General features: G+C 38.5%; 3 protein-coding genes and 1 pseudogene across 3 annotated transcripts; 1 reads left to right on the top strand and 3 right to left on the bottom strand.

Moving 5' to 3' along the window:
- Nucleotides 1-6,637: 6,637 nt before the first annotated feature.
- LOC126622619 (probable LRR receptor-like serine/threonine-protein kinase RFK1) lies at nucleotides 6,638-24,314 on the bottom strand. Its single transcript, XM_050291388.1, has 13 exons — nucleotides 24,310-24,314; nucleotides 9,341-9,511; nucleotides 9,013-9,084; nucleotides 8,815-8,886; nucleotides 8,660-8,731; nucleotides 8,495-8,527; nucleotides 8,326-8,397; nucleotides 8,169-8,237; nucleotides 7,944-8,009; nucleotides 7,435-7,497; nucleotides 7,296-7,343; nucleotides 7,137-7,180; nucleotides 6,638-6,869 (listed from the first exon to the last, which is right to left on the bottom strand). The coding sequence occupies exons 1-13, from the start codon at nucleotides 24,312-24,314 to the stop codon at nucleotides 6,748-6,750; spliced, it is 909 nt and encodes a 302-aa protein (XP_050147345.1). The 3' UTR covers nucleotides 6,638-6,747.
- A 1,224-nt stretch (nucleotides 24,315-25,538) lies between these two features.
- On the top strand, nucleotides 25,539-32,103 carry LOC126621884 (secreted RxLR effector protein 161-like). The gene is made up of 2 exons (XM_050290499.1): nucleotides 25,539-25,970; nucleotides 31,833-32,103. The coding sequence occupies exons 1-2, from the start codon at nucleotides 25,558-25,560 to the stop codon at nucleotides 32,089-32,091; spliced, it is 672 nt and encodes a 223-aa protein (XP_050146456.1). The 5' UTR covers nucleotides 25,539-25,557; the 3' UTR covers nucleotides 32,092-32,103.
- Nucleotides 32,104-33,893: 1,790 nt separating this feature from the next.
- Nucleotides 33,894-38,693, bottom strand: LOC126621882 (disease resistance protein RPV1-like). Its single transcript, XM_050290496.1, has 8 exons — nucleotides 37,537-38,693; nucleotides 36,354-37,458; nucleotides 36,192-36,237; nucleotides 35,552-35,670; nucleotides 35,260-35,470; nucleotides 34,952-35,177; nucleotides 34,703-34,853; nucleotides 33,894-34,618 (listed from the first exon to the last, which is right to left on the bottom strand). The coding sequence occupies exons 1-8, from the start codon at nucleotides 38,016-38,018 to the stop codon at nucleotides 34,214-34,216; spliced, it is 2,745 nt and encodes a 914-aa protein (XP_050146453.1). The 5' UTR covers nucleotides 38,019-38,693; the 3' UTR covers nucleotides 33,894-34,213.
- A 4,615-nt stretch (nucleotides 38,694-43,308) lies between these two features.
- Nucleotides 43,309-53,718, bottom strand: LOC126622618 (mitochondrial outer membrane protein porin 2-like; annotated as a pseudogene).
- Between the last annotated feature and the right edge of the window lie 1,216 nt (nucleotides 53,719-54,934).

The following is a 54,934-nucleotide window of genomic DNA, read 5'->3' as shown; positions in this document are numbered from 1 at the left end:
CTCTAACCCAAAATTCCAAATTCCTCGCTACGGCTCTCGTGGACGCCCTTGTCGACAACAATGCTCAAGAAATTTCATGGATTTCGAAACCCAGGTCTGGGCGAGGACGATCATGACGTCGACGGAGAACCGGCCGATTGGGCCACAACAGCAAACCCAGGTCGCCAAAAGGAGAAAGGGCTTGGGGGTGAAGAGGAGAAACGGCTCGGGGAAGGAAGATGTTTTTTTTTTTTTTTTTTTTGAGAAGATTCAGGTTTTTTTTAATTAAATTTTTTTTTACCATGTGGCACATATTTGGTAGTCACGTGGCACAAATGTGGCAGCCACGTCAGCTCTTAACGGATCAATGGATGGAAAAAGTAACAGATGTATTATATTGAAATAAAATAGTACTTGAGGTATGAAATTAAAATGTTTTAAAGATGTTGTAAGAAATTGAAACCAACTCCAAACTTGAGGTGGTAAAGTGTAATTTACCCTAACTTTAATTTCCATTGCAACATATACTTATAAATTAATGAAACTTTCTAACTCTTTATAATATAATCCATAATTTTTCCCCTTTTCCACCTCTTTAAAATCTGGTTTTTTTTTTCTTTTCCTTCAAACAAGACCTATTTCATTGCAATCTCGTTCTGCAATTAAGCGTTTCTCCAAACTACTAGAAATACACTATAGGCAGACTTTAATTTCTTTAACTGTTTTTGTTTAGGTCATCATCTCCAAACTACTACATATGCACCCTAGGCAAACTTGGCATTTAAAAAAAAATGTGGAGGGTATGAATAGTGGCGAAGCTACATAGGAGCAAGGAGTGGTGGCTGCCTCTCCCTTCGCTGGAAATCAAGCCCAGGAGCGGTGGTTTCACCCCTCTGATCCCGTCGGAAGTGGTTGCTGATGTGGTGGTTTTGTCTATGTTCATTTGGGTTGTTGCTGCTCTGTGTTTGGTTTTGTTTTTTTTTTTTCAAAAAGCCATGCCAAAACGACCTCATTTTGGTCCTGGATAATTTTTTTTTTTAATATTTCTTTAGTGAAACGTCATCATTTCTGGTATACGATTAAAAGAAAAACAATAATTAAAGGGGGACCGGCCCTCGATTGCCTTCAATTTCATCTCTTAACCCCGTTACCTACACTCTTAAAACCAATCAGAGAGCAGTAGCTCGTTGCCCTGCCCCCTAAATCCCTACAAGCAAAACAGATCTCGTTGTGATACTACCATAACTCTGCATCTCACTCAATGTACCATAACAAAGTATTTCTTATTACAATAAAAAAATCAATCACAACCCTTCTTTTACAATCCTTCCTAATATAGCACTAGGTAGCTTAACCTTTAAGCCACCAACTCCTAATTGCCTAACAGCTTAACAGATATTGATGACTCAACAATACTATCCGAACAATACTGCCACATCATCAATTCAACATGTTGAGTCATCACCAAGCCCCCAGTATCCTATCAATACCCCCCTCAAAACAAGGCTTGTATCACAAGACTTCTAAAAAAGAAAAAACACAAAAAGTACACAACCAATTCATAAGCAACAGTACAACACAGCAGAACATGATTATAGATAAACCACCATTGGAAACTTAGATTTTAAGTCTGCATAATTCTCCCAAGTTGCATCTTCTTGCTATTGAACTAGCACCTCGGTTATAGCTGAATTGCCCTTCTTGACTAACTTTCTTTCCAAAATTCGTACTGGCACATCTTGCAGTATCCCTTCATCAGTGAGTAAAGGTAATTGACTAGTAGGCTGCACAGTAGGTCCCAAATGTTTCTTAAGGCAAGAAACATGAAAGCCTGGATGCAATTTAGATGTCTCGGGCAACTTGAGCTTGTATGCCATAGTACCAATCTTGGTTAATACTTCAAAAGGCCATAGAATTTAGGCTGTAGCTTATGAAATGGGTGAGCAGCTAAGGACAAATGTTGATAAGGGACCAGTCTTAGGTAAAGCTCAGTTCGGTGCTTATTGGCTTGGATAGACATTCTATTCTGGGCAGTAGCCAGATTAGCTTTTAAGAGAGAGAGTATTCTATTTCTCTCGATCAAGCTCTTGTCAACTATCTCCAATTTGGTAGTACCAGCTTCATATACTAGAACCTCAGGGGGTGATTGCCTATACACTGCTTCATAAGGGCTTATTTTGTTGCTGAATAATGGGCAATGTTGTAACTCCATTCTGCCCATGGCAACCGAGTTGCTTATTTCTTAGGTTGGAGACTGCAAAAGCACCTAAGATATGTTTCTACGCAGTGGTTAATGACTTAAGTTTGCTCATTCGTTTGTGGATGATAGCCCGAACTAAAACACAGAGAAGACCCTTGTAAATCAAAGAATGCCTTCCAAAACTTGCTCATGAAAACTGGGTCCCTGTCACACACAATTGAAGCGAGCATTCCATGGAGTTTGAAGATTTGCTCCACAAATAATTGTGCCACAGAAGCAACAGTATATGGATGAGAAAGTGAAAGGAAATGAGCATACTTCGAAAGCCTATCCACCACCACCCAAATAATAGTTTTTCCTTTGCATGGTGGCAGCCCAATGATGAAGTCCATAGAAATATCAGTCCAGATCCTAGTAGGAATGGGTAATGGTTGCAATAAGCCCGTTGGAGCAAGAGTCTCATACTTTTGTTGTTGACAAACTGGACAATTGGATACCATTTCCTTGATGTCTTTCTTCATGTCATTCCAATAAAAAGTTTGAGATATTCACTTATAAGTTTTGAGAAACCCAGCATGACCTGCAATAGGTCTGCAATGATGCTCCTCGAAAACTTTGCATTTCCAAGAACTTGTAGGGCTTAACACAATTAAGTTTTTGTACCTTAAAAAACCATTTTCCATTGTATACTGCAGAGTACTAAGCACTATAGAATCAGAAGGATATAAAACGTCTTAAATCTTGTTTTTAATCCAAGTATCTTGTTCACTATCACGTCTTAGATCATCTAACCAACTTAAATACGGGTAGAAGATAGTAGACAAGAACTTACTAGAACTCTGAGAGTGGTCATCAATGGGAATTCTGGACAGTGCATCCACCACTTGGTTATCACAACCTTGTTTATATTGAATTTCATAATCGAACCCCAACAACTCAGAGACCCACTTTTGCTGAAATGAGGTATTTGCTCTATTTTGGAGGAAGAACTTAAGCTATGATGATCTGTTTTGATGATAAAGTGCCTGCCAACTAAATATGAATGCCACTTCTTGATGGCATGAAGAATCGTCATCATTTCTCTTTCATAAGCTGACAAAGATTGATTCCTCACACTAAGAGCTTTACTCGTAAACGCAATTAGTCTACCTGATTGTTGCAAAACAGCTCCAATCCTAAAATTGGATGCATCGATTTCAATGACAGATGGTTGAGAAAAATTAGGAAGGGCTAAAACCTGAGGAGACAACATAGCTCGTTTAAGTTCATTGAATGCAGTGCTGGTAGCCTTAGACCAATGGAAGTTGTCTTTCTTTATGAGCACTATCAATGGACAGATTATTCTCCCAAATCCTGGAATAAACTTGTGATAGTAACTAGTGAAGCCAAGGAACCCCCTCAGTGCTTTAATGGAAGTGGGGTCTGGCCAGTTAACAATGGCTTCCAGTTTAGAGGGGTCAGCTGCTACACCTTCTTGAGAGACAATATGTCCTAAATATTCCACAGTAGTTTGACCAAATGCACACTTAGACTTCTTAACAAACAGTGTATTAGCTTGCAGCACTTGGAAAACAGTTCGGAGATGATCCAGATGTGATTCCCAAGATTGGCTATAAACCAATATATCATAAAAATTAAAAATTAAAAATTAAAAAAAAAAACTAGAATGAATTTTATGAGATATGGTTGAAAATTTTCATTAATAAGGCACTGGAATGTTGCAGGAGCATTGGTTAGCCCAAAAGGCATAACCAAAAACTCGTAAAGCCTATCATGGGTCCGAAATGCAGTTTTCTCTATATCACTAGGATGCATCTTGATTTGATGATATCCTAATCTCAAATCCAACTTAGAGAAAAACTGAGCCCTAAAAAGTTCATCAAGCAACTCCTCGATCAATGGGATAGGGTATTTGTCCTTGATAGTTATCAAATTTAAAGCTCTGTAATCCATACACATTCTCCGAGTTTCATCCTTTTTCCTGACCAAAATAACCGGTGAAGAGTATGGGTTGTTACTAACTCTAATGAAACCAGCATCCAATAAATCTTACACACACTTCTCAATTTCTGTTTTTTGTAAATGACCATCTCTGTAAGGCCTCATGCTGGGTGGTTGACTACCTTCCATTAATGGAATCCTATGATCATGGGATCTATGAGGAGGCAAGCATTAGGGGGTGAGAAAGACACTGTCATAATTTTGCAATAGATTCTGCAACTCCACAGATTGCTCAGCAGTTAAGACATTTGGTTGTTGAACACTTTCCTCAGACTGTAACTGAAAAAGAAAAGCTCATACCGAAGATTCTTGTTGCAGTAACTTCTCCATTTGAAAGATTGAGACATCTTGAATAAACTCAGTAGGTGTTTTCGGACTAGAGAGATAATAAGTAGTATTGCCTTTTTGAAACTTCATGTACAGCTTGTCGAAATCCCAAAGAACTGGCCCGAGGGTTCTCAACCAATGCACCCCAAAAACAATATCACATCCCCCAAGTGGCATAGCATATAAATCAATAACACACTGATAATCTTGTACCTTCAAAGATGTAGCCCCTAAGGATCCCACATCATTCACTTTTCCCCCATTAGTAATTTTCACACTAAATGAATGAGAAGTGTCCATTTGACCCTTAACCTTTTTAACCAAAGATGAGTCAATGAAATTATGCGAACTACCCGAATCGATAAGAATAACCACAAAACAAATCTTAATACTACCAACCACCTTCATTGTTTTAATAGATTTAGGATCTGGAGTCCCAAAAAGTGCACATGATGTGATTTCAAGTTCTAGATTATCATCCTTAGAATTTTCATCATCACTAGAGGTTTGCACATCAATAAGCAAGAGTTGTTTCTTCTCACAAGAATGTCCCCTAACATACTTGTCTTTACAATGAAAGCATAAGCAATGTTTTCTGCAATATTCTACTTCCTATGGTGTTGTTCTTCGAACATTTTCAATTCTTGGTTTATTATCCCCCATAGTCACATTAGCAACATTCTGTAAAGGAGTACAAAATGAGGAATTACCAGAAGAACAAGAGAAAGGCTTGATCTTTAAATCTGACAATTTGGCATCGAGTTGTTAAGCGTAAGCTGTAGCTTCAAGAACATTCCTTGGCTTCAAAATCTTCACATCATGCCGAATTCAAATTTAAACCCCCAATGAAGCAAGATTTCAGAAGAGGAGGATTGATGTCTGGTTTACGATTGACTAACTTTTTGAATTCCAAAATATAATCGCGTAACGAACCCGTTTGCCGTAATTTCACCAGACTTTCAGCCAAATCCTCAAACTCAGACGGCCCAAATTCTTGACAAAGAGCCCTTGTGAACTCCTCCCATTTGGGAAAATTCACCAAACAATTCGCCCATTAAAACCACTGGAGGGGTTCACCATGAAAATGGAAGGAGGCCATCTTTACTTTCTTGAAGTCTTCGATATTGAAGAAATCAAAGTAGTGCTCCGCTTTTAAGATCCACGCCAATGGCTCATCCCCATCACCTAATCGGGGAAAATCCATCTTAAGAAACGGAGACCTTGAATTCAATGAGTTGGGAATCGAATCGGAGTGAAAAAAAATGAGGATCCAGATTCGGATTCATCCTTTCTTGAAGAATCGGATTGGAATGGATATCTTTTGACGATTCACCGAGAGAATCACTACCATTCGAAGACAAAGAGTGCAACTGTTGAAGAATCAACTCTTGGGTCGCGCGATATTTCTCTTTGTATTCCTTGAATTCATTCCTGGATTCCTTGAATTCATTATGGAGATCAACGAACATAGATTCGAGCTTCGATACATGAGTATCCATGGTTCTTCTAGAAGTAAGGCGAGTCATACACGAGGAAGGATCAAGTAGAACCGGAAGCCTTGGCTGATACCAATGATACAACCCTAACTCTGCATCTCACTCAATGTACCGTAACAGAGTATTTCTTATTACAATCAACAAATCAATCACAACCCTTCTTTTACAATCCTTCCTAATATAGCACTAGGTAGCTTAACCTTTAAGCCACCAACTCCTAACTGCCTAACAGCTTAACAGATATTGCTGACTAAACAATACTATCCTAACAATACTGCCACATCATCAAGTCAAGATGCTGAGTCATCACCAAGCCCCCATTATCCTATCACGTTGGCCACCTTCCATTGCTTCCGGACTTTAAGGCTTGAAGCCTTTAAGCCATCCAAGCCGCAACTCGCAAGCATCCAGCAAACCTCCAGCGCCGTTCTGTAAAGTTTTTAATTTCTAAATGTATATTAGCCTTAACCCTAATTGTTTATTCAATACGAAATTTTTATTTAATTGATATAGAATCATATAGTAATTAATCAATATAGTTATTAATTATTGATTGTTAATTATTGATATGAAATTCCATGATTATTGATGAATGAAATTGTTATTTAGCAAGGTTCTAAAAGACGCTAGGCGCTAGTCGGGCGGCGGGCTAGGGCCTAGCGCCTAGGTGGCTAGGCGGGGTCTAGGTGGGCGCATCATCCATGAAGTCTCCAGTGCTACTAAATCCCCAATAAGATGGATCATTTATAAAAAAATCTGCAGTGCCACCTTCAACGCCTCCTTCTCCTTCATATACACAATATTTCGTTTGTTTCCTTCGACAGTGATGACATTTCCACCACAATTAACATGCAAACAAGTTGAAACTGGCATAATACGTTAAAATAAAAGTATAAGTGAGAGAACACGAAAGAATGCTGGATAATAACGTACTAAGGATGCAATGCAACTATCTACTAACTCATAACAGTGATGAAAACATTAAAGTTTCGAATTATATAATGTTCTATGTAAAAAAATTTCAGGCAAAGCGGGTTTCAAACTTCACTGCCAGCATTTTTTTTTTTGAAACAAACACTTTATAATCAGAAGAATTTACTTTATTGTGTATATAATCTTAAATATATCCTTACATCGTGGACAGTCGAGATTCTTCAAGTATGGAAGACCTCTCCTTCTACCATAATTGAGTGGAAAAATATGTTAACATGGAATGTACACCTTGCATATATGAACATTTTTGTGATTGCTATAATGCAACAAAAGAAAGCAAGACAGAGAGACAATCTTACAAGTTGTTTTCTCTTGAAGAGCTCCGGAACAAGTTCAGGTTTAGATTGCTAACAATAGGGAAATACGTTAAACAATGATCAGTTTTAATCCTATAAAACCGGCATAAAACATGAATATTTACTAGACAAGTATTCTGACATGTTGTCTTGACAAGCAGGTTTCTGGGGGCCTTGCCATGTGAAGTTATTGTACGAAAGATCACTGCATGCAAGAAAAAAATCGTAAAGGTCACTCTCGGGGCCTAGAAAGATGTTGCTCCACGAGATGCCATTTTGCGGACTAGCATCCCCTCTCCGTCAAAGCCAAAAAGAAAAAGGAAGATCAACTAAGGAAATGAAAAAATGGAAACAGGGGACTGGTAGTCTGGTACTGTACATGTATTTTATAGCAAAGCACATTGCAGATTTTGGAAAATAATATATATCAAGGAAAAGGTGAGACTGAAAAATCTTCCATATGTGCAATCATCGTAAAATGCTAAACTGGTTAGCTCCCAGAATGCCAGTGTTAGTACCAACTTAGTAATAATACACTCATGGGAAAGATCTTGGGTACAAAGAGAAGCATGGAAGGTAAAGGTAAGTTGCAAATATATCAAAAGAGAAAAAGAAATACGATGACGCGTTGAAAATAAGTATCAGACATACACGTTACTTCCATCCTTGAGCACTGAGTCTGGTAAACTTCCACTCATAGAGTTGCCAGTTAAAAATCTACAGAAAGCAACTTCAAATTTTTGGAGTGTTACATCAATATTCATTATTTGATTATATAACGAAAGAAAAAACAATTAAGCATGCAGCAACCTAAAAATCTTAAGTTTCATTCCCAAAATATAGTTCATAGTTAATGTATCAGAAGGTTATACTTACAGGAATCTCAAACGCTCTAAGTTCAATGTGGCTGGAATTTTCCCTGCTAACTTGTTAAAACTGACATCCCTATAACAATCAGAATACAAAAATATAATCAAACTGCCTTCCCAGTTGACAACAGTGCAATCAGTCCCCAAGTTCACACACTACTTACAACATTTCAAGGTTTTGCATTGTCCAGACGTATGGAGGAATCTCTCCAGAAATGTTACAGTTTCTCAGAACCCTAATATATGTAACTAAATAGCATTAGAAAAACTGGCGTCAAAGGTAAATATAACTAACATCTTCATGGTATTGGATGATACAAATACTCGACGTACAATCTTACTAGGCCTGCTCTGTCCCATTTTTCTCTTCAACGATCCAAAATATACATATTTCACGCATACATGAGACGTTAGAAACAAATAAGTCTGAAGTAATTTGGCTAATCTATAATGATTTAAACGGCAGGTCTGAATTTTTTCAAAAGCAAAAGATCTTACAATCTCTCGAGTTGTTTCCAATTCTGTATAAAATCAGTTATTGTTCCATTGAAGTTGTTATCGTTTATTCTACTGCATTGGACAATAAAATTGTATCAGGTGACACGGAAGCAGGTTTTTAGACATTAAAAAACAAACACACAGAAAACACTTACAAGTCTGTCAAATTTCTTAGCCCAGAAAATGTCATCAGTAAGTTTCCAGTCAAACGATTGGAGGACAACGTCCTGCAATTCCAATGCCAAAGCAATGAACCATCAATTTTCACCTATCGTTCATCCTTCAAAAAGTGTTAACAGTGTACCAAAAAATATATAAAGAACCAAATTTGTCTAAAAGGAAAATTGCATTACATAGTTCCCAAGTTGATTAAACTCCCAAGCTCAGGGGGAACAACTCCGCAGAATTGATTTGCTTCAAGATGCCTGATTGTCAAAAAATAAAAAGAACATTGAGATTGGAAAGAGCAAGCCAGAATCACTTTCATTGACTGCGAGAAAGTCCAAATTGGAGGGGAAAAAAGGGTTTCACAATGGATGCAAATAGAAAAGCTTCTGCAGCTTTTGAAGTAATAGCAGAATGTAATCCAGGGAGACGGGGATGGAGACCCTGCCAATCTTAGTTACAATAAGTCCATGATCAAAAAATAATTACTGAGAAAAACGAAACATCTAAGCTTACAGTTGTGTAAGAGTAGTAATATTTCCCAACTCCTTTGGAATCTCCCCTGACAAGCGATTCACAAGAAGAGAGCTGCATAGAATTTCTATTTCATTTACAACAAGAAGTACGAAATCAAAATACAACCACAAAAATTGACAAGAGCTCACGTTGAAGTTAACTGCGTTGCACCTATTGATACACAAAATCAGTGAGAACTTTGGTACAACAGAAAATGTTAAGTTTGTGACCTCCGTTAGATTGCTCTGGTCACTAGTGTGGATAAGTATGTAAATGGATAGAGACAGAGAAGCAAACACAAGATGTACGTGGTTCACTCAGATTGGTTACGTCCACGGAGTAGAGGAGTTCTCATTAATTGTGAAGGGTTTACACAAGTACATAGGTTCAAGCTCTCATTTTGTGAGTACTAGTGAATGAATTAGTACAAATGACATTAGGAAATATTGTGAGAGAATGATCTCTATTTATAGAAGAGAGTTTCTAGTTTCATTCTAACATTGACACGTGTCGTGTTGTGATTGGCTTCTGATATTGACACGTGTCGCATTATGATTGGCTTTTGATGTCAACATGTGTCGCGCTGTGATTGGTCTCCTGGTTGAAGGGAAACTCTTCTGGGTCCTTGACGGTATAATGTTAACCGATGCTCAGTAGTTTCGGGATTGGTCAAGTATGGTACAAACAGTGCTCCCCTAAGCTCTCAAGTGAAGGAAGCTCCACGGATGGGGACTTGCAAGATCCAAGCCATTGAGTAATCACGAAACTTCTAAGTACCGAAGTGTGGTATCATTTTCACTTGCCTTATCTGTCTCATATGTAGATGTGGCATCTTCTCTGGAAGTACTTTTCCTTCATCCAGGGGTGGTATCTTTAACCGATGAAGATGCACAAGGTAATGTATCAATTTCACTTGAAGCTTACTTGTAGTTTCGGGCTTGGTCAAGTGCGATACAAACCCTATAGTAGGAGTCCCCTAAGTCACCGAGCTAGGAGATTTGCTGAAGGAGGTAACAGACAAGGTAAGCAATCAGACTTCCAAGCAAGCAACCTGGATCAGAGGTTTGACTTCAGCTTCCGGTTGATTGTTCTCCTTCTCATTGTGTCGTAAACAGCAACAAGGATAAGGAGAAGCAAATGGAGAAGAAATGATATGAGATACTTTTGCTTTTGAAGAAGTAACTTTCCACATGCTTATTCTTGAACTGGGCTGGAGGGTTTTCTGGTTTCCTCCAAAGTATAAGGCCGACTCAAGAATTTGAGGGTCAAAACAAGTCCATTAAATCTAGAGTACGTTTGACCCGGATGATATAGGATACTTTTGCTATTGACAAAGTAGTGGATGTATCGGCACGTGTTTTGTTACGCTTGTCTCCACATGCTTCATTGTATCTTTCTCACTTGCCCTATCTGTTCTTCAGGCATATGTGGTATCTTTTCTGGAAGCATAAGATGTTGAATATGAGTACTCGAGAGCAATGTCAGGTAAGTAATCAGGCAAGGGGTTCAAGGCAGTCAGTTCCTGACTGGAAGCTTGATTCCAAGTGCTGACTGATTGCTCTCTTTCTTTTTGTCTTGCAGGTAAGAACAATGCCAAAGGAAAAGACAGGGAAAAATCATGATATGGGATACTCTTGCTTTTAACCCTGATGATATGAGATACTCTTGCTCTGGTGTGGCTTGTTTGCAGAGGTATTATCGGGAGGAAAAAAAGCTGAGTATTTCGAGAGACTCTGCTGAGAGTGCCCTCTCGGATGTGAAGAAAAGTTGAGCATTTTTTTTATTTGCAGGTCTGCCTGGCTGTGGAGGATGGAGGTCGACATATATAGGAGTCTCCCTAACAACAAGTAGTAGTGCTATTCCTTTACCCTTCTTGGTCATAGCAATGTAGTGGGAGCTGCAAGCTTCACGTGTTTTAACTTTGTCAGAGCACTTTGAAAAAGTGGTCTGTGGTATCTGGAAAGCTGATGTTGCGTGTGAAGATTTCAGACAAGCTTTATCCAAGGAAATCTGGCTCTCGAAGTACAGAGAGCGGTGCATCTTTGGTTTTCGAACAAGCAATCTTGTCGGGGATCTGGCTCTCGAGATTCAGAGAACGGTGCCTCTTCGATTTTTGAGAAAGCAATCTTGTTGGGAGTCTGACTCTTGAGATTCGGAGAGTAGTGTCTCTTCGATTTTTGAGAAAGTAATCCTGTTGGGAGTCTAGCTCTCGAGATTCAGATACCGGTGCCTCTTCGATTTTTGAGCACGTAATCCTGTTGGGAGTCTGGTTCTCGAGATTCGGAGAGCGGTGCCTCTTTGATTTTTGAGCACGAAATCCTATTGGGAGTCTGGCTCTCGAGATTCGTAAAGCGGTGCCTCTTCGATTTTTGAGAAAGCAATCTTGTTGGGAGTCTGACTCTTGATATTCGAAGAGCAGTGTCTCTTCGATTTTTTAGAAAGTAATCCTGTTGGGAGTTTGGCTCTCGAGATTCGGAGGGCGGTGCCTCTTCGATTTTTTAGCACGTAATCCTATTGGGAGTCTGGCTCTCGAGATTCAGAGAGCGATGCTTTTTCAATTTTTTAGCAAGCAATCTTGTTGGGAGTATTTTCTCAAATGTGAGTAAAGGTTGGGCATTTTTGCCAGTCTGTCTTGTCACAGAGCACAGAGGTTGACACATATTGGGACTTTCTAGTTATTAAGCAGTGGTGCTGTTCCTTTACCCTTGTGGGTAATAGTAGGGTAGCTGGACCTTCAAAATTTATGAGTCTAAACTTTGTCAAAGATTTTTGACAAAGTTATATGTGGTACCCGAGGAGCTGATGTTGAGTGTGGAAAGTGGTGCCTCTTCGGAATCCGGAGAGTAGTGCCTCTTCGATTTTTGAACCAACGGCCCTGTTGCCCTTTCTTTTATAAGGGCACCCATTGTGTGCAAGAAGTACATTAAGAGAGTTATGTTGGAAGTATGCCCACAAAGCCACTCATTTGATGTAATAGCTTTTGGAATACTTATTGTATTAAACTTTTGTATGTTTAATGAAGGGCAAAGCTTATTGTTAATCACTATTTATTGTATCATGTGTTTAAGCAATAAGGGAATCCAAGGAATGTATTTGTTCTAAGAGAGAAGTGATCTAATGAGTTAGATTATCGAGACCTCTCTCTTATGATCATTCCTAAAACGTTCCTAGCCATAGGATTGCCAATTGGGCATTGATAATCCGCTAAGGTTAGTATGTGTTATGTTGACTCAAACGTGAGTATGAACTAGTCTCAAGTCATTTGGTGTTGGACACTGAGACAAACACATAGGTGCTCGAAAGAGTAATCGAGTACACTGAACGTCGATCAAAAGAGAGTTCGAACATACATGTCATGTATGAACTCTAAAGTTGCAATATGCAAAGTAGTCCTTTGACCTGAGGCATCATAGATGTCTAATGGTTAGGTCCTTGATCTTTGATCATGTCAATGGCATTCCTTCGGATTGTCCACGGCATTGTTGGGGTCAAGCTATCTAGTCATGTAGGCATATGAATGCACAACAAGGGATCTCTAACCTTCCATGGTGGAAGGAGAATACTCTAAGATATGATTCTAAAGTCTTTGGCCAAAGCATATGAATATGACTTAGGAAGTTTGTTCCAAATCATATTCAAAGGAATCATATAGGAAAGTATCACATTGGATAGTAGACATGAAACAAACTATCACTTAAACAATGTGATTAAGAGTATTGTATTAGAGAAGGACCGTATTGCATTGTAGTTGTAACTGGATAGGTTCTCCAACCAATTCTACTTAGCTTGGGTAACCATGATATGCTGCTAGGTGTCACTCATGGTTTGTGGAAGCCCTGAAGATTAGCAAGCACTAATCTTAAGGGAGAATTGAAATGTGGTTTCAATTCACAATCGATCGTTAAGAGTAACATCGCCCACTGCCTCGCTAATTGGAACCTAATGGATCGCACACCACATAAGGATGTTAGTGAAGAAATTATATGAAATGGATAAGCAATTAAATGGTTTAATTGAAGAATGGTCAAGATTAATTAATTAGTTAATTAATTATACGAAAGGTTCGTATTGGGCTTATATGTTGGTTTTGGGTTTCGGGGCCCAAAAGTGTTTTGGTCCACAAGGCCCATTATGTTTAAGTTGTATGACAACTAAAACAAAATGGGCAAATTAGCCCAATAACAAGGAGAGGCCGGCCATTAGGGTGAATGGGCAAGCTTGCTTAATTGCAAGTTTGCCACTCACCAAAGAAAATGTTATAAAAGCAACTTTATAGCAATTTTCTCATTAGGGTTTTCTAATAGAAATTGGGTGAAACATTTTTCTCTCTTTTTCTACATAGAGGCCGGCCACTTAGAGGATTTTTACTAGCATCTAAAATCTCTCTAAGTCATCCATATCATCTTCACAATATACAACCTTGGTGAAGAGACTTAGAGACATCAAGCTTTTGATGTTTTTGGAGAACAAATCCTTTTTCCTCTAATCATCAAAGGAGCACTAAAGGGAGGAAAACACAAGGAGGATTCAAGGAGCTTGGAGGTGACTTGAAGGCCCTCCACTTGGGTGAATCCCTTGTGTAAACAAGGATGAGCTTCAAGGGTAAAGAATCACTAAATCTTTACTTCTCTTTAATTTTGTTAAAGAGTTTATTTTGGTTCACCATATACTAGGCTTTGAAAGTCATGGGTTTTATGAATTGTTTTTGGATGCATGCCTACTTTAAAGTGTTGATAGCTTGCATGTGTATTCAAATGTTCATACTTGTTCTTAGCTAGGACAAAATTTTTCCTTCAAGTTATTGTTTGTAGGAATTTTCCTCTTACTTCAAAGATTTATTGCACCTTATTTCTCCTTCATCATTTTTGAGAATGTCTGGCTCATCCGACCGTCGTTTTGACTTGAACTTTGGTGAAGAGGCAGTCATGCCTTCTCAAGACAACATATGGTGCCCATCCTTCCTATCCCCTACTGGTCCTCTTACCGTTGGGGACTCTGTGATGAAGAATGATATGACCGCTACGGTGGTGGCCAGGAACCTTCTCACTCCTAAAGATAACAGACTACTTTCCAAACGGTCTGATGAGTTGGCTGTTAAGGATTCTCTGGCTCTTAGTGTTCAGTGTGCAGGTTTTATGTCTAATATGGCCCAACGCCTGTTTGCTCAAACCTGCCAAGTTGAATCATTGGCAACTGAAGTGATAAGTCTCAAACAGGAGATCAGAGGGCTCAAGCATGAGAATAAACAGTTGCACAGGCTCGCACATGACTATGCTACAAACATGAAGAGGAAGCTCGACCCGCTGCAAGAATCTGATGGTCAGATTTTACTTGATCATCAGAGGTTTATGGGTTTGTTCCAAAGGCATTTATTACTTTCGTCTTCTGGGGCTGTACCGCGTAATGAAGCTCCAAATGATCAACCTTCGGTGCCTCATCTTTCTGGGGTTCTGCCTAGCACTGAGGCTCTGAATAATCACCTTCTGGTGCCTCCTCTTTCTGGGGCTCTGCCGACTGCTGAGACTTCTCATGAGCAACCTTTGTGAAGGCTCCCTATTGTTTGTTTATTTTGATTAATGTATATGTACATATTTGTAACTTATCGGAGATATCAATAAACAAGCTTTGCTTCATTTCAACGTATTATGTTAAATACACCAAGGTCTTCTTCACTAAGTTCTTTGAATTTTTCCTTTTGTTGAAGCTTGTATGTTGAAGCTTTGTGAGTGAAGCATGTAGGGTGAGGTAGTGCTACCTTAATTTCTCGAGTGAGGAAAACTTCTCGTTTGGAGACGTGAAAAATCTAAGTCACTGAGTGGTCGTGAGACTTCCGAGTATCAAGGTGCAATAGCATATGGTAAGAGACCCCCAAGTCTCCGGTCGAGGGAGTTGACGAATGACGCATTTCCTTTCTAAGTGGTAGCCCAAAACTCCTTCATATATATTTGTTATGAAAGTTGTTAGGCCCAAAGAATAGGAGACCTAGGTAATTTTTTTTTCGAATTTTTTTTTTTCGATTTTTCGAATTTTTGTGAAGCTTTTGTAGGTGAAGCTTTTGTGTTGAAGCTTTGTAGGTGAAGCTTTTGTGGGTGAAGCTTTTGTGGTGGGTGAAGCTTTTGTTGGTGAAGCTTTTATGGGTGAAGCTTTCGTGGTGGGGAAAGCTTTTGTGGGTGAAGCTTTTGTGGGTGAAGCTTTTGTTGGTGAAGATTTTGTGGGTGAAGATTTTGTAGGTGAAGCTATTGTGGGTGAAGCTTTTGTAGATGAAGCTTTGGAATTGAAGCTTTTGTTGGGTACCATGAATTGATTTTGCTTCACACTATCTTGATCAAGATAGTGTGAAGCTTTTTAGAATTTGTAGTTGTCCTCCATTGATGAAGCTTTTGCACGAATTGATTTTGCTTGACACTATCTTGAAGCTTTTGAGAATTTGTAGTTGTCTTCCATTGATGAAGCTTTGTTGAATTTCCCAATTTTTTTTGGAAAGTAGAATTTGAAAATATGGGAGATACAACATATACAAATTTTGCTTCCACACTGTTGAGCAAGAGATTGTGATGCAAGCCACACCTTGTAGTAGTCGAAGGTTTGGATGATCCATATAAATTGAATTTGCTTCGAACAGTCTTGAATTTGCTTCAAAAGTTTGAGAATTGTAGTTGCCCTCCATTGATGAAGCTTTTGTTGGCACCATAAATTGGTTTTGCTTCACACTGTCTTGATCAAGAGTGTGTGAAGCTTTTGAGAATTGTGGTTGCCCTCCATTGATGAAGCTTTTGTTGGCACCATAAATTGGCTTTGCTTCACACTGTCTTGATCAAGAGTGTGTGAAGCTTTTGAGAATTGTGGTTGCCCTTCATTGATGAAGCTTTTGTTGGCACCATAAATTGCTTTTGCTTCACACTGTCTTGATCAAGAGTGTGTGAACTCTTTTGATGAAGCTCTTGTTGGAACCATAAATTTGTTTTGCTTCACACTGTCTTGATTAAGAGTGTGAAGCTTTTGAGAATTATGTTGCCCTCCATTGATGAAGCTCTTGTTGGCACCATAAATTGGTTTTGCTTCACACTGTCTTGATCAAGAGTGTGTGAAGCTTTTGAGAATTGTGGTTGCCCTCCATTGATGAAGCTCTTGTTGGCACCATAAATTAGTTTTACTTCACACTGTCTTGATCAAGAGTGTGTGAAGCTTTCTACGAGTTATAGTGTTTGTATTGTTACAGAGGGGAAATGTTTGAAGCAGATGCAAGAGGGCTGAATAGCTTGATCTTCGTATGCCATGCACTGAAGTTTTTGTTGGCTTGCAATAAGACTTTGTTGGTGACTATAACTCTTGTTGGGCATAAGTGCTCCCCTAGTTGAGTTGTCAAGCTTGAAGGTTTTTGATTATTTGTGAATGCTAGGAGTTCATATGTACAAGTTGTACCACTCGTCTTCTAGTAAGTGGAATGAATGGTGAGTTGCTTTCATCACTTGGTTGGTGGTACGAAGGTGAGTTCCTTCATAACCTTTCATCACATTTCATCACTTAGTTGGTGGCACAAGGATGAGTTCCTTCTTCCCCTGGTTGGTGGCATGAATGGCAAGTTGCCAAATGATATTAGAGTACGGGTTGTACATTTCATCACCAGGTTGGTGGCATGAAGGAGAGTACATGTTGTACATTTCATCACCTGGTTGGTGGCATGAAGATGAATTCCTTCTTCACCTGGTTGGTGGCATGAGTGGCAAATTGCCAAATGATATTAGAGTACGGGTTGTACATTTCATCACCTGGTTGGTGGCATGAAGATGAGTTCCTTCTTCACATTTCATCAATTGGTTGGTGAGAATAAGGGCAAGGTATCTAGGCACGTTGTAGCAAGTGTCGAATGACACAAAGTATGTTGAACCCCTTCAAAGCACAGTTGGCTTATGTATGAATGTGTTGGAATGTATGATTGAACGAATATACTATGAAGCTGTTCGTTTATTTGTATAGTCTTATTGATATATACTGAGACTTTGTTTCATGTTGGAAGCATTCATGTTGAAGCTTTGAACTCGAGTGTTTCATTGCTAGGAATGAACGAGAATTATGACCGAGTTGTCTAAATCACCTCTTTATTGAATTCATGCCAAATAGTCTTCATTACATAGGATGCCGAACGGCTGAAACTTAACACTTGTACAATGTGAGTTTACTTGTAATAGTACTTCAAGTGATCAGAGTTCCATGGATGGCCAAGGGTCTTGCCATCGGAGCTTCTAAGCTTCTAGGAGCTAGGGCAACTGATGCCAACAACTTCAAACGGTCCATCCCAGTTTGGACTAAGTGTTCCTTCACTTGATACTCTGTCGCAGAGTAATCTTTTCTTCAATACCCAGTCCCCCACTTTGAAAAAACGAGGTTTGACCCTTGAGTCATAGTAGTTGGAGATGCGTTGCTTGTAGGCAACATTCCTCAAGTGAGCCTGGTTTCTGTGTTCCTTGACTAGATCTAAGTTGAGGGTAAGTTGTTCGTCATTTTCGCTTTGCACATAGTTCTGGACTCGGAACGTTGCTTGCTCAAGCTCAACTTAGACAGCTGCCTCTGTACCAAAGGCAAATGAGAATGGGGTTTCTCCTGTTGATGTCTGATAGGAAATGCGGTATGACCAAAGAACTTGGGGTACAAATTCTGGCCAACAACCTTTAGCCTTGTCTAAGCTGGTTTTCAAAGTTTGCTTGATTATTTTGTTGATGGCTTCAACTTGTCCATTAGACTGGGGATGGGCTGGGGAGGCAAAACATAAGTTGATGTTGAACTTAGAGTAGAACATCCTTAACTTATTGTTGTCGAACTGTCGCCCGTTGTCAATGACTATCGCATTGGGAATGCCGAATCTGCAAAGGATGTTCTTCCATACGAAGTCTTCTATTTTTGCCTCAGTAATGGTTGCTAAGGGTTCTATTTCGGCCCACTTTGTGAAGTAGTCAATTGCAACGATTGCATAGCGAACCTTGCCCTTCCTTGCAGGCATTGGCCCAATCAAATCAAGTCCCCATTGGGCGAAGGGCTAATGGCTGATTATAGGAGTGAGCGACTCGGGAGGGGAGTAAGGAATAGTTACGTAGCGTTGACACTTATCACATGAGCGGGATATTCTGATGGCATCTTGGTGGAGTGTTGGCCAGTAATATCCTTGGCGAAAAGCCTTGTGTGCTAGGGATCGAGATCCAGCATGATCTGCGCAAACTTCTTCATGTATTTCCTGAAGGATAGTTTCCTCTTCTGCAGGCGTAAGGCATCTTAGGTATGGTAGGTTAAAACCCCGCTTGTAGAGTTGGTCATTAATGATCAAGTAACAGGTAGCCTTGTATCGAATCTGCTTAGCTTGGACTTTGTCATTTGGAAGGGTGCCATGAGCAAGGAATCTATAAATTGGGGTAATCCAACAATCCCCCTGTTGTAAGTTGCACACTTCTGCAGCCATGGTGCTTGGTGCTGTCAACAATTCGACCTGAATTTTTCTCCCAATCTTGTCTTTCACCGCTGAGGCGAGGCGAGCCAAAGCATTTGCATGATTATTTACCGCTCGAGAAATTTTGGTGATCTGGTAGTGGAAGTGCTTGAGCAACAATTGTGTTTGTGCCAAATATGCTGTCATGGAGCTATCCTTAGCATCAAAGTTGTTGGTGACCTGGTTAACCACCAATTGGGAGTCACTGAAGATATCAATTCGTTTAACCTCAAGGTGTTTGGCCAAACGTAAGCCTGCTATGAGGGCTTCATATTCAGCCTCATTGTTCGACGCCTTGAATTTGAAACGAAGAACATACTCCATCACTTTGTCAGGGGTCATAAGAACTAGTCCTGCTCTACAACCCTGTTGGTTGGACGAGCCATCAACATATAGACTCCATGCTGGGGCTGTTGGTTCTATTTTCTGAGCTTTAAAGGGTAATGAAACCGCTTTTTTAGGCGTAGAAACAATGTCGACAGGATATGTGAAGTCGGTGATGAAGTCTGCCACTGCTTGGCCCTTCTCAACTGGCTTTGGTTGGTAGGAGATGTCAAACTCACCCAATGTTATCGCCCATTTGATCATTCACCCGGAAGTGTCAGGACTTTGGAGTATCTGTCAAAGAGGATGATTGGTAAGCACGATGATGGAGTGTGCTTGGAAGTAAGGGCGAAGTTTTCGAGCAGACATGACTAATGCTAGAGCCAATTTCTCAATGTTGGAGTATTGTGTCTCCGCATCTTGTAAGGCCTTGCTAGCGTAGTAAACAGGCCGTTCAACATTACCATCCTTTCGAATGAGAACGGAACTTTCTGCTGAAGGTGATACCGATAGATAGATAATGAGAGTGTCACCAACCTCAGGTTTGGAGAGCATAGGGGCTTTACTCATGTAGTCTTTGAGGTTCTTAAATGGCTCAGCATATTCATTAGTCCATGTAATGTACTTCTTACTTCCCTTAAGTGCTTTGAAGAAAGGAGCACATCTGTTTATGGCCTTAGAGATGAGCCTAGTTAAGGCTGCCACCTTGCCAGTAAGGCTTTGGATGTCTTTTGAAGTTACCGGTTCCTTCATGTCGAGGATTGCTTTGATCTTCTCGGGATTAGCCTCAATGCCTCATTGGCTTATCATGAAGCCTAAGAATTTTCTAGAACCTATGCCAAAGGCACATTTGTTGGGGTTCAACCTCATCGATACCCCTTCAGAATGGTGAAAGTTTCAGATAGGTTGGTGATGTATTGGTCAGCATGTTTGCTCTTGACTAGCATATCATCAAGGTAAACTTCCATGCTTTTCCCAATCTATTCGGCAAACATTGAATTGACTAGTCTCTGATAAGTTTCTCCTGCATTCTTTAGGCCGAAGGGCATGACTTTATAGCAATATAGTCCCCTGTCAGTAGTGAAGGCTGTGTGTTATTGGTCCTGAGGGTTCATGAGGATTTGGTTGTATCCTGAGTAAGTATCCATGAAACTCAAAAGTTCATACCCTACCGTAGAGTCTATAAGTCTGTCTATAAGAGGAAGAGGAAAGCTATCTTTCGGGCATCCTTTGTTTAGGTCAGTGTAATCGACACACATTCTCCACAAGAGCTTTTGGAGCAGGAGACTTTCCTTGGTCGGATTCTTCTTAACAAGGACAACATTTGCTACCCACGTTGGATAATTGACTTCGCGGACAAAGCCTATGCCTTTGAGTTTTTCAACTTTTGCCTTCATTGCCTCGTACCGTTCAGCGTCATAAGATCTTCGCTTCTGTCTCATTGGCTTGGTCTTGGGGTTAATAATTAAGCGATGACAGATGATATCAGGAAAGATGCTTGGCATGTCCTCGTATGACCAGGCGAAGACTGCAGTGTTCTCTTGAAAAAAAGAAATCAATGCCAACCGAATGGGTGGTGACAAGGTGGTGCCAATCTTTACCATGCGATCCGGATAATCTTTTGAGATAGAGACGTTCTTTAACTCTTCAGCGGGTTGTGCTTGCTGGGTGAAAGAGTCATCTCGATGATCGTCGGGTTGACTGTTGCCATTGTGAAGATCCAAGTTGGCTTCGTCTGGGCTGGTTTTTAGGACTTGGTCATGTATAGAAAGGGTTTCCTTGGGCACAGGCAAGTGTTGTTGCTTGACCTAAGTGTTGTAACATGATCGTGCACTAAGTTGATCTTCTCTGATGTAACCATTGCCATAGGGGGTTGGAAATTTCATCAACAACATATGTGTGGATACCATGGCCTTGAGATCATTGATGCCTGTGCGTCCGAAGATGACATTGTATACTGTTGGGCAATCAACCATCAGGATGTTAGTGGTAATGGTAGTTGTGCAAGGGCATGTACCAATGGTGAAAGGTAAGTGTATGCTCCCCAAAGGTTGCATGATATCACCGGAGAAGCTTATCAAAGGGGAAATCGAGTGATCGAGCAAGTGTTCGGCTACATTAAGTGCCCTGAAAGCTTCAGCAAACATGATATTGATCGAAGCCTCCGTGTCTACCAGGATTCGTCGTACTTCAAAGTTGGCTATGTGAGTTTCCACAATCAGTGCGTCGTTGTGAGGGTAGATGATACCTCTTTCTTCCTTAGGGTAGAAACATATTGGATCCCAGTTAGGCTTTTGATACTTACCTCCCCTGATGTCCTCCACGTGAAACACTTGGTGTCCAAACCTTAAAGCTCGTTCACTATTTTTCATGGCCCTGTTGGAAGATTTAGATATGGGTGTGCCACCACTTATGGAATATATCACATTCATCAGGCGTTGGTTACGGTTACATCTTGAAAGGTGAATGAGGAATTGATCAATTTTTCTTTCACGTGCCAAAGCTTCAATATGATCACAAAGGGTGATACACTTCTCGCCGTCATGGCCGTTATGCTCGTGGTAGCATCAAAACGTGCCCGTGTTCTTCGTGGGCTTGTAATCTGGGTGCCTCAGCTTTGGCTTCGGTATCAGGTGTGCTATGCTAGAGTAAATGGCCACGCATGTGGCATTCAAAGGTGTGTATGCCTCATACCTCGAGGTAGGGGCTGTCCTGACACGTGCTTGACCCACTGTGTTGACTGCCTAGGGTCGGGGATTATCATGGCAATACCCTAGTTATCGCGGTAGTGTCTCTTACTCCTTTTACTAAAATGAGACTGGTAAGGATGGAAATCTTTTTTTTTTCCCTGAGATTAATATGTTTGTTGACATGGCAAAGTATTAAGTAAGGCAGGGGGAGGCACCGATGCCGTTTGGAAGGTCGAGGTCTTCTCATTTGGTTGGATCTGGCTTCCACTCCCTACTTGCTGATAAGGGGTGGTTGTGGGGGGTTTCCCTTGATATGTCTTTGCCTCGGTGGGGGCATGGTTGTAAGCCTGTGCCATCACCTCAGAGTAAGTCTTCCAGGTGTTGGCATTGATCATGTACTTGAAGAAACAATCACGTAGGTCTGCCGTGAAGGCTTTGAGGGCAGTCTTGTCATCTGCCTCAGCGCAGCGACAATACTCATGGCTGAAACGACCAGCATACTCTCGTAGTGACTCGTCCGGCTTCTGGCGAATAGTGTACAAGTCATCTGCAGAATGCAAGCGATCGGTCTAGAGGATATGTTGAGAGACAAACAGTTTCCTCAGTTCCTCAAATGAGTCTACTGTCTTAGGTGGAAGACGACAATACCCGTTTAGAGCTCCGCTAGAGAGGGTGGAGGGGAAGAGAAGACAACGCTCTTCGTCGGTGTGCATTCGATATGCCATGGTGGACTCAAAAAGGTTAAAGTGTTCAATTGGGTCCTCCCTTCCAGTATAGAGTTGTAAACCAAGCTTTTGTTTTGTCTTCGCTTGAAGGGGGTGTCGAGGATCCTCCTTATGAGAGGGCCAGACCTGGGTTGGTTCCAGTCAGGTATCTCGGCCTGACGTTCGACCTTCAACTTGTTTACTTCCTCAATGAGCTGTAGGACAAGGGGGTCTTGAGTGGAGTCATGTACCACTGGGATTTTCTTTCGTAAGTCTCCATCGCCTCTTGGAAGTAGGAAAGTTTGAGCAAAGGCGTGTGATTTTTCCTTGGACTCGCCGTACTGACTTCTAGGGCGAATCTGTCGGAATACCTCAGAGTCCCCTGTACCTTCATGTTCCTCTAGGACATGTCGTTCCTTCCCTAGATTGGCAGCTGGCCTAGGTTCCGGGAAGGGACCAAGCCTTTTAGAAACCCTTGGGTCATTGATCTTTGAGCATATATGGACGGGATTCTCTCGACGATGCTTTAGGAAATCTCGGCAGTCACGATAAACGGCTTTCGATCCTTCCAACCTTTCTGCAATGAGGTGTCTTCCTCCACTTCTCCTGCTTCGGGTCGAAGCAGCTGGGTTGAGAGAAGTCTCATGTTGATCAATGTTTTGATGATTAGCTCGCTCCTCATCAAGCATACCCATGTCGAAGGAAGGTGACCCTCCGTGTTGGAGGGCACCCAGATGATGGTTGATGTCCACATGGGCAACAAGCTCGCGTGTTTGAGTACGCATAGTTTCGTGGAGCGTCTCAAAGAGCTTCTCATACTGCTCCTGGAGGACCTCATTCTTCATTGCTATCTTGTTGTTCTGAGCTTCTAGCTCATCGACTTTAGCTTGAAGAGCAACCCTCTTTCCTTTCTTCTTTCGTTGCTTCGCATTAGGTGCAAGAGGGGTGTCATTCTGTGTGTTGTGACTTCCTTCGCTCCCCATGTTGGAGAGGGATGCTTGGTCAAAAGAGAGTGTACGAATGGTGGAAACCAGCTTGACAAAGCTGAAGAGAGTGGGAATAAGTGTCGTTCCCACAGACGGCGCCAAATGTTGATGCACAAAATCAGTAAGGACTTTGGAACAACAGAAAATGTTAAGTTTGTGACCTTCACTAGATTGCTCCGGTCACTAGTGTGGATAAGTATGTAAATGGATAGAGACAGAAAAGCAAACACAAGATGTACGTGGTTCACCCAGATTAGCTACGTCCACGGAGTAGATGAGTTCTTATTAATTGTGAAGGGTTTACACAAGTACATAGGTTCAAGCTCTCCTTTTGTGAGTACTAGTGAATGATTTAGTACAAATGACATTAGGAAATATTGTGAGAGAATGATCTCTATTTATAGAAGAGAGTTTCTAGTTTCATTTTAACATTGACACATGTCGTGTTGTGATTGGCTTCTGATGTTGACACGTGTCGTGCTATGATTGGCTTCTGATGTCGACACGTGTCGCGCTATGATTGGCCTCCTGGTTGGAGGGAAACTCTTCTGGGTCCTTGACGGTATAATGTTAACTGGTGCTCAGTAGTTTCAGGATTAGTCAAGTATGGTACAAACACACCCCATTGTTTTGGTATAGTACCATTTAGACAATTGAAAGTAAAATCACTACACAAAGAGGAAGAAAAAGAAAGTGAAGTGATACTCATACTCAGAGCATGCCAGATGGTTTTACCGATCTAGCAAAGGTGACAAGATCACATATACACCTGCAAGAATTGATGTACCCCATGTACGTCACCATCCCGCCTGGGAAGGCTGGACCGTCCCCGAAGGTGGGAAGGCCGCACCTTCCACGCGGCACGGTACATTGGTGGCTAGCCAATCATCTGCTCCGACCCTGAAGCGTGGCAAACCCCTTGGTTCAAAGGATTCACAACCCCAGAAGAGGAAATCGGCACCAACTAGTGATCCTAGTTTGAATCCGAACATCGCTCACTCATCTATTCCAACACATGAGGTTATTCTAGTTACGATGACATCTTAGACGAGACAAATCGGCCTCCTGAGAATCGTGAGATTTCAGTCTACTACGCAGTATTGGATGAGGTTTGGAATAGGAATGAGATGATCGTCGACGATGCATTTGCGTACTCAGTAGCTACTGACATCATGCTTAGCGATGACATTGAACCACGTTCCGTTAATGAATGCCGACGTAGAACAAATTAGTCAAACTAGAAACAAGCAATCTAGGTCGAACTCGATTCACTTGCGAAACATAAGGTGTTTGGGCATGTAGTTCATACTCCTCCACATGTGAAGCCCTCCACATGTGAAGCCCGTTCGCTACAAGTGGGTTTTCATGAGGAAGCGTAATGAGAATAATGAAATAGTGCGATACAAAGCAGGCCTCGTAGCGCAAGGCTTCTCTCAGCGCCCTGGGAATTACGAGGAGACGTATCCCCCCATAATGGTTGTCATAACGTTTCGCTACCTTATCAGTTTGGTAGTTTCTAAAAACCTGAATATGTAGCTTATGGACGTGGTAACCGCTTATCTTTATAGGGATCTAGATACGGAAATATACATGAAAGTTCCAGAAGGACTTCCAGACTGGTTCAAATAGTTCTAGACCACGGAACACTCTATCTATTAGATTGAGGATGTCACTCTACGGATTGAAACAATTCGGGCGGATGTGGTATAACCGCTTGAGTGAATATTTGACAAGTCAGGGTTATACGAACAACGAATTATGCCCATGCGTGTTCATAAAGAAGTCACATTCCGAATTTGCAATCGTTGCAGTTTATGTCAATGACATTAACCTCATTGGAACTCCCGTAGAGCTTGAGGAAATTGCCGCGCACTTGAAATCGAAATTTGAGATGAAAGATCTTGGGAAAACTTGATATTGTCTTGGCCTAGAGATCAAGCATTATTCTGATGGAATCCTAGTACATCAATCAAACTACACGCAAAAGGTAGTGCGACATTTTAATGAGGATAAAGTGAAGCCTTCGAGTACACCTATGGTCATTCGGACTCTAGATGCTAAACGAGATCCCTTCCATCCAAAGGAGGATGAGGAAGAGATTTTGGAACCCGAAGTTCCATACCTAAGTGCAATTGGGGCTTTATTGTACTTGACTCAATACATTAGACCTGACATCTCATTCGCTGTTAATCTTTTTGTTAGATACAACAATGCGCCCACACCTAGGCACTGGAATTGTGTTAAAGACATTTTTCGCTACCTCAAGGGTACGACGGATTTGGGCTTGTTCTATACCCACGAATCTTCGAGTGTTGTCAGCCTTAGCGATTCTCGGATTGATTCTTGCCTTGTTGGTTACGCAGATGCTGGATATATGTCTGACCCACATAGGGCACGTTCCCAAACGGGTTATGTCTTTACCGTTGGAAACACCACTATATCTTGGAGGTGACACGCTCCGATCCCGATGTCCTCGGGGACATCGGGATGGTCACGTGCTGGCCGACACCCAAGAGGTGACGAAAGCCATTTAGAAATGCATGAGAACAAGAATTAAATAAGACTTATGAATTTAAATATAATGAATATGCAAATAAGGAACGTGTTCAGAGCATACAATTAATTTAGAACACTAATAAGAAAAAAATGTAAAATTGAATGAATAAATGAATGGGTCCTATACCGAGAGGACTCGAAGATGTCGATACGGAAGTGCCTTGACGCCGGGATTGTATGCCTCGATTCTAAGTCCTGAAGGGGGCGCAAAACAAACATGAGTGGACCAAGTTGATATATAATAATACTAAAACAGTTATCAACATACTAACCCCCAGGTTTTATGAAAACTTAATAGTATAATATAATAATAGGTTTTCCGAAACACTAGCATGCCATAAAACCTTTCCATAAAACATGTCTCGTATATAGTGTGCTATTAGTGGTATCAGTATCAGTAATCTTCATTTGCCAAACAGGCATATTTATCACTTGCCAAACAGGCATAGCAGTATCACTTGCCAAACAGGCATATCAATATCACTTGCCAAACATGCATATCTATCACTTGCCAAACAGGCATATCAGTATCATTTGCCAAGCAGCCATGTATATCATTTGTCAAATAGGCATATCAGTATCACTTGCCAAACAGGCAAAACAGTATCATTTGCCAAACACGCGTATATCATTTGCCAAACAAGCATATCAGTATCATTTGTCAAACAAGCCTGATAGAAGCATATTTATGCAACTGAGTTAGCTTGTTCTCATGTATTTATATTGTTATTCCTTAGTTGTTTTAGTGTTTAAAGTCATTTTCGTGCAATTTCTGGTTCTAAGGACAAAGTATGCAAAAAGGTGCATTTTGGAGCCTTTTAGAGCAGTTTTGGGCTTGGAATGAATAACACATGCTTGGAGCTAAGTAGATGGACGAAATTGAAGACTAAAGAGGCTAGGAATGGGTTAAAGAGAAACAATAATTAATTTAAAAAGGACAAAGAGCTCAGCAACCAAAGAAGAAACATGAGTCAAGATTACCTTATTTTGATTTAACCTTTCCTAATCCTAAATGTCCCTAAGTGCCAACAACATTGAAGGTCCCCTATGCATTTTAGGACACAAACCAAAGGTTCCTTGCACCATTTAACTCATTGCCGTGCAAGGAGGTTGTTTCTTTCCTATTTTCTTTTTTCTAATTCACATTCCCCTTTTCTTCAAGCAACCAACCGCACCCTACATCATTTCTTGCCTATTTTCTGACCCAAAATTGCATTACCCTTTTGTTTCAATCCTTGCCGTGCTAAGGGAGAGGATCCTTACCTATTTTGTGCCTCAAAACACATTCCTAAATCTATCCTACAATTTCTACCGAATTTCACACTCCCTTTCACCTTCATGCAATCATTTCATGCACCATTTCATTCACTCATGGCTGCACCACCCTTGTTCCCTCCATCATTCCACTTTAAACCTCTATTCCATGCACTCATGGCTGCACCATTCCTTGTTCCCTCCATCATTTCAGATTTCATGTATCATTACATTGAATCATTGCACTCATTCATGCACCATTGCACTCCCTTTGGATTCCCATGCCATGCATCATGACTCTTGCTTCACCCTTGACTCATTTCTGCACCATTCCACCTCCCTTTCCTTTCTCTACCATGTGCATAATCATTCATGTTCCCTAGCTGCAACACCACTTCATTTTACCCCCCATGCTTTGCATCATCACTTCACTTTCACCTTTGAATCATTTCAACACCACTCCTTGCACTCATTGCTGCAACACCACTCCATTTTAACCCCCATGCTTTGCATCATTACTTCATTTTCACCCTTGAATCATTGCACACACCACCAATTCACCTTCCTTGCCTTGCACTTCCTCTATAAAAGGAAGTGTGTGTGGCAGCCATAGAGCTTAGTTTTTGCTAGAGAATTCATCCCCATTTCGATACAACCTTCATCCAAACACTTCCATTCATCCTCACATCCATTCCTCCATACAAACAAACCTTAAAACACTCACCAACACCTTGTGCCGTAGCAAAGGAAGGGAAGGAAAGTGCTTGGATGTGCTTGCTGTCCAACTTGGATCGTTGGAGCGTTTAGGTGTTTTCTTTCTTTTGTTTTCAATGTCTAAATTTGTTTATCTTTGCTTTGTAAGTATGAGAAACTAAACCCCCCTTAGCTAGGGGGGAATTCGAAACCATGTTCATGCTTGCAATATGATTTGATTATTTTCAGTTGTGATTCATAAGTTGTGAATTCAATTTACTTATCCATTTGAATTAAAATTGATTTGTGTATGTTGGTTGAGAGTGCATGCTTAATTTCCATGCATAAATATGATGCTAGGATATAAGGGAGTTTCACCTAATCGTTATGAACTTATATTCACAAGTAGTAAAGGTTGTTCGTCACAACCGTGTTGAGTAAATTCTTGGCATAAGTTTCATGCAATTCATAGTTACAAGTGTTTCGTCAATGCTTATGATTTTCATAGAACTTAATGATTCTTGCTTGTATCTCTATTATGCAATTCATGTAGGGAACTTGTGGGGAATGCTTTGGGTTGTTGTATGCAATCATCCAATTCAATGAAATTAGGAAAATATGAGGATTAATTTAAGCGTACCTAATTAATCTGGGGTGTTGAGGTTCATGGTTTATTGAAAAGTAACTGGAAATCGTTTTATATGCAAGTGTGTCATGTGTGGAGAAAGACCTTTTAGGTAGCCCATCATCCATTCAAATCACCAAATTCGTCCAAAATCTGTTTTAAGTCTTTAGTTACTTGTTTTTACTTAAATTCATCCAAAACCAAATCCCCTTTTACTTTAGAGTGTCTAATTAGTTAGAATATGTCCTAGTTGTGTTTTTAAGTGTTTTGAGTTAAGTTAAAACCAATTTTCGTCCAAAGTCATTCTTAGTGTCTAGTTTGAATCTAATTAGTTGTTTTGAGTTCTTTGAGTCTAGTTTAGTGTTTTTAACTTTGTTTATATGTTTTTAAGTCAGTTTAGAGGTTATTAGCAAGCCCTCCTAATCCCCGGTCCAGAACGATCCCTACTTACATTCTTTACTACAATTGATACAAGAGGGTTTAATTTGTGTGTTAAGTTAATTTTCGCATCAAGGCCCAACCTACGCTCGGCTCGAAGCCAATATAATCATCATTGCCAAACAGGCACATAGTGACCACTAGATACGCACAAAACCATTGAACATATATATATATATATATATATATATATATATCAAAGTCAACTTTATAGTATAAAGTCATCCATCATCTATACTATAAAGAGGTGCTCAAAAACATGTTTTAAATATTATATCATCATCCATCAGATATCCTATAAAGAACATGGGTTATAGGAAAAATAGTAATAATTCAAAGTAACCTCAGTAAGCATGTTAATCAATTTCTCATAAAACATTCACAAACGTATTCAATAAATCATGTTTTTCATGTATGCATTTCTATTATTAAAACATGCATTTTAGAAGAGGTCCACTCATCGTACACCGTTGGTGGAAAGCCGTACCAGAAAGGAATAACGGAATCGCCGCTATTAATTGCACCTAAGCACATAAATAGTACAATTAACAAAACTATACTCAAACAATTTAATGTGGGAAAACAGACGTCAAAAACAGATTCAGGGTGTCAAATTACCATAAGTAGGGTCTCAATTATATTTCTGAAAAGTCAACAAAAGTCAACAGGGGAAGAATATTCCAAGAATATTCTCTACGGAATATTCCTTAATAGACGGAATATTCCATTTGGTCAAAGGGTAATTGGGTTGGGTTAGATAAATAGGTTAGGCTTATAGGGTTTTAAGGGGGTTGCAGGTTGGGCCTAAAAGACTAAGGGTGTGTTTGTTTGGCATCACTAGCCTTCACTAAGCTGGACTAGACTATTTAGCAGTGCAATCCCGTGTTTGTTGCAGTCCAGGATTACGTTTAATGAGCTTAGAGGGGACTCGCAAGGACTAACACCTTCTCTAAATGTTCTTGGCGAGGCTTCCCGTATATGGGCGGACTGCTAAGACCATCTTAGACAAAGAGTTGATCGTGTCTTGAAGACCTCGCCGACTGGTGCGCCCTCGTCCTCTTCCTCGTCTGGGTTTGGATCGCTGAGACCTGAATTCAAAGCAGAAGGGGTTACGATTTGGTCCAATTAGGACTTAGGGTTTATCCTTATTGGAATTGAATTGGGGGAATTCGTCCGTTTCCAAAAGAAAAATCCAGACTTTGCATTGTGATTGGCTTCAAGCGATGAGTTCTCACATGCGTTCGAATGTGATGAGAAGAGGCAAAGCTCCTCCGCCTTCAATCGGAATCAGAGCGTTATCGTCGTGAATACAGGAGACTCAGTTGCGATTTCGATTTTGATTTCAATTGAATTTCTTGATTGTGTTGCGTTTTGTGATTTGGAAGCTTTATTATTGAAATGGAAGGAGAAAGTTGTGGAATTTGGACGAAAAAAGAGAGAGGGAAGAGAGATTCTTAGTCCAGAGTTGTGTAATTTGGACAGAAAAAAGGCTGAAGGAAGAGAGAGGTTTCTTAGTCCAGAGAAAGTGTTCTAGAACAAGAAAAAAAACAATATAAAAAAACAGAATTAATTATTATTATTTTCATTATCCTGCTTTTTAGTTTGACACTGCATCAAATACTTCACATAGATAGTCCAACTTAGTCTAGTCTAAGCTAGTCCAACTTAGTCCTTGAAGCTAGTTCAATCCGAGATAGTCTGATGCAACAAACGCACCCTAAAGGGTTTGGGTTTAAGGTCTTCACAAGTAAGGCCCAAGGCCATTAATTTAACAAACCAAAAATAAAAACAAAAGAAAATAAGGGTTGGGTTGGGCTGCCCAAGGTTTTGGGCTTGGCAGGAATGGCCCGAAGGGCCTGGGTTTGGTGGGTCGTCGAACCTCACAAATAAGAAGGCCGGATTTTCGGTAGGAAAGTTCCTTAACTTTAAACGTTCATAACATTGTCAATAGTCAACGAAATCAAATGATTCAAAAATAAAAATTGTAGTTCTCAAAGAGACAAAGAGAATGGTACCTCGTATGACATCTAACTCGTGGTGGTTTGGCCAAAAAAGGCCTCGAAACCCACAGAGGTTGCAGGAAACTAGGTAAGATTCAAATGAGTATAACTTCTTCAATACTCAATGAAATTGGGTGAAATAAAAAGGAAAGTTGTAGTACTCAGCGAGATGAAGAGATTGATACCTTGCAAACCAGCTAACTTGCCGTGGTTTGGACAAAAATTGGCTCGAAAGCATTCGGACTCGCCGGTAAAACTGGGAAAATAAACCTCCGAGTTGTTTCTCACTACCAACCTTCACCAAAGCACCTAAAATTAGTCCTAACTAGAGTTTGATCAATCTAAGAGAAAGATTAGAGAGAGTCCCGAAGCTTACCAAGGTCGAGGGTTCACAGTTGTGGTTCACCGAGCTTACGGGTTCGAAGATTGGTATGTGTTCCTTCCTCCTTTGAGATGGCGTCTAGGTGTAACCATGTGAGTATGTATGTGTGGGTATGTGTGTGTGTGTGTTGTTTTCAAAAAGGAGGGGGACATCGTAGAGAAGGGAGAGAGTTGCAGAGAGTTTTGGGGGAGAGAAAGAAGAGAGAAAAGTGAGGGAAAGAGATGAGTCCACGAGGAAGAGGGGAACCGGGGACACAAAGCAGGGGGTGGGCCCCTTGGGCTCACCAATTAAGAACCAAAAACTATTTAAAAAGAAAAAGATCCCAAACAATTTTTAAAAATGGGGGTGGGGTTTTACAAGAGGTCTACCAAGCAAACGTTAGTTATGACTTCTTCAAACAATGCTGAGATTCTCGCCCTGCATGAAGCATCGTGTGAGTGCTTTTCGTTGAGAGCAATCATGGAACATATTCGAAGCACTAGTGGTCTTACTTTCGTCATTAACATTCCTAAGATGATCTTTAACGACAATGCAGCATGTATCGAGCAGTTAAAGAAGGGATACATCAAGGGAGACACCACCAAGCACATAACGTCGAAATTCTTCTACTCCCATCAGTAGCAACATCATCAGATCATTAAAGTCAAGCAAATCCGTTCCTAGGACAACCTGGCCGATCTCTTCACCAAGTCATTGCCCAAGTCTACTTTTCAGAAGCTCGTCCAAGAAATCAGTATGAGTAAATTATCTTAGTTGAATCACTTGTAGTTCTTTTATTTAGAAATTATGTCTAACTCGAGGAGAGTATCTAGAAGCATACTCACTTGATCTTAATGTACTCTTTTTCCTACGATTAGGAGCATTTTTCCCACTGGGTTTTTGCTACCTAATGAGGTTTTAATGACGCACCCATCCTGGGATGATCATACTCCATTGAGTTCACCACTTTCGTCCTGTTTGACGTTTGTTTTAGACATTATGCATACTTCTCACTTTTCTCCTTAGTCTATAGGGTTTTCTCCCATCTCGGGTTTTATTATAGCGAGGTTTTGTGAGTTTTACTACCAATGCATACTTTCTTAAATTTGAGACTCGCGTTCACCCGTTGTGCTGCCGACTTCATCAACTATTCTACTTTATCTGCTGAAGATCTGATACGCTGGTTTGTTGAGTATTTACACACTCAATGGGGAGTGTTGCAGTCATATTTAGAATAGGAATGTGATTGTGTAAATCCTAATAAATCTAGAAGTATCTCTAGTATTCTTTTTAGGAGTTGATTACTTATTAAGAGTTGTAATCCTAATAGGGTAAGGTTTTTCCATATCCTTTTACTATAAATAATGGCACAATGAGGTGATACAACAGACACCTCACAATTAAATCTCTCATCTCTCCCTCTTGCTACCGCTGGCCCTCTCTCTCTATATCCCTTAGTATAGTTCAGTTTAATAGGCCTACAACACCTAATAGTATATTAAAGTAGTTAAAGAACTTGGTTTATAATTATGATGTGGCCGTGGTTACTAATTATGGGGAATGTTATGCTTAGATTGGTTACCGTAAAGGGAATGCATTCGTAGAAAGCACTTTTTGTTAATAAGCATTGTGTATGTTACTAGTGTTTTTGTTATAAACTTAAAGAATGTAGTTAACTTTTTCAACAAAAAAAAAAAGACTAGTAAATTTTTTATTAAAAATTCATGTACTAGTGGAAAATTACTTGAAAGTGCATTTAAAAGGGTCATCTAACATGCGTTTGTCTATAAAACGGTTTTATGACTTGAAAACATTTATGTTCTGCTAAACGTAGTTAGAGAGCGTTTGGCAAGAGATCTTTGGACCAATATGCATAAAAAGAAACATTTACGAATACCTACTACGGAATAGAACTAGCAATGGTTAAACAAATAATAAATCGTGTGTCATAAACCACAATTTAGTACACCTTAACTGTCTGCCTAATTAAAATCCGTAGCCAGAATCTAAATGTTCACATCTTCCTAGACTTTTTGTATGAATCTTCCATGTATACAAAAGCAAGAGTTACCCTCTTTTAACAAGAACTAGGACTAATTTTGTAGAGATCTGAAGACGTAGTGGTATCAGAAAAACCAATCCGTGTTGCATCTTGAGCCGGAAAAACCAACTTTGAATTTTCAACCTTTCGTCCCTGCTGTAATTCCTTAGAACTTAAATCATGTCAAGTGGAAAATTGACAGCTTGATCCTGACAATCATATACGTTGAGATTGGACTGAAATTGTATCACTTAAAATTACTGTATTTTTTCTTTCTCCACTTGCTTTGTTACATAAAGCTTCTACTTCGCGAATGTAGCAAACCATTTAGAGTTAGCTCAACTGATTAAGAGCCTTTATTCTTACGTCCTGTAAACGAAAGTACGAAGCTAAAGCATTGATATTGGAGAGTGAACGTACTACTTATCATTACACGAGAATTTGCATAGTTGAGCGCAGAACAAGGTTTACGTTAAGGGTTGTGATTTTCACACATCCTTAACTACTTTTCCCACACCCTTCCTATTTTTTAATAGTTAATTGGTATCCTACTATTTAATCTTTCATATATACCCTTCCTACTTTTTGATGGTAATTAATGAAAGATTAAATAGGGAGGAGTATATATGGAAGATTAAATAGTAGAATACCAATTAAGTACTAAAAAAATAGGAAAGGTGTGGGAAAAGTAGTTAAGGGTGTGTGAAGATCACAACCCTTACGTTAATTACTAAGTAGATGTACTACTACGTTACCCAAAAAAAAAAAAAAAAAAAAAAAAGTAGGTGTACTACTACTAGGACCAATTTTATAGAGATCTGAGGACGTAGTAGCAGAATTAACACATGTTGCATCTGATGAACCAACAAGGTTCTGAGTTCCACTTGTGCTCCCCTGTGCAGTTGGATCAAACGGGTTTCTCAAGGCTGATAACTTCAGTTCATGAACAAGTGTCCGTCCTTCAAGCATGCTCACTACTGCAGACATGGTCGGCCTGAGAGCTGATGCTGGATTGATGCATAAGAGAGCTACCTTGACCATTGTAATCGCCTCTTCCACTTCAAAATGGGACCCCAAGCTTGGATCCACTAGCTCTATTAAGTTCCCCTTTTGTTGTAAAACAAGAGCCTGAAATAAGCAGATAAAAAAGATTAGCTGAGATTAGCTAGTCAACGTTGACATGTACTCAAGCACTTAGAATGAAGATCTTACCCAATCCACAAGGCATACTAAGTTCTCATTTGGTATATATTTCATGTTGCTCTTTCCAGCAACAATTTCCAATGCAACTACACCAAAACTGTAAACATCTGCTTTATTTGTTAAATAACCCCATAGTGCATATTCTGGAGCCATGTATCCTCTGCACAACAAATTGAGTTTCAAGGAGTTAGGCATGACATTAGTTCCAGGGGACATTTCAATAAACAAGCATGTAGAATATAGTAGCAGCACGCTTACATGGTTCCAGCAATTCTGGTGCTAATGTGAGTGTACTCCTCGTCGTTAAGCTTGGCCAAACCGAAGTCAGAGATCTTTGCGTTGAGGTCTTGGTCTAGCAATATATTTGTAGCTTTAATGTCTCTATGTACAACCTTCAGTGTCGACTCCTCATGCAGAAAAGCCAGACCTCTTGCTATACCTATGCATATTTTCTGCCTTGTAGACCAGTCCAGCTTTAATGGACCTGAAACAAACATGAATTTCCAGGTCCCTTTAATTCACCATTCCTGTGTAATTTTGTTACTAAACTTGATAATTAAGCTTACCAAACAAAGTACGTGCAAGGCTATTATTTTCCATGTATTCATATACCAACAGTAATTGGTTTGATTCAATACACCATCCATACAATCTGACAAGATTTGGATGATGCAAAGCAGATATCATGCCTATTTCATTCAAAAATTCCTGGTTTCCTTGCTTTGATTTTGATGATAGTTTCTTAACCGCAATTATAGTACCATCCAACAATATACCCTGCATTTTACGTAAAAGCCAAATAGTTAATTCAGGACACACAAAAATAGGGGAAAAGACGTAGGTTGGATTAAACGGTACCTTGTAGACAGACCCAAAACCGCCTTCCCCGACTTTGTTTTCAGGATCAAAGTTGTTAGTGGCAGCTTTAATTTGCCTGAAGGTGAAAAAACCAGTTCGCAGATTCAGTCCTCTTCGAGCTGTCCAAAGAACAAAGTCAGAAAATTGGTAATGTCTTATGCATTTACGATATTTCTTTTGAACTTAGAGCCTGAGAGTGTATTTCCTAGCAACATGGAATTTGACAAAGTGATGCAACGGATAATACAGGAAAAAGGACACAAACTTTAGAACACAATAAACCCTAAATTCTTGTTGATTCGCACAAATGAGAATAGCAAGAACAAAGAAAATTGTTCATTCCTATGGAATACCCAAGTTGATAGACCAGAAGAGAATAAACTCTTTACTTTTACTTTAACATTCAAAAACTGCCCAGCCATCTAGGCTTACAAGAAAATATAAGGTGAAAAGGCTGAACCCCAATAGTCCCAACACATTGAGCCTAGCCAGGAATTTATTATGACCCTAGGTAATAAAGCCAAACCCAAAATTACTTCCAATTCGATGCATCAATACTTATTTAGATATAAATGCATAGATGAATGCCTCCTATCCAAGGTACTACATCAAACTTTCACAGTAGCTTAATTAGTAGTACCTTCTTCACTCAAACGTAAGACTATGCCCTCAATTGCTTCTGATCCCTGATAAATAAGATTAAACAAATAGTTAATTTCGTAATCAAGTCTCTTATCATGTTAAATAGTATTATAGTGTCCTATCCGAGCTTTGGTATTTTCATTTTCAAGCAACTTCTTACCGTATTCTTTGCAAGCACATGCAAGATATCTTTAGGAAGCCACAACCGACTATGACCACCTGGCTCATCGTAAGACTCTCGTCGAACAATCTCCCATGCCATTTCTTGTATCAAATCATGCACATGAACGTAAGAGTCTGAAATACTTATGAGAGATTTCTCAATAAGAACATCTACCACCATGCGAGCGCCACCAGCAAAGCTAGAGTTTTCTAGTCTTTCAATTATTCGCTCCTTTCCACAAAAATCATGGGAACATGCAATGTCAAGGAAGATTCTCTTCTCAAACTCATCAAGTGTATCATAACTTATTTTCAATGCTTCAAAAGTTGTCCTAAAAGGAGCTTGCTTCAGTTTATCTAGTGCACTCTTCCATTCATCTCGACCTCTTTTGTACAATAAAGACCCTAAAGTTTTAAGAGCTAATGGAAGACCACTTGCATAACTGATGAAACATTTAGACAGTTCTAAAAAATCTTCTTCCAACTCATCATCTTTAAAGGCTTTCCAACTAAAGAGAGAAAGAGCTTCATCTTGGGTTAATGGCTTAACCTCATATACCATCTCTATACCATGTTCAACTAACAAACGTTCATCTCTAGTTGTAACAACGACTCGACTCCCGAAACCAAACCACTCCTTTTGTTTGACCAACTTTTCCAGTTGGTCTAATTGATCCACATCGTCGAGTATGAGAAGAACCTTTTTATTACATAAACACCTACTTATCATAGTGATTCCGCGATAAGTATTCCAAATTTGCATGTTATTTTCCCCTAAGATTTCAGAAAGAAGCTGCTTTTGTAGATGAGCTATACCATCCTTAGAGCACACCTCTCTAACATTAGCAAGAAAGCTGCTACCTTCAAAATCATGAGAAATTCTCTCGTAAACTAATCTAGCTAGGGTTGTCTTACCCACTCCACCCATCCCCCATATCCCTATAAAGCGAACATCGTTTGCATCTGTATCTAAAAGCAAATCTATTTCCTCCAGTTTAGAATCAGTTCCGACAAACCTCTCTGAGGAATCTAACATTGAAAACGTACGGTGCACTTTCTCCCATAGTGTATTGACGATTCCTTGGATAAGCTCTGTATCATACCTACAAGAAGAACAAACGACGTAAATAAAAAATCATCACACCGTAAAATAAACGTCAGTTGCTGAATCCCACGCTTACCTATAATCCTTTGAATTCCACCCAGCGAAATTAGCCACCCTTTTTAACGACTTTCTCCACTCAATTACCTCCTCCATTTGTTCCGGATAATTTACTTCATGTTCCGCAAAGGCTTCCCCAAAACTCCCTCGTTGATGGCGTACATCAGAAGGATCCACGTCATAAAAAATGGGGAAAATTCTCTCTTTCTCTTCCATGCAACGAACAATATGAGTAACTTCTCGCAAACACCAACCTGAAGAAGCAAAGTTTGTCGAAAAAACTATGATTGCAGACCTTGATTGGTCAATTGCCCTCAGGAGCTCTGGATTGATATCTGTCCCTCTTTCAAGTTCTGGTTCGTCCCTGAAAGTCTTGATTCCTCGCGCCTCCAACTGTTTGTATAAATGATTTGTAAAACCCCTGCGGGTGTCTTCACCTCTGAAACTCAGAAACACATGGTATTTCCATGGAAAAACTGCAGGAGCAGAAGCCCGGGCCATTTGGCTGCTCACCGCAAATCGGAAGTGTTCCAAGCAATCCGCTCTACCCACAGAAGCTAGGTCGCACCGACACTCCAAAACTCCGAAGTGTCGACTTCGACACGCCGACAATACGCCCCCGACACGGCTTGGACACTGTCAAGAGACTCGCCAAGACACCGGTCAACGGGTCGGACACGCATCCGATACGCCGACGACACGGGTTGAATTATTTTGAGGCAGTTTTTGAAATATTGAAATCTTTGGTGCAATTTGGAATTACAAAAACTGAAGTCTAAAACTTCAGTCTCTATCTAATCTAATCTTCGCCTCCCTCCTCTTCTCCCTCACCTTCGAAGCGGTGGATGATCTCAAACAGTAGGCTGGTGGAGCGGGGAAGGAAAGGATGAGAGAGGTCGAGGAGAGAGAGAGAGAGAGACCAATGTGAAGGATAGAGAAGAAAGAGGACGACAGAGAAGAGGGGAAAGGAGAGAGGGGTCTGTGGAAAGCTGTGGTTGTGGTGGGCCTTGAGTCCATGACAAATTAATTAAACAATTGTTTTCTTTGTTGTAAGTGGTCATGGGCGGCGGCGGTGCGGGTTCCCATAACAAGTTGACGCAGACAGCGCAGCTCTCGAATTCTAGTTCGATCTGCCACCATGGTTGTCTGAATAGGGACGCCATGGCCTAAGTTTAATTAAACAATTGCTTTCTTTGTTGTAAATAACACTAGATAGTACTGATTAAATTAATCGAGTGTTTGGTGTAGTATCAGATTAATGATTGTATTATTTAGGGGTATGATATCCACACATTCATTTTTACTCTCCCATACCTTTTTGGTTTTTGGTCATTGGATCGGATGAATTGAAGAAGATCAACGGACAGAAATTAACAAGAGGTGTGTGAGAAGTAAAAAATGGTGTGTGGATAGTACATCCCATTATTTATATTGTGTTTGGCAATCGGATTCAAAAAAAGAAAAAAAAATGTTTTTGACAGGAAGCAAATCCTATCTTCAAGATAGGAGGCAAATGAAAAGCCGCCAAATTAGATTAGAACCTGATTTGAAAAAAAAGGTAAATTAAGGATTTTTTTTTTGGCAGTGTTTGTCCCCCAGTGGTCTGCAATGGTTCAATGCAATCGGGTCTTGTGCTATGTGGGGGCGACGCAATGGATTTTATGCTTTCTGGGTTTGGGTTCGTGCAGTGGTTCAAGGCGGCAACAGTTCGCAACCATGGGATCTCATTTCAAGATACAACAACAATGGCAGACTCGAGTGCAAGATGGTGATGCGAGCAGTTACAGAGAAGCAGTGGGTCATGGGCGGCGACGGTACAGGTTCTCATAACGAGTTGATTCAGACAACGCAGCTCTCCAATTCTAGTTCGATCTGCCATCATGGATGTCTGAATAGGGACGCCATGGCCTGGGTTTAATTTGCCACCTCTAATTTTCTGTTTATATATGGTTGATGTTGATTGGAGGTGGGGAGGGAGGGAGAGATGGAATATTTGGATGAGCATGTTGCGATGCAAGTAGAGAGGTTGAGAGCACGAGCATGATTTGCCCGACTAATTATACGGAGGTTCCAGGGAGGATAAGTTAGCAGGCGTGAGGGGTATTAAAATGGTGAGACCGGTTTAATTTATCCGGTGCTTAATTAGTACAGATGAGCACCAAACAACTTCTACCGTATTATTAATACTATCCGATCCTTTATATGGCATGTCAAACAAGGCCTATAGTTTAAGTGTAATTGTATAAATCTTAGGTTAGATTTTATTCTAGTTATCATTTCCTATTGCATCTTGTATTCCTTGAGGAAGAAGAAATATCTCTTCTCCTCTTTTACTATAAATAAAGGCATAATGTAGGAGGGATAACAACACGCACATATTCCCTTACATTTCTACAAAGACATCTCTCTCCCTTCTCCTTGCCGCCGGCCACCCTAAATATTTTTAGATAAAATAGACCACAACATGTTATCATCACGCTCCTACTGCTGCGCTTAGGAATCTGACGTTGAAGAATTTTTCTGCATCAAATCAGTTCATCCATATCATCACGCAATCAGGTTTTTTCAAAACAACGGCTTTTAACTCGGTATTTTTGCAGCCCTGATAGCATGAACATTCACCATGATGCATGACCCAACTTTACGTTTTACGAATTTTAGATTCTACATAAATTGTGTATGCCTCATAATCATAATTGTTGAATTATGTGAATTTGATGTTTGCTATGAATTGCATATGCATCAATAAAATTGTATATGAATTGCATCAAATTGAATTCAATTAACATATTATTATTTTGAATATGCATATAATTGAGTTATATTTGAATTAAAATAAAATGAAATTGGGAATCATGGCCTGGGACCCATGACCTCGAGCACTCACCCAAGCCTGCAGCTTGCGACTGAACTGTGCCAAAGCCGAGAGATCTAAGTTGAAACCCAGAACACCCCGACGCCAACCACGACGTCCCTTGCCATCGCAGGATGGCCTGCATGCCACCCTCACACATCGGGTCACCATGTTTGACTGCCTGAAGCTTGTCAAAAAACCCGATTCGAAATTCTAGGGTTTCACAACGAATGTCGAGATTTTTTTTTTCAAATCTCCATTCTTATTTTGAGGTTTTTAAAGACCCACAGACTCGTACTAAGCATCCTTGTCCCAACGCCGACCGCTTGACGTGGCACCGTCGACCAAAACCCCGCGTTCTTCCCCGGCTGTACACATCCAGCACGACTGGGTTTGTGACCCACGTCCTTTTTTTTTGGGTTTGAACCCTCCATGGCCTGTTTTTCTTTTGGGCTCCCTGCAGTGACCTAAAAACCCTTTTAGGCCCTTCCTGCAGCGGCCCATATGTTTTTTTATCTGGGCTTACCTGCAGCAACCCACCCCCACTATCCCGTCCTCCCCGTAAGCCTGCAGCCTACAACCGAGTCCAAATCCAGCCCATTCTTGGGCCTGGAATGCACGGCACAAAATTTTTTTAGCCACCCGTGGCTTTATTTATTTATTTTTTGGGCCCCAAATTTTATTCGCCTAATTATTTTAGGCCCAATGGGTTTTATATTTTTCACCCACATTTTAATTTGGCCCGAAGTCCAAATAAATTAATTCATTTATATTTGTACACCTAAAAGTTATATTTTTGCATATTCTTGTTGCATATTTGCTTATATATATATATATATATATATATATATATATATATTTGTGTTTGCCTGCAGGAATATATGAACCTGAAGTTCATAATTATTTTTGAAACCCGAAGTTTCTTATAAATATGCCTTGTTTGAAAACCTGAAGTTTTCACTTTAAAACATCACCCATGAAAACCTGAAGATTTTTTTCATGCAAAAATTAAACCAATACATGTCTATTAGAACCTATATGTTTTACTCCTATGTGAATGGATTGATTTTTTTTTCTCCATTACACTAACCACATCTTGTCCATCTATTTTGTGATAGGAACATGTCGAATTTGAACAAACTCGACTTCACCGCTTTGGAGTTCTCTGGAAGAAACTACCTCAAGTGGGTTTAAGATGTGAAGTTCCACCTCACTGCAAAGAACTTGCGTCCTGCCATTGAAGAAGCAACAGATGAACCTGTTGGCGAAGCTGAAAAGGCCACTGTTATGATCTTCATTCGAAGACATATCCATGACGCTCTACAAACTGAGTATCTTGTTGAGGAAGATCCACGTGCATTATGGGTTGCTTTGGCTGATCCTTTTGATCACCAAAATGACATATTCTTGCATGAAGCAAGAAACGACTAACAGCACTTACGCTTCCAACAGCACTTACGCTTCCAAGACTTTAAGTCTGTGAATGAATATAATTTTGAAATTTGTCGAATCTGATCACCTCTCAAGTTTTGCAATGAAACTTTGACTGAAGAGGATCTCCTGGAGAAAACCTATTCGACCTTCTCTGCTTCTAATATTGTCCTGCAGCAACAATATAGAGCTCAAAAGTTCACCAAGTTCTCGAATTTGATCTCTGTTTTACTTCTTGCTGAAAAGAAAAACCAGCTGTTGATGAAGAATCATCAAGCTCAACCTACTAAGGCGACTGATGTGCCTGAAGCGCATTATAGCACTAATCAACGCCCAAAACGCCAAAAGAGGCGTGGTAGGGGAGGCCAGAAGCCATCCCACCAAGGTCAACATAGTCAAGGCCCATCCAAGGGAGGAAACAAAGCCCCGAAGTGCTCAAACCTCACTCCCAAGGCCCCGAACTTCAAGAATAAGGACAAAGCACCTGAAACCATGGATGCAGATATGTGCTATCGCTGTGGTTCCAATGATCATTGGTCCCGTGTTTGCCTAGCTCCCAAGAAGGTTGTAGATGAATATCATTCTCGTTGTAAGAAGTTTGAATCAAATTTCGTGCAAGTGGACGATTCAGAGACTACAAAGATGGAGGTTTCTGACTCTCCAGATGATACTTATTTTTTAACTGAAATAAGACAATTGGGGCCGAATTCCACTAAGTGGCCGAACCCCTCCTTTGTTTTTGGTTGATTTTTTGAACAATTTTCCCTTATGTTTGGATTATTTATTGGTGATTTGTTTTTTTGGATATTAAGTTTTAATTAATTACCATCCTTGAATAAATGAAATTATTTAAATTTTATTTTTTAAGTTATTAACTTTTTAACACACATATCCCACCATTTGCGTAGTTACACGTGATGTACTACTTCGTGTTCTTGTCACACTAAAAATCTTTCTTTAACTTGTCACTGGACTGTGCTGAGTGAAATTACCAACCACTCAAAACTTGCCACATGGTGAGTTTTGAGTATAAATTTTGTAACACATAATTGTATAAAATTGTATGGTATAAAATTGTGTGATATAAAATTATACTTAATAATTAGCACATGACAAGTTTTGAATGGTTAGTACTGCCACTCAGCAAAGTTTAATGGCAAGTTAAACCTCAAACAAGTTTTTCTCGATTCAAAGGCATGGCGGTGGAGGGCGGGATACTCCCAGTTCGATTGGAAACCTATTTCTTGCAGGGCGAGGAAATAAGGACGCGTACTAGGCCACATTCAAGTTTAGGGTAGCAAGTGAATGAAAAGAAAAGAAATTTTTTTTTCTTTCTGTTTTTTGACCTTTTTATGAGAAAACAACACTTAAAAGAAAGTGAGAGTACTAGACCTGTTGAACTGGAAGCTTTCTCAACTGATAGAATCATACAGATCTTGAAAAATTTATCAGTATAAACATCTATATAAGAATTGCATCAGTTGCATATGAAAATTGGGAAATCATTTAAAGAGCAAGAGAAAGTGCCATTCTAACTTTAGGAATCTTATCAAGTTCCTTGACGTTGAACTCGCCCGGGAAAGACAAGCACGACTTGGGTCTAATACTATACTGCAGGACAGTCTTAACATCTCCGCGAACATCGAGTCTAGCTTTCACCACTGTTTGATGAGCAACCGCCCACGATCCTCCAACTGTCAAGGTGCTTCTCTTTTTTGAGTGGTTCTTAGTGAACTCTACCGCTGCTGCACTCTTCTTTTCTTGATCAAGTTAATAAAGGTACGATGCTGTTAGCAAGTCACCCTTGTTTGCCCTAAAAATATCACAAAGATAGCATAACAGTAACTCAAATCTGCATTTGGCCTCTACAAAATTTGTTGTTAAATTTGTTGATAAGTTTAGTTTAAATCAGACGCTTTATCCGCCTTCATAGTTATAGGGTTTGTAGATTGAAATGAAACGACTTACAGAATTATTGAAGCATCAGAATTGAGACTCTTCATGCTAATGCCTGCACTACATTTGGAGAAAGTGCTGGAAGCAGTTTTGTATTCTGCCTCCACACCGACGGCAATGCTTGCACTATCGACAGTTGCTGAAACGTTGGTTGCAGGGGACTAGCACAGAGAAACAGACAGAGCTGCGGCACCATATTCTTGGCGTGTTTGAAACCCGAGCTGTGAAATCAAGACAAGTGAGTTGTTTTATAATTTGAATTAAATGTGATTATCATGCAGCTTCAAAAGGGTGAGCAATTTCGGCAACAGAAATTTCTTTTATTTTGTTGTTATTTTTTGTGTCGCAGATTTCATAACAAGAACACCAATTCAAGGAGTTTCCAAACAAAAAAAATTGCTCAAACAATGAGAACAGTACCTTGCCCGATTTGTACTCCAGCAAGCTGAATGAAGCTGCGGTCTTTGTGGTTGACAGAAACTTCATACTTAATGTTCCAGTAACCTGTCATAACAAGGGGGAAATAAAGAAAACCTTGATCCGAACGAAAAACAGCAGAGCTCAAACTTATTAGGCAACAGTAAAACTATATTGAACCAAACCCACTTTTGAATCCATATCTATTCGGCAGTTGAAGGTGGCATTCTTGTATTTGTGTCTGATCCTGCAACAGCTGCACTCAATTGTGCTCCATTCTTCGTGGAGGTTGAACATGTAAGGTTCTGAAAACAAACCAAAAAAAGGATCAACTTTCTGTCTAACGTTTTAGAGGGTGTGCCAAGATACGAACATACTGTAAGTTGTAAGTGTCAAAGAACATGTGCTTACTGTTTCTTGACATACAGTAACTTGGTCAATCCGAGTAGAAAATTATGGAGCCTTATTTGGTTAGGTTAGGAGTCCTTATTTAGTGCAATTAATTATGAAAACCTTATTTAGTTGACAAAGAATTTGTTACCATTTAGGACTATAATGAAATCCTAATTGATTTGGAATATCCCTTTAATTAGTTAATAGGCCGGATTAAAGGGAAATTTGGAAAAATAACCAAATTTTAGATCTCATATAGAATTATAACCACCATTTTAATTTTATGATAATTATAACCAAAACTTGATGTAAAAGTATTAATATACCCTTAATACTGGGGTTTCTCATAACAACCACAACACAACCCTTAAACTACCTTAAAATGTTGAGGATTACTGCAGATTGAGGCCACTAAATTAACTTTCTCTTTAATTAGCAAGACAACCTATGAGAATGTTCTTGAGAAGGTACTAATTCCATAGCTAATTATTATTTTTGTAATTAGATACTTCGATTTAGTGTTTCACTGACTAAATTGCATATATTCCAATATATTTTTCCAGTGGATAAAGAAAGAATACGAAATTGCATATGCAAAGTGAATAGTGAAAACAAAAAAGTGATGAAGATTAATTTCTCATTTTAGGATAGTTTAAAGGTTTGTTTTGATTGTTGTGAGAAACCCTAATATTAAGGGTATATTAGTACTTTTACATCAAGTTTTGGTTATAATTATCATAAAATTAATATGGTGGCTATAATTCTATATGGGGTCTAAAATTTGGTTATTTTTCCAAATTTCCCCGGATTAAAGGGATGAGTGTCTATATATTAGGAGGTCCCTGGACTCACAGCATTATCTTATTCTAGTGCAAAACCCTATTTCTGTGCACAAGGACTCTCGGCTGCTAGAGTGTAGACGTTCCTCCTTGAAACCCTAGCAGTCATGGCTTCTTCTTCCTCCGCTTTGGAAGATAAGTTTATTTCCCTTTAATTGTTTGATTGATTTATTGTAGTTATATTTGTTATATCTGTGATTCTAGTAATCTTACATGTGGTATCAGAGCCTCTCAACTTGTCTAGGATTCAGAATTTCGATCATGGTTGGTTTTGAATATAATGGTAACGATCAAATATCATGCCATAACTTTTTATCCTTTACAATGTGTAATGCTTCCGCGAATAATATGATTCATTGATTTAATTGCTGATAATTCAATATGTGGAGCGATTATCATATTGGCTTTGCAAATAATTATTTAGATGTTATTATTATTAGTTTTTATTTAATCTGACCCATCTGCAGAAACTGCTTCTTCGTGTAGTTGTATTATTTTTGTCTACAGATACGAAACTGCTAGGGAATTTGCAAAGCTTGGGGGTTCAGTTTAAAGGTAATCTGTTTGAACAAATTTTTGACAAACTGAAGGCACAATTAGTTTGTGTTTTAGTTAAAGGTCTTTTATTTATCGATCCTGAGGCTTCCGCTTATTTTTAGAGTATTTTTATAATCACTTTTCTGACTTCATGATTCTCATGTAATTATAAAAAATGGTTTTGTTTTGCTGTCATGGGAAAACATAAAGATAAGTTTTCTTAGCCATGTCGTGATAATGATTAATTAAGAAGCAAATCTGATTGCTTTATATATGGCTATACCTCTAATATATATATCTAATTAATAATAATTTTGCATTGGATTTAAAGTTCGAAGGCTTGACACATATGCATCTAACTAATTTGATTTAACTATTATTTTTTTTTTAACATGATTAATATCAAGATTGGCTTTGATCCGCTTGGATGGCATTTGTGTTGCTCCTGGGCAATGGTTAGGGTTCCTTGTTTTGGAATCCCATTTTAAATTAATAATTATTTTGCACGCTTCTCTCTTCTAGTGCACCGTGTCAATGATCAGGTTTAAAATTTCGGTTGTTTTCGAAGGTTTTTCAATGTGAATCACTTGCCGTCAGGAGATCATTTGGGTTAGCCATTGTGATCTTATATCATGTTCACATTTTATGTTTTCTGGGCCTTCAATTCCTAATGCCTAGAATGAGGCTTTGAGGATTTTCCTCAATTGCATTTAATTTCGTTTATTCCAGTCCGCTACATATTTTTGAGTAATGGTTTACAAGAATAATGGTATGGCCACTTTGGTGTATTAGTTGATTAGTTGAACTAATTTGAATATAAAGTCCATCTGCTTTTGGAAACTAACTTTCCCATACATATTAATTAAGTTGATTACGCTTCCATCTATTGTTATGCCTGAAAGAATCCCTCTTCAGTAATAAGAATTTGGTAACTTTTGATTTCCCTTATGCTTCTATCACTGATAGTTGGGACCAATTAATGTTGAGACTTTCTTTGCTACGTTTGTCCTTTGTGACTTTCATCTTCAAACATAAAATTGCAAAGTTGAGACTCAAATGCTTTTGGGAAATTTCTCAAATACACACACTGTTGGAACAAATATGTTTTTATTTAAATATTTAAATATATTTATGTTTTGTTTTACTACCAATATTATATACACAACAATTTGCTTTATTACCAATATTAAAAGTCAAATTGATTTTGGCTTAAGGAGTTATGCAATCAAACCGTTTTGTTTTTATTTCCGGTTTGAATTTACTTATGTTTTGATTTTGTCCCGTTGTGGCTTTTATGACTTGTCCGTTTTGATTTGCAAACGGTTTTGCAATCCCAATTACCCCCTCAACATCTCTTTATATACATAATATATATACACACACACACACACTAGTGATGCTTAGGTTCAGTAGCTAACAGAGAAAGAAAAAATAGTTTTACATATTAATTTAAAAAGCAACATATCGAAAAGGTTTAGTTCGAAGGTTCTTCCGGTGTGCAAGGAAGAATCTTATCAGAAGAAGGTTCTGGGTTGTTTTATCCTGGGGACGACGTGGTGTTTGTGAACTGCTTGCACACTTTGGGCAGAGCCGCGAAACGTCTTAAAGAGAGCGACTTAGTTCGCGACTCATCCCAAGAATCATTCACTACTCAAGGCTTTTACATTTTTTCGGGTAACTTCGTTCCATTATATTTCAGTTTTCAACAATTTTAAGACGTAATCAATCTGCCATGAAATTGTGTTGACTGTATGTTATGTGTTAAATAGAATTCCTAACTCAAAATCGAATATCTCTCCTTATGAAAATTGGAAAAATAAGAAACCAAATGTGTTGTATTTCAAAACTTGGGGTTCTTTAACTTATGTTCGTAAACCTGATCTAAAAAGATCGAAATTGGCTAGTAGAGCATATGAATATGTTTTTATTGGTTATGCATGTAATAGCAAAGCATATAGATTTTATGATTTGAAAAACCATGTCATAATTGAGTCACTTGATGCTGATTTTATGAGAATAAATTTTCTTTCAATCTTCGAAATAGTGGGGGTTCTAATTCTTCTAAAATTTATGAACCTACTGTCAGATACCCCTTTATGGGAGAACAAGCATGATGGTTGAGAAACCTAATGTCAGATACCCCTTATGGGAGAAGAAGCAAGATGGTTGAGAAACCTACTGTCAGATACCCCTTTATGGGAGAAACCGATTCCAGTCATATACGGTCTGAAGAAAATTTGGTTGATCATTTGACGAAAGGACTAACACAAGAAAAGGTTTGAAAAACCTCGAAAGGGATGGGACTAAAGCCCGTAGAAAATTGAGTCATTTGTGATAGCAACCCAACCTATAGACTGGAGATCCTAAGAAATAGGTTCAAAGGGTAATAACAAGTCACAAGTGATATGAGTGAAGTCTTGCTAATTTTAATTTGGAATATTATTCCATGTCCATCCCTAAGAAGCATGACATCTTGAAGCGTTTTTAGGTTGAGATTTTTTCTCTTAATAAGGTCTGTACTCTATGTTGAGTGGGATATCAAGCTACAGGAATATTTTTGATAGTCTTACCTATGTGAATGTGGAAGTGAGGCCGCTTCCTATGAAATCTTGGGCAAGTTTCTAGAGCGTTCACTATACTGGGATACAAGCACATGGCCGTAATGTGCTGGCTTTTTGAACTTCACCTTAATAAAGTTATGTGTGTGGTGTTGTCAGAGATAGAGTTCAAAACTATAAGTTACTCTAGTATAATCTGGATCACTAACACTATGTACAGGTTCAAGTTGAGAAACACCTTTACTTATGCATAGCTTTATGATATGTTGTTTGATATATATTTTTTTAAATAAAAACAAGTGGGGGATTGTTGGAACAAATATGTTTTTATTTAAATATTTAAATATATTTATGTTTTGTTTTACTACCAATATTATATACACAACATTTTGCTTTATTACCAATATTAAAAGTCAAATTGATTTTGGCTTAAGGAGTTATGCAATCAAACCGTTTTGTTTTTATTTCCGGTTTGAATTTACTTATGTTTTGATTTTGTCCCGTTGTGGCTTTTATGATTTGTCCGTTTTGATTTGCAACGGTTTTGCAATCCCAATTACCCCCTCAACGTCTCTTTATATAAATAATATATATATATACACACACACACTAGTGATGCGTAGGTTCAGTAGCTAACAGAGAAAGAAAAAATAGTTTTACATATTAATTTAAAAAGCAACATATCGAAAAGGTTTAGTTCGAAGGTTCTTCCGGTGTGCAAGGAAGAATCTTATCAGAAGAAGGTTCTGGGCTGTTTTATCCTGGGGACGACGTGGTGTTTGTGAACTGCTTGCACACTTTGGGCAGAGCCGCGAAAAGTCTTAAAGAGAGCGACTTAGTCCGCGACTCATCTCAAGAATCATTCACCACTCAAGGCTTTTACATTTTTTCGGGTAACTTCGTTCCATTATATTTCTGTTTTCAACACACACTAATGACTGGGCGTTTTTGGTTTCCCTTTTGAATTATGTTCTTATCTTAAAGGGAGATTTTGATACATTATGGACATGCTAAAGGTTATTTTAAAACTACTCATGGTCAATTGTGAATTATTATGTAATTTTATCATGCTATGTTAGTATATGATTTTTATAATTAAAAGTTCTCACGTCATTTTGGCATGACATGAAATCATTGTAAAATTTAAAAAGGAGATTATGCTACTAAAATTTTCAAATTTCTGCAACATTGTCTGTTTGTGATATTATTTTGGTATACCCATTCAATTCCTAAATTCATGAAATTTTAGTATGATATAGATCGATATATCTAGTTTAAATCTGGAAATTGCACGACAATTGGCTGCAAAATGAATTATTGGTGAATTTTGTTTTAGTCTCGGGTATGTAGTTTGGAATTTCTACAGCTTCTGCAGCACATTCCATTTCGACTTTATTTTTAGCCCATTTATAAAATCTCAAAAATTATGAAATTTTGTGATATTTCAGCTTTATGTATCTACTTCTGGAAATTTTCATATACATCGTATGGAAAATGAATGTTTAGTCAATTTTTCATCTCAGTTGTACTACAGATTTTCTGCACTTTCTGCAGCATATCCCATTTCGAATTTGCCTCTCGTATACTTGTCAAACTTAAAAAAAAAAAAAATTATAAACCTTTAGGAAATAGTAGCATTGTATGTCTACTTTATGTCTGGAAATTTTTATGCACATTGAATGAAAAAGGAGTATTTAGTGAATTTTTTAATCTTAGGTCTGCATGCAGATTTTTTTTTTTTGCAGTTTCTGCAGCACATCTCCTTTCGAATTCTTTTTTTTTTGGCTCGCTTATAAAATTTTAACAATCATGAAATTTTGCGAAATAGTAGCCATATATGTCTAGTGCATACCTAAAAATTTTCATGACAATCTAAAGAGAAGTGATTTTTTAGTGAATTTGCAAACTAAAGTAGTACTGCTGAATTTTGGTACTTCAAAACTAGTTTTGTTATGTGATATTATTTTCACTTATTTGTGCACATCTATTGGTACCGATTATTATACAAGTTTATGATTCCAATATGTCTTTATTTAATGCGAATTCTTAATACTAATGACTTTTATTAGACAACACTGATTAAATTATTGATTTAAAGATGTATTTGTTTGTTTTGCTTAAACCAATGTTTTGTTTGGTCATCAATTCTGATTATGATGATAATTGTCTTTTGAAAGAAAATTGGAAAATGGCATCAGTTTACTAATTGATCATTTTGGTCCCTATCGAATAACTGAATAACCATGTTTCCTCTTTCGAGAACTCTATTGTTCAATGTCAAAAACGACATATTTTGTGTCTGATTGAATCTTTTGAGAATCATTGAATATCCAACAAAACGGTTATTTAATATTGTTCTAAAGGATTATTTTGAAAAATCAGAATTCTAATTTATATGGTGAATACTTTTGTCCCAATGGGAATTTTAGGAAATAACTCACCAATTATAAATTAGTATTATAGCAAATCATAAAGTACTTCTAACATATTTTCATCTGGCCAAAGCTGTTGAAGCTATATGTATTTTGTGTATTTTATGTTTTGGCTAGCTATGCAGGTATTTTCTTTGCATGATTAGTTTCTGCCCAAAGGTGTAACAATCATGCAATTTGGAGTTAGTTCGATCCTCCACAACTCGACTACATCCATGATGAATCTTGCAGAATCGAGAATGAGTAGGTAAATTTGCTAATCTTTTGCCTTAATTTTCTGTGAGTTCTAAATTGGATTAAAATTATTGTTGAAAATTTGATGTTGTTGAGATATCTATGTGTTTACCTTAATTCTACTTTGTTTTAGAATTAAAACATAAATGAGTCTTCTCTCATACACTAAAATAAATTTCGTAGCCATTTGTTTATCTAATCACTTGTCACTTTTAGATCGATTAATAATGTTGAGATATTGTTCCTTATATAAGCCTAATTTTCGATACATATAGATTGATTTATTATGTCCAAACCAACAATTTTGTGACTCAACAAATTTGTTTAAGGAATTTTAATGTTTTGGGCATATTAAAGGTTATTTATCTAATGAAATGAACCTTTAATTTATTTAAGAAATTTTCATGTTTTGATCATATTAAAGATTGTAAATTGGTTTTATTTAAATTATGATTAAATCTGAAATTTTGGTAGAGCTTACACTATCTTAATTGATTCAACTAGCCTATATTTTGTTATATGAAAATCACTGTCTCTAGTGTTTAATCTTGCAATTTTGAGTGTTTGTCCAAGTGGGAGAAATAATGTATTATGGGCTTCACACTCATCAATTTTGCATGCTTTTAATGGTCATAGTTTTGGTAGATAAAACATAAATTATCATACTTGTTTATATTTTATATATGCAACTAATCTTGTAGGAAATTCAAGAAGGGTTAATGAGTATATTCTGCTCAAAAGTGTTTTTCTTATTAATTCTTGTTTGTTGTTCAAGAAATTGGACTTGTGATTTATATGTTATTGATGGATAATTAATCTGCTCAAAAGTGTTTTCTTATTCAGTCCAACTATAAATCAATGAACGGTTAAACATGGAATTGACAAGATTGTATATACTTCTTCTGCTCAAAAGTGTTGAAACTATATACGTTTGCCCTTGTGTTTTATGTTTTAGATGTGAAAACCTAATATAATCAGATTCTGTCCAAAGATGATTCTGGAATTATATGTTTTTGTTGCAATCAGAAAACGTTCCGTTAAAGTTTTCTATTTCTATCAAATGTTAGATGAATAAAACGGACCAAATGATTTTGTATAATTTTTCAGTCACAAGAGTCACTTCCCTACAAATATCTGGAATAAAGATGTTGAGCTCACAAATTTTATGTTTTAGATCCCATGACTAATGTCTTGCTAATGGGAGTATTTGAAATATATCTGTTTCATTTTGTAGACATTTACAAAGTTTTTTTTTTAATCTCTTAATCAGTGGGAGTAATAATAATTTATATAATTTTGTCTTTTTTAATCAGTAGGAGTAAGAGATTACCTTTTGTGTTTAAAATTTGAAGTGTTAGTAGCTGATATTTTAAGAGTTTTTGTTTAAGTTTTGTTCATAAGTTTAATAAGAGGTCCTAATTTTGTAAATAGTATGTTGTATTTTACTTGTCCTCTTATCATATTATAAATTGACAGAAAATATGAGCCATGCTTGCATGAGGCTCAGTTCAGGAGTTGATCTTTTGCTTATCATCCTGAATTTAACAAATGATGTCAGGCAACATTGTGCTCGTAATTTGATATTTGTGGTAATAGAGTAAACATGTAGAAGCAATTACATGTTATTTTCTATGATCCAATATTTAAACTACTAGTGACAAGTTGTTAAAGGTATAATTGCAAATTTTGGTGGGACTCAGTGATCACCTACCACTTAGCCAAATAAGGATCATGTTCTTAAACACTCAAGTGGGAGAATGTAAGTTGTGAGTGTCAAAGAACATGTGCTCACTGTTTCTTGACATACAGTAACTTGGTCAATCCGAGTTAATAGTTGAGAAAATTATGGAGCCTTATTTGGTTAGGTTAGGAGTCTTTATTTAGTGCAATTAATTATGAAAACCTTATTTAGTTGACAAAGAATTTGTTACCATTTAGGACTATAATGAAATCCTAATTGATTTGGAATATCCCTTTAATTAGTTAATAGGCCGGATTAAAGGGATGAGTATCTATATATTAGGAGGTCCCTGCACTCACAGCATTATCCTATTCTAGTGCAAAACCCTATTTCTGTGCACAAGGACTCTCGGCTGCTAGAGTGTAGAAGTTCCTCCTTGAAACCCTAGCGGTCATGGCTTCTTCTTCCTCCACTTTGGAAGATAAGTTTATTTCCCTTTAATTGTTTGATTGGTTTATTGTAGTTATATTTGTTATATATGTGATCCTAGTAACTTGTTGATTTTCAGATTACATTTTACACATATCGCTTCACCACCACTGCGGGATGAGAAACTGAACTTCTGGCCCTTGGAATATCCCGTTGTAAGCAAGTCTACCGAAACCCAAAAGTGAGAAGTTTTAGGAGAATACTGGAACAGGCTTTTTGCGATGCAAGAAACGAAAAACACAGAAATCTGGAGAACAATTAAAGAGAAAACCTTTAGCTTTGCGGCCAAACTCATAGAAAAGTGGAGGCCCCTTGCTGCTGGTTGTGCTTTTGCTCTTGCTCTTGCTTTTATGCTTAGGCTTGGAGGAGGACTTGCTCATTGTTCTTGACGGAGACACCAATCGATCTTACAGAAAGACGACCACATCAAAATATAAAGATTTTGTCTTTTGATCGACTAGAGAGTAGAGACACTTGTATCATTGTTTATTTTAGAGTTGACTGTAAAACAGAAAGCTTCACACCATTTTCTTTCCTGTTGTTTTTACTTTCTACCACAATTACAAATTGTTTTGGTAATTTTTGTCAGCATCAGATCATTTTTTACTGTTAACATATGTACAAGTTGTCTCTCCTTTACAAATTAAACACATCATCTAAAATCCCACATTGGGAAGTCAGTGAAATATAGAATAGTTTATAAGGTCTTGGGATTTGTAATTGCCAAGCCTAATCTCCTGATTTGAGGAAGATTACTTTCCCTATAAAACTCTCAAGATCCTTATAAATACACTAGTTTGGGTATCAAGTGGACATCTCTCTCTCTTATTTCTCTCTATGCCTAATATTCTCTACAATACATATACTTTCTATGCCGAACAGAGGCCCTCACACCGCCGACTATGCGTAGATATGCGTAGACATGTCCATGGAAAACCCATCTCTGCTTCCACTACCACAACCTCAGCAGTCATGATGACAACATTCCCGCAATTCAACTTGAGGGTTACTAGTCAAGGTATATTAATAGAATTTTTACCATCTGCAAAAGTAAGGATAAAAATACTTAAATACTTGCAAAAATACAAGGTAATCGTAGTATAGTCAACTCTAGTAAGGTTGTTATCCACATGGATTGAATGAATAATTTATTTCAAACTAAATCTTAATTGATTATTTAAAAACAAAGTTTAAAAAAGGTTGATCTTATGACCTAAAATATTAAAAACAAATTTAATTAAAAACAATTAAATAAATTGGCAAAGTAAAGAAAACAAAATAAAATAGTTTTGAAAATCTATTTAAGCGTCATCTCATTAACAATCTTACGTAGTTCTTACAATTACTTATGAATTATACATGCATATTTTGAAGGTTAGGTTTTCTTAAAGTATGCTCTATTTGGAACCTCCAACATAGAACGTATATCTACATGCAACTCATCAATGGTGTCCAGATATGATGTCAACATGCAAGACTCATTAAGTTTTGTGAAAACCTTTTGAAAACCCATATAACCTTTACGACGTGTCGTCTATCCTAAGAAGTTACACATATTAATCATAAGAAGGCTTAGTCAATTTCTTACACATATTA

The sequence above is a fragment of the Malus sylvestris genome, chromosome 5, assembly GCF_916048215.2.
Source record: "Malus sylvestris chromosome 5, drMalSylv7.2, whole genome shotgun sequence".
Classification (NCBI taxonomy): Eukaryota; Viridiplantae; Streptophyta; class Magnoliopsida; order Rosales; family Rosaceae; genus Malus; species Malus sylvestris.
The sequence above is the reverse complement of the archived record's forward strand: the minus strand, read 5'-3'. Positions and strand labels throughout refer to the sequence as shown.

Excerpts from the sequence above, each read along its gene's own strand:
- LOC126621884 (XM_050290499.1), top strand. The coding sequence starts at position 25,558 with ATGGTCATTCGGACTCTAGATGCTAAACGAGATCCCTTCCATCCAAAG. Across the intron at positions 25,971-31,832 it reads AACACCACTATATCTTGGAG|GTCTACCAAGCAAACGTTAG; the intron begins GTGACACGCTCC and ends GTTTTACAAGAG.
- LOC126622619 (XM_050291388.1), bottom strand. Across the intron at positions 8,732-8,814 it reads CTAAGAAATTTGACAGACTT|TAGAATAAACGATAACAACT; the intron begins GTAAGTGTTTTC and ends TGTCCAATGCAG. Across the intron at positions 8,398-8,494 it reads AGAGCAGGCCTAGTAAGATT|GGTTCTGAGAAACTGTAACA; the intron begins GTACGTCGAGTA and ends TACATATATTAG.
- LOC126621882 (XM_050290496.1), bottom strand. The coding sequence starts at position 38,018 with ATGGCCCGGGCTTCTGCTCCTGCAGTTTTTCCATGGAAATACCATGTG. Across the intron at positions 35,671-36,191 it reads CTTACGTTTGAGTGAAGAAG|CTCGAAGAGGACTGAATCTG; the intron begins GTACTACTAATT and ends TTCTTTGGACAG. Across the intron at positions 35,471-35,551 it reads GTTTTGGGTCTGTCTACAAG|GGTATATTGTTGGATGGTAC; the intron begins GTACCGTTTAAT and ends CGTAAAATGCAG.